This window comes from Polypterus senegalus, chromosome 7 (genome assembly GCF_016835505.1).
Source record: "Polypterus senegalus isolate Bchr_013 chromosome 7, ASM1683550v1, whole genome shotgun sequence".
Classification (NCBI taxonomy): domain Eukaryota; kingdom Metazoa; phylum Chordata; class Cladistia; order Polypteriformes; family Polypteridae; genus Polypterus; species Polypterus senegalus.
Window position 1 is genome coordinate 156,961,830 of NC_053160.1, and position 72,089 is coordinate 157,033,918.

Genomic DNA, 72,089 nt, shown 5'->3' on the forward strand with positions numbered 1-72,089 from the left:
ATACCGCCGATTAAAACGCGCCGTCAAAATCTGAATCCGTTATATCATTACAGAAGGACTTGGATAGCATACATACAGAATTGGGCAGATTTGTGGCAGATGATATTTAATGTCAGTAAATGTAAAGTATTACACATAGGAAGTAAAAATGTTAGCTTTGAATACACAATGGGCGGTCGGAAAATCGAGAGTACACCTTATGAGAAGGATTTAGGAGTCATAGTGGACTCTAAGCTATCAACTTCCCGACACTGTTCAGAAGCCATTAAGAAGGCTAACAGAATGTTAGGTTATATAGCACAACGTGTGGAGTACAAGTCACAGGAGGTTATGCTCAACCTTTATAATGCACTGGTGAGGCCTCATCTTGAGTACTGTGTGCAGTTTTGGTTTCCAGGCTACAAAAGGACATAACAGTGCAATAAAAGGTCCAGAGAAGAGCAACTAGGCTGATTCCAGGGCTACAGGGGTTGAATTATAAGGAAAGATTAAAAGAGCTGAGCCTTTACAGTTTACGCAAAAGAAGATTAAGAGGTGACATGATTGAAGTTTTTAAAATTATGAAGGGAATTAGTACAGTGGACCGAGACTGTTATTTTAAAATGAGTTGCTCAAGAACACGGGGACACAATTGGAAGCTTGTTAAGGGTAAATTTCACACAAACATTAGGAAGTTTTTCTTTACACAAAAAACGATAGACACTTGGAATAAGCTACCAAGTAGTGCGGTAGACAGTAAAATGTTAGGGACTTTCAAAACTCGACTTGATGTTTTCTTGGAAGAAATAAGTGGATAGGACTGGCGAGCTTTGTTGGGCTGAATGGCCTGTTCTCGTCTAGAGCGTTCTAATGTTCAAATGTTCCAAAAAAACAAAGATCAATACTCTAAACGTATAAAATATGTTCCACTTTAGAATGCAATTTCATGTAGCAAATTAATATATACTGTGGCGGACGGCTGGGGATCCTACCCAGCCAGGACACCTGGAAGGACCCGGAGAGTTACAATACCTCCCTTGGGCCACGCCCTGATGTACATGGGGGCCACTGGATCAGAGCTTGGAAGCTCATCCCTGTTGGGGCCTGTGGACACTGCTAGGAGGCGCCTAGATGATTATGGAAGCCAGTATGGCAGCACTTCCGCCACACTTGGAGGTGCTGCCGGAAGGAATTCCAGGGACACCCGGAGTGTTTCAGGGGTGCTCATGCGGCACTTCCGCCACACCAGGAAGTGCTGTCAGAAGATTGTCACGGAGCACCTGGAGCACATCCAGGTTATTATAAAAAGGGCCGCCTCCCTCCAGTAGATGAGCTGGAGTCGGGAGGAAGAAGACAGAGTTTGGGAGGAGAGGAGTAAAGGTGGCAGAAATACTGAGAACCTGAAAGAAAGAAGGGACTGAGTTAGTTTATTGGGGCATTGTGAGGTGCCGTGTATTATTGAAGACTATAATAAATGTGTGCGTTTTGGACATTCGGTGTCTGTCTGTCTGTGTCTGGGGGCTGTCTTACTTGTGACAATATGGTTAGCTCCACACTCCTTGGTTGCTTCTAGAAGCCACTTGAACTCATAACCATTAATAACATACCCAAGGATGAGCTGTGACGATTAACGACACACACAGTCAGTAAGCGTTGATGCAAGTGCTTAGTGCTTAGTGCTTTCATTGAACTACAAAAACAAACACAATAGACACAAATAATGTCCAAAAGTGAAGTGCAGTCCAATTCTTCAGTAAATAAATAATCCATAAAATCCAGTGAGTGGTGGAGTTTAAAAAGTTCAAAATCAAACAATAAGCAATCATTTAAAACGTGGTTAAAATAAAGGGCGAACATATCCTTCGTTTAAAGCCACATGCTTTGGTGTATCTTCTAAAAATGAATGTCTCCTCAGCTTACCCTTTACGGATTCCTCAGCACAAAGTGACGTCCACTAACAGGCACAGACAACCCTTAAATTCTGCTTGGGTCCCTGTTGCCAGTCCCTCGGTGTTCACAGGGTGCCATACCGAGCTTTGCTCCTCACTTTGTCCACGCCACAGTCCGTTGGGCTTCTGTGGGAGCCTCGTGGAGCATTTGGTCACTCATATGCTTTAGAGTGCTCAGCAGAAGCAGCAACTTTGCCCTCCTCTTGAGTGTCTGGCTGTATGTTCCTCTCATGGGGCTCATTTTTCCATCCACCTGTGTTCACTCTCATATCACACCGGATCCTTCCTGTTCCTGCTCTTCTGCCCTTTTCCTTAACCTTCATTCCTCGGCTTTCTTGTTCTGTTTTTCTCTCCTGATTTCACTGTGCAGGTTCCCTTCATAGCACTGATTAGGTGAAGCTGCTGTATTCCACCTGCTCTGAGGTGTGAATGAAACACTTGACCAACCTGCTTGCATTTGCATGTTAATTCAGGATCAGCCAAGCACCTCAATCAACCTCGGAGCATTGTGTGCACGTTCACACATTCACCTAAACCCGCCTCAAGCCTACATGCTCTGGGACTCCCGATTACTTATTTAAAATTGTGTTTCGCCAAGGACTTCTCTTATCACACACCCCATTTCACAAGCTGCCAGGTGCACAGGATGGCTCCACAAGCTAATTCAGCTGGTGTCCAAGGTCTGTAGTGTGGCCTCTCTGCACTTGCACTAAAACTCTTAAATAATTAAAGCACAAAAACAAACCCCACACTAAAACAAACCTTAAGCCCCATGTCTAAAAACAGGAAATTCAAAGAATAAGAACTTTAAAAGACAATAAAGCCAGCAATAAATAGTCCATTAAAAATCCAAAATTCTAAAAAGTCCTCTTCAGCCTTGGGTGCACAGGCTCGTAAAACATTCAGGCACCAGTCTCTTTTGCCATTCATTCTTAAATATTTGTTCCTCACTGCCACTTGCTCATCCCCATGCTGCCACCATTTATGAAGTTTCCAGGTTCAGTTGAACTGGAAGCAGGAAAAGAGTGTGGAGGCATCTCGGGCCATCACAATACTTTGACTGTGAAGAAATAACTTTGACTCGAAAAATGCCAAGCTTATCCTCTAAAGCACATTAAGAATTAGTTGAAGTCCTGGAATGCTTTGTGAGAGGAGACAGTCAAAAAGGTCAGGTCGGGACAGGTTGGGGAACATGCACTAGTACAGCGTGTTGCAGCACCCACCACATGATGAAAAACAGCTCAAGATCCTGGTTGGCAACCTCCCAGGCGACATGCGCTCCATTCCCATGCTCCGGAAATGACCATCTATCTGCCGCAACCAGGTGTTCTGGTCCAGCCACTCAGGTCCTCAACAATGAGGTTCTGCGAGCCGGATCACCCTTGGGGAATTGGCCATGGCCATAGTGCCATAACTGACACTCACAATGCAGGTAGTGTACCTGATTCAGGACTTCATGAGCAACCACTAATTTGACACAAAGTCAAACCAGCGGTACTCGAGGATTCTCTAAAGAGACACAGTACTGCAAGAGTCCAGTCTTCGTCTCACGTCACTGGATACCGTCCATGTGTCTAAACCATATAGCAAAAACAGGAAGCTTCAGGACTCTAAAGACCTGGACCTTCGTCCTTTTGTAAAGATATCGGGAGCACCACACAAACCCCTTTCCAGTGACCTCATGAGCCCCCATGCTCTCCCGGTCTGTCTGCTGACTTCACAGGAAGGGTCACCAGAGACATGAATGTCACTACCGAGGTAAGTAAACCACTCAATGCGGTCGACACTCTCTCTGCAGATAAACACACTGCTGATGGCTTGCTCAAGAGGTCATTAAAGGCTCTTGGTTTTTATCAGGACACTCGAAAGCCCAGACACTCTTTCTTTCTTAGTCTTTCTTATTGTGATGGTTGTCTTTTCCCAGGCCATATTGAACTGTCCGGTGCAATGCATAAACCAACAAAAAAATGTAAATTCAAGGTTCAAGAGAGCAAGAAACCACCACTGTGGCTATCTCTACAGCAAGACAGAAAGATAAAAACCCTCCAATTGCCCACTTCTTTATTCAAGAGGAAATGCAAAGCAACAACAGGAAGCCCAGTCTTACCAAACCAGGTAGTGCTGTGATGTGGCCAGAGAAGTATTTTTTAATACTGTTAAGTTAGGATTTTTTTAAATTATTATGAAATGATTTTATTTTATGCAGCTGCTATCTGATTAAAAGTTTTCCGTTCATCTTTGAGGTCAATTGTGTAGTCCTGGCAGCACTGGGCTCAAACCCATTCCACCTCAGGTACACTCACACAACAGCAAATCAGAGACACCAATTAATCCGACATGCACCGGTGGAATGTGGCAGAAAATCACAGGAGGCCTATGCAGCCATGGGCTGAACATGTAAATTTTACACAAAAGGTAGCGGAGCATGAAATTGAACCCGGTTCTGAGGATCTGTGAGGCAATATGCTGCCCATCCGGCCTTTTATATTAACACTTTAGCTTGGTGTGTCTCATTCAGTTACTTGTACTTGAGGATTTCTGGTTTAACGCTGAAAACCTAAGCCAGTTAGTAGGTCACTTTGTGTATCTGAGGTTTAGATTAACTGGAGAGGAAGTCATGTTGCAATGCAAAGTCTAAATAGATTTCTTTCTGAATTAGTGACATCACATGTCATAGTGGTGTAGTAGCTAAAGCATGTTTCCTGAATGTGATGATTAATTATTCACAGTGCCATGATATTATTTGGTTTTGCATTTAAGCACAGTGATGTTGTGATTCCCGTTACCGCCAGGCGGCTCCCGGTAGTTGTGGAATTTGCTAGCACCACACTGCACCTTACAATTATCTTCACAACCGTTTAAATCCAGCCCAAAGATTCATTCTTTATCTTTGGTTAGGATATAAGCTTAATCAAATGAAATATCGACTTTATGCTTACTAGTTCTACTGTTTCTCTCTCTGACTCTGATTTCTAGTTTACAATTAGGTTTCAGTGCATAAGGGTTCATCTTTATAATTTCAACTTGTTTCTGGTTTCACTCCATTTCATCTCCTTGCCTTTGAGCAGAATAAGTAGGACTAGTCAGACAAGCATTTTAATAATAAAAATAACTCTTAAGTTAATATTGGAAGAGATGAAAATAGAAGGGGAAGGCTATTCAGCACGGATTGGCTGAAGAAACTGCTCAGTGCTGCTAAAAAATGTTGACACCAAAGAAATTGTGTGACCATTAAGTCATTGCACTCAGTAACAGCAGCATTTCTTATTAGGAGATACAGGCAAATAGTCAAGCCCAATGGTGTTTGGTGTGGATGAGGCATTAAGCACATCATCGATTTTAAAAAAGGCTGTAGGTCTTATGACCTGCAGACATCTCTAAAAGTTCAGATCCTGAACTTAACTTCTTAGAAGACTGCCCTACTTTAATGTGAGCAGTGACATTCTGCATATTCTACAGCTCTGTGATGGCCAGTATGATCTCTTAGGCTGTAGTGTACTGGGCCAATAACATCACTTCAGGAGAGGCTTGTATTATATTGGGATAAGTGAAACTTACCAAGTTCATTTTTGGATTTGTCTGCCTTTACACCTTAAACTTAACAAACACAGAAAGAAGCACCCTGTCCACCTAAGCACTGTTTATGAGTGATGCATACAATGCCTGTCACTCCACAGAAATCCATATTAGAAACTCAATAGCTTTATATGAACAATACACAGCTGTCACAGGATGTAACCTTGACCTAAAGGCTCCAAGATTAGACTAGACACGTGGAGACTGATACACCTTGGTTACTACCACTTACCAAACAACAATATGGTTACTCATACTGTGCTGCTCTCTATTGGAAACATCTTTCCTCGGCCTGCTAACCCTAAAGGTAAAAAAGGTGGCCATCGCATCTGCACCAGGTGCCCTGCGTTTACTTTATTACTTCCATCACTCTAGATATAAGGGAAAAGTACAGACATTTAAAAGGAAGTTAGCATTTACTAAAATAGAATTATGGCAGTAGTAGAAAAATAATAGAAAATATAATTGTGTAACAAAGTGTCTGTCTATCTATCTATCTATCTATCTATCTATCTATCTATCTATCTATCTATCTATCTATCTATCTATCTATCGTGGTCAGTAGGGGGCTCTATAGCCTCCCAAACCTCAGACACCACCACAATGACACAAATCCTAGGCTCAAATACGGCATTTATTTATCACAACAATCCTTACAATGGTCTTCCAACAGACACAATACCTGTCTTTTTTCATACAATACAATACAATGTCTTTTTTCCCTCTCCATCACACCTACAGGTGGGCATTGTCCTCCTTGATGTGGCAGGTCAGTTACTTTTATTGTGGACCGAGGGGTACTTCCAATGCCAGCGCATAGCCCAATGGAAGCACTTTTGGGTCAGTCAGAAGTCCCAAAGACCACAGAGCATAAATCGAGATAACACTCCCTTGTGGCACCCAGGGACCTCACAGGGCTGCTCTACAGTACTACAACTCCCAGCATACCCTACAGTTGTCCATGGGTGTACATGTCTCCAGGAATGCTGCCATCTAGCATTTCGGGGGGTATGTAATAATTCCGCTTGACCGTCCTTCCTTTAAGCTGGCGTCCCAGCTAGGTAATGTTCTTTTGCTGGTTCCTGCCAGGATGCCAGCTTACATACTCCTTATATAGTATCTTATGCCCAAACCTTTGTGTAGACAGCGGACCTCCTGCCTCTTTTCCTCTCTGTTTTCCACTTGGGGCTTCTGGCCAGGCATGGGAAGGGAGTCCATTCTGGCAGGGACACCTGTCTCTGCCTGCTACCCATCACACTATCTATCTATCTTCCTATGGACCTTGGTCCTCCTGCCTCACATTCAAATATGTGTGTGTGGTTCATTGGAGAGTCTAAACTTGGCAGGTATGTATGAGTGTAGCACTCACTCCACATTTATTTCCCAAGCTGCATCCTTTGCTATCAGATTGGCCACCAGCCCTCTCCAATTTTGAACTGGACAGACAGGTCAGGAAATGGATGGCTGTTAGTGTTCAGAAATGTACATCTTTGTATTAGCGTCAATTAAAGTTCTAAAAAAATTGAGCGCTTTGTGAGCTTTGAGCCAGCTCTTACTGTCTGGAGGGTTTCACTTTTCTTTTGTCTTTTCCGTAGAACTCCAGGCCATTTCGGTTTATGGATAGATTTCTCTCAGATCATTAGTTCCAGTTCATGTAGTAATGGCAGTAATCCAATCCATATCACATCTCTTGAGTCCCTTATGTTTTTATTCCTCTTGTAATGGTCTAATGATAATAGTTGCTAATGTTGTAGGAATAATCATAATTTTAGTATCTTTAAATGACAGCTCCTTATTTAGGTGGCCATTTTAATCTTTTGGGGAGTTACACAAATTTTAGACTGCAGAGTAAATGTCAGTATAGGGGAAGGCAAAATTCCTTTGACGCTATTTATGGTCATTTATTTGATGTTGAAACAATAAAGTGCAATGAGTGAATACTGAGTCTGCATTTGAAGGCAGCAGCCACTAGAGGGGGTCTGGAGACTACAGAAAGCCACCTAAAGCAACCATTAGAAGAAAACTTTCAAAGGAGAGCAAATGTTCGTCACTCAGATTACTGCACAGCGTGAGTCAGAGAACAGCAGTTAGTTTGTGGCTAATGTGAGCTGCAGTAAGCAGCAAGTAGGGAAATAAACAAAGCATTAAAATGTTTCACTTGGTAGAAATGTAGATTTTAATTGCACTCAGTGAAGGCTCAGAGGCAAAACAAACAGGTTTATATCTTTAATTCGTATACCTTTTATTTTTATTTATTTATTAATTTATTTTCTTAGTGCCCCTGTGGTTAGCACTGCTGTCTCACAACTTCAGGAGACCTCTTTCCACATATTTCATGTGGATTCATTGGGTTTCTTTCTGGTATTTCTGGTTTTCATTCCATGTTCTAAAGATGTCCAGGTTAGCTTGACAAGTGACACTAAAATGTCCTTGTATGATCAAGTGTGAGTGAACATACCCTGCTCTGCAATGCTTTAGCCAGGGTTGGTTTCCTGCCTTGTGCCTGATGCTGCTGTGATAATTGCTCTGTAATTGCATTAAGCAGTATCATTATTATTGTCCCTTCCAGCTGGAGGGTTATAAGTGTCTGATGCCCCCGGGTGTCAGTGTCTCATTTGAACCTGGACTTACCAAAGAACAGAGATCCCACTGAATGACCTTCTCTTAAAAGCCACCACCTTTAAAGAAGCCAAGAATGCTACATATTAAATTTTTGTTTTGTGTCTTTGTGCGCCCGTTTTGTTTAGAGATTTATTTGCAATTAAAAGGGGCAATTCTGTTAGAACCCCACAGATTGGCATAGTCGGCAGGACTTTTACAGCATTGAGCAATCTGGTAAACCTCTCCGAGGCCATCCAGCAGCTGGCCAATCAAGTCAACCAGCTGCAGGTAGACTTTGCCGAATCAGACGTGCACCATGGGGCTATGGATGCACAACCTCTTGGCCAAAGCCAAAAACGAGTATAGCCACTTGTTCTGATGCATCTTCGGGGTGATGTAAAGGCCCATCTGTTGATTTTTGAGAGGAGTGTCTCCTGTAGGACCTGGCCAGTGCGGTACTGGGCACAAATGTTTGTGCCATTTATGATTGGCCCAGCAGGCATACTGCAATCTATTAGAGAATGCCGTTGCAAACCATCCCACATTAAATTGAGAAATACTAGCCTGTTATGGGCTAGCTTCCCCCTGCCAGGTTCAGCGCTGCTGGGAGTGGAGTTCTGATCCTTCTGTTCTACCTCACTATGGTGACAAAGCACGCAGTGGGCATTTCCTCAAAGGGACTCCAACCCCTGGGTCACCAGGTGGTTCCTGAGCCTTCAACCTTATAAGTTCACTGTACTGCATCAACAAGGGTGCCCTCCATTCTCAAAGCTGACACCCTCTCCCAGACCCATGACCTCCTGGCAAGGTCCGCCTGGCTCTTGGGTACTGGACTGAGATGGGGGCCATGTCACACATGTCCATTAGAGGAACACCTTCCAGGCTCATACAAGTTTGCAATACTCTGCTAGGGTAGATTGGGGCACTGTTGCTAATAGAGTTGAGGGCAATTAATTCTGCCCCTTCCTGCTGAAGGTCTATAAGAGTCCATTACCATTGGCTGTCGGCGTCTCATTTGGACCCAGATTTGTCAAAGAACAGAGCTCTCATTGAATGACCCACTCTTAAGAGCCACCATCTTTAAAGATGCAGAGAGGGCTAAAAATGTAGTTTTTGTTTTGTGCCCTTGTGTGTCTGTTTTGTTTAGATATTTATTATGCAATTAATAGAAGCGACCCTGTTGACACCATCATATTTCCAGGGATTTATCCTGTGTTCCATTTGCCCGTCCACAACAGGTTGGAATGAATTGACATATATTACAGATTATGAGGGGTGATCATAAAATTTTGAGCCACCAATTAAAACAAACAAGATTTAATTCTGAACATTATTCCCATGAACACTAATTCACTTGTTATAACATTCATGAAGCTTTTCCATGTCCCTCAATTTAAACATTTTACCTTGATTGTTCAACCATCCTTCTACAGCTGACTAGGCACCATCATTTCCACAGGTTGCCCTTCAGATTGGGGAACAGGGGGTATTCATGTGGGATCAGGTCTGGAGACTCAAGAGCGTGTGACATCTATTTGAATCCGCAACTTTGCAGAGCAGCTTTTGTATGCATAAGAATAGTGTGCCCATGACCTTACCACCATGAAGAATCACCATTCTTCCTTTGTTCAGACTTGGGGTTGTCTACCTGAGATGCTTCTGATGTACTGTCTGTGCTTTGTGCATCGTTAAAGGCCCACAGCTATGGGATTTGTGGGGACTTGTGGCCACCACGGGAGGCTGGACTACAATTCCATTTCCAAAGGAGCAATTTTATCATGGAGGTCCATGGGAGTTCCTTGAACTTCATGGTTTGATTTTTGTCCTGACATTTAACGTAAACTGTGGGACCCTGTATCCACAGGTGTGTGCCTTTTTAAATGACGTCCAATCAATTCAGTTGGCCACAGGTGGTCTCCAATCAAGTCTTAAACACATCTCAAGGAGGATTAGAGCAAACAGGATGTACCTGACCACAATGTGGAGTGCCACAGCTAAGGGTCTGAATATTTAGAATGAATTAGTGATTTTAATTATTGATTTTTAATAAAGTTGCAAACCTGTCCAAGACATTGTCATTATGGGTTATTGAGTGTAGATTGATGGGCAAAAATGGCAAATTTATTAATTTGAAAAGAAATCTACAGCACAATAAAGTGTGTAGAAACAGATGGGGTCTGAATACATTCTGAAAACACTGTATGGGCAGGCTGTTTATATCTAGATTGCAAATTTAATTATTAAAGAGAAAGACCACAGAGCACATTGAAAATCATTAATCGTCACCATTGCCTGCAGGAGGTATCTCAAGTACCCCAAACCTTTTGAATGTATCCTTCCATGCCATTTTACAGAGTTTTTTATTTTAATAAATGTATTTCATAAAAAACAAGTTAATTGTATTTCTTTGAAGATAAAAACAGACAGTAATCTCCAAAACATATTACTGTATATTCACATTTACCTTTCTAAATAAACACACATTCAACTTTAGCACTTCATGTCACTTCATTGTCTACCTGGCCTCTATTTCATGTTCTGCTAGTGACTTTGTTCGACTCATTAGGCCTTCATTAGGTGGGGTTTTACAGTTTAACAGCCCCATCAGAAACAGTTATAGAGCGGGATGTAGAGGCTAATATTCCCGTTAGGGAATGTGGGCACTACCACATACTGTAAATTCTAGCAGTAAACATATTGTGAATATTACTGTCTACAGTCGGCTGACTCCAACTGCTCAATAGAGCACATTGTAAGGAGAAAACTTAGCATAGCTGCTCCAAAATCCTGGCCTCCAATGCCAGCATGGGCAGAGTCTGCGCAGAATCTGCGCGTTCTTCAATTTTCACAGAAAGGTTTTATGGAGTTTTCTGGTTTTCTTCCCATAATCCCAAAAATGTGCCTTTTAAGGGTGTACTCAAACTACGCACATTTGTTTTGTACCATGCCCAGGCTTGATTGTCCCCACTCCCTACTCCCCTGCTGGCCTGCACTCACACTATGCTTAACATTCTGGGCTCAGACATGCTTTTATCATCACCATGTGTCTTAGTGTAAAGCCAAAACAAGATCTGAACACAGAGTGACAGCATGCATTTCTAAATATTTTGTGGTTGTTCTGGAGTCGTGTAGTGCAGGATAACACTCTACCCTCTTACAGATTTAATGTGTGCAGTGCAGTGTTTTGCTGTTAATTGTGCTGCACGTACAAGAAGATTTTTATGGAGACAAATGATGATAAGGGAGGAATTTGCTGCTTTTCTTGCCAATTACAATTCGCATTCATGTGTAAGGTAAGAATAAAAATCAGATTTTAACTCAAATGGTATTGAATGAAATGAGAATTGCACTACCTGACTTGTTGAATCATTGACTTTATGTCTATTTTCCATACTTGGGCATATTTAGCGATCACCCTGTTACTGAACTGTGTTCAGGCTCTCCTATTTCAAGAGAGTCAGGGCATTATATGGTTTGCCCAGCATGGAGCGGTCATACTAGTCAAATGAACTAGACTTGCAGACAAATGTGCTCAAGCAGAGAACGATTTGCCAGTGTGCGTACACACTAAGTTAATCATTTGACTTCTGTGGGTCCTCAGAGGAGCACAGGGCCTCAGTGAAGTGGTTCCATCAGATCCTGTTTCTGTCCACCTCATGATTTCCCTTCATCTGTGATTTCTTTCTCCACTGTGGGTGCTGGTCTCCCTCTTTTCCTGCTCCTTAAGGTTGTTTTACTCGTCACATTGTCTCCACAGGCATTAGGGCCAATGCATTTCCATACCCTCCACATAACATTAATTTAAGCTTTAATCTGTCTTCCTTTGCTCCTGTTCATCACTGCTGATACAATATACAGGCCAGTAGAGATTGGGCACCCATTTCTGAAATTAAAGCTCTTCTTTTAAACTCTTACCTTCTGAAGTTAGAAAAAAATCAAATAAATGTGAGATTGTGCTGTGACTGGCCAATTTGGGGAAAACTGGAGTGGTGTAAACATAATAATAATGAAATATTTTGAAGCTCCAGTGTTTGTACTGACTTATTTTTCTTCAAATGTTGGTAATCGGGGGGTGGGGCATTGGCTGAACAACTCAATCTCACTCTAATATTGTGGAATATGCAATAAATTAGACATGGAGAAGCTTATCAGTAAAGATATGCATATTTCAGGCATACAAACTGCATTGTAAATGAATAGAGAGTCTGCAGACAAAAACATGACAGCATTACAAAGAAAAACTGCTTTTTGTGATGTATATAACTGAAACACAATTCTTTAAACACTGCTACTACTTCACCCGGATTCATCATTCCCACTGAAGTCTTAAGTTATACACCAGCTTCTTTTAAAGTGTGTGCTAATCTCCAATTTGCACCAGTGCACGCCTGCTGAATGCTAGGTATTGAAGTCTTCCCAGTATCATTGCCACAAGATCATCCCAAAAACAAGTTTATATATTAAAAAACTAAATATAGAGACACTGTAATACCTACAAGGGATTTTGATTTATTTATTTTCTAAGAAATTATCTCATCTCTTTTATGAATCCTACTAATTTAAAGGATACAGCCTACTGCCCCTCAAACATCTAGCCCTGCCCAGACTTCTGCCATTCAAACATTTTTACCCCACTGAGACTTCTGCCATTCAACTGTCTAGAACACCCAGACTGCTGCCACTCAAACATCTAACCCCTCCCAGACTGCTGTCACTCAAACATCTAGCCCCGCCCAGACTGCTGCCACTCAAACATCTAACCCCGCCCAGACTGCTCTCACTCAAACATCTAGTCCATCCATACTTCAATCACTCAGGCTTCTCACCCATCCACACCACTCACATCTAGTCCTGCTGCACCTGCTTTCAGACACTTATCTCGCCTTGTCCAGACCATGAAGAATTCACAGAATGCTGTCTCTGTTCTGCCTGGAAAGAGCTTTCTGTGCTCTGTTACAATGTTTTCTCACAAACTCAGCCCAGATCAATCACCTCAGATCAATTAATAAGGTCATGTGATGCAACACACCAATCTCTCACTGTTTTGTTTAGCCTAAAAATTCAAAAAATCATATATATTTATGTGGCTGGTTTGGGTAGCTCTGTTATGGGGCACTTTGGGTCTGGAGGAACTCTCATCTTTTAGAAGTTACAAGGGGTATCTCCTACATTAGTGCATTCAACATATCTTTATAAAAAATGGTACATGAAGATCTGTAGGCTGTCTATATTATTTGGTTTTCTGTAAGGGTAAATAGAGAGGCAATTAATTACTACATGTAATTAACAGGAGAAATAGCATTGTCACTGTCAAGTAATCGGCCCTGACTCCTCTCTCCATTTCCTGTCCTCACACAAACAGATTAGCCTGTAGCGTGAGCCTGTTGCCTCTGCATTAGTAAGACTTCACTTATCCGGTTGCACTAAAGGAGCCCAGTGGGCTGCCCCTCATGTTACTATTATCTTTCTCCTGAGTAAATGCAGGTCATTGTACCAATCTTCTCTGCTCTGGAATTCAGCCATCCTCACCGGGACTGTAGTGGTGGGGACTGAACTTGGCACTGCATTAATGAAGATCTCAATTTGCTGCCACTTACTGACCTGGAGGCTTAAGCATCTCAGTGTAGGTTGAGATGGAAAGCCTATCACTGTGCAAAATGGACACCCTCCCAGTGGTAGTTTAGAAATCCTCCATGGAGAGGGAAATTTCCATTAGCTAGACTGAACAAGTTGCCTCTTACTTTCTTGGAAGCCCTGGGTTTGCAGCCATCCTCTCTATGTGAGCAGATGAAGTGGAGAGAGGAGGGATCCTTGAGTGATTTCTCACCAGTGGCAGGCATGCACAGACCTTCGTAAGATGTCAGAAGTCATAGAGCTGTGCACACAAAATAAACAAGCAGATTTTGGACCATGTCAGGTTTACGAACCTCAAATAAACACACTGAGGCTAATAAATGAACATCTGAATCTGTTCACTGGAGGACTCTGCTTTACACTTTTAAAATTAAAGGGTGCCAGAGTGGTTCTTCAGAGCGATGCCATAGTGGAACCATTTTTGGTTTCCAGTTGAGACATCCATATGAAAATTCCAAACAGAACCTTTATTTTTTTTTTTAGATTCATAACAGGCTTCATAAATAACCATGAACAAGAATATGTGAAATACCAAAGGGTTTGTGATTTTAAAAGGACTCTTGCTGAATACAATAACTCAGACTAAGTTTAAATTTTATTGATCTGTTGTATCCTGCTAGGTAGTTGTGGTGGACTGATATATGGCATACAGATCGATAAATATTTTGTATGCCTTAATTTGTAAGCTTGACAAAGCAAATGTAATATTAATGTTTCAGAAGGCAAGTTTTACTTCATTGATGAGACCAGCTGTGCTTTTATGTTTACCTATCCAACCTCAGGATTAGGAATTTATGGTGATGGAGGATTGCATATGTATCAGACCAGCTTGGCAAGGCTGATGTGTTTAAACTTAGAGCCTATAAGACATTACCTGCAGGAGAGCCATAAACTAACTAAACACAGCAACTGGGGGAATGAGTTGTCCCTGAATACTATTGGTCTAAGTATAGATGTTTATGATTTGTTCTGAATTAGAGGCCATTCTGTACTATGACATCCCATTGATTTGTGTTTTGTAGGATATAAAGCTGGTCACCCTGCCTTCACCTCTCTTTCTCATAATCTGGCCATAAAGAGAAGGCCATGATGAAGACAACTCTATCTCGGCAGCCATACTGAGACAGGCATGTGGCCTGTTTCAATAATCCATTCATGTGGTAGCAAAGCAAGCTAAACTGAAAATAAGCCGAGAGCCACCTAGGGACGGTATGCACTGCTACTTAGGCTGTAGGGTATGGTTTGCCAACATTCACATTGTATTCTGCCTCCCTATTTTTGTGCATTTATATCAATAATACATAATTAAATGTGTAACTTAACTCCTGCCTTTTTCTTTACGCTGTCTAATTGCCTGAGGTTACAGATTTAGAAGGGAATTTGGGAGGAAGTGCTAAAGTATGAGGGACATTCAAAAAGTGTCTGCACTTTTATATTTTCATTGGAAATGGTGAAGGCAGGATTAGTAGTAATTGGTTGTGTCTGAGAGTATTATGTGACTAGTTTTGTCTGACAAGACGGCTGCACTTGCAGTTTAGTATCAGATTTGTCACCCTGTGGTGAAGATGGCTGCGAAACTTATAAATAGAGTGTGGAAAACTTGTTAAATGTCCCTCATATCTCATCATAGAGATCTACTAAATAAATAGGATAAATGGGAAAATAGGACCTTACATGATAAAAACAGTAGTCTACTATACTTTAAAGATTTTTGTTTTGTCCATACATTAGTAACCATTTTGCATGGTCGGACTTAACATACAAGCAAGGTAATCAGCTGTTTAGCACCCCGCACTAGAATGGGGCCCCCGAAAGACCTAATTGCCAATAGACATTACACATCAACTGGTCATTATCTATATATATAATTCACTACGGGCACGCAAGACAGAGAGCACACACAAGACAGAGAGCCACACCCGCCAACTCACAGAGCCCGGCCCGCCAACTCTAACACAGCTCTGCCCGCCAACTGTAAGACCATGGGATACTATGGTATACGCACGACAGGGTCAGGCCCGCCAACTCTCAGACCATGAGATATGCTCGAAAGAGCCCCACCCACCATCTCTAACCCTCCTCCCACATCATGGGATACACACGACAGAGCCCTGCCCGAAAACTGTAGCCCTCCTCCTGTGTCCACCATCGCTCTCGAGGCACGTGCACTGCCTGCTCATGTACCCGCACGCAACAACTCACCAAACACAGCCTCAGTCGCTTTCGTCTGTGCTACAGTCCACATGCACCTCTGAGCCACATTGACTTTCATTGTTCTTTTCGGTTCCAGGTGCTTTTCTATATATATAATTGACCAAGTTGCCCGACCACGGGGTACACACGACAGAGCCCCGACTGCCCACTTTAACCCTCCTCCCGCATCATGGGGAACGCACAACAGAGCCCCGCCCGCCATTCACTATGGGCACGCAAACGCATGCAAGACAGAGAACCAACTCACAGAACCCTGCTCGCCAACTGTAAGACCATGGGATACGCACAACAGGGCCAGGCCCACTAACTCCTCTGATGGCCAATGAAGAGCATTGCAAGAAGTACATACTGCAGTAGGTAGGCCAATGTTATGTTCTTGGACGAGAATGGCGGTATCTTCTTGAAAAGCAGCGTAAAACTGAATGTGATGACTGTGCATGGGGTTTGCGAGTTGACACTGAAAGGAATTGGAATGAGTTTGTGAGTGCTTCTTCAAAGCACAAGTTGTTTTGAAGCATTGCTGGCAATGTTCACATTGCATAATTCTTTCAGTGGAGTGTGAATTTAAATGTACTTTGAGATATCTTTGCAGTCGGAATGTTTTCGAACAAATAGTGCATTGAGAGACCTGTGTGGAATGCGTTTGTTCAGTGGAGTGTGTGTTTAAATGTGCTTTGAGATATTTCTGGAGAATGAAGGTTTTTGAGCAAATGTTGCATTGAAATTCCAGTGTGAAATGTGTTTGTAAATGTTTTTCAGTAAGAGGATAGTCGGAAGGTGACGTCATATCAGTGTGGCTGCAGACAAATGTTTGTGTTGAATGGATTTGCATATGGTTGAGGGGATCCGTCTCTGTAATGGCACTCGACTTTCTGTCACCAGCATTCACCACAATGTACTGGAGTGTAAGATTATCACATCTGCTACCTCACAAACTGTCCTTATTCCCCGGATTTCACTGACCCCATCAGATTCAAATTTGCCTTTTACTTTTACACACAGACAATTTCCTGTTAGATTGGTGTTTGCAATGTCTATCAATAAGGCACAGGGCCAAACTTTCAAAAAGATATGCCTGTATCTGCCAAAACCTGTTTTCAGTCACGGACAATTGTATGCTGCTCTCTCCAGAGTTCCATCTTTTCATTCACTGACAGTTGTATCCTCAAACCCTCCCCATTTTGACAACTGTGTCCTTAAGGAAGTGTTCACACATCAATAAATAATTATGCAGCGTATGCTACGCCACAGGTTGGCTAGTTATTTATGTTTCCTGAATTTACAGATAAAATCCAAAATGAAAGCAAATTTTTAACGCTTATTTGAATGCACCTCCAACCTGGCCTTGTGGGAATAGTGGGATGTTTTGTCATCCCTGGACCCGGCACAGGCAGCTGGTTACAACAATCACCAGGTATTTACAAAAATTCAAGACGCAACCATATAAACCATTGTATTGAATTCTAAAGGCTAATAGCATGGACTTGCTACAACAAAATGAAACATAGCAATACCCTTCTGGTTTAGGCAAACAAAAGAAAAAACAGGAAATGAAGACATTCCCGGTGAAACTTCCAAAACTTATCTCTTTATTCAATGCTCCCTCTAAGTCTACCCCAGAATGAGTTAGCAGAAATGCTGCATGTGCAGTCACCCTTCCTAAAGTCTCAGACACATACTGTAGGAACATGAAAATGCTAGCACTGACATTACTGGCACCCCTCTCCATAGTAACTATGAAAAAACAGATGAAAATGCTTTTATGAATGATGAGCCCATTCTCTGTCCAAAACAGATATCAGATAAAAACTGTTGTTCACTGGTGAAGAGGGGGCTGGATCAGGTTAAAAAATAAAGTTTATCCTGTACATAACGATGGCTGGCAATTTACTAACACTTAACGGTCGACAACGCCCGCCATGTTGAACTCTCTTATTTATGGCCACATCTTCAAGAAATTTGGTAGGCGGCTTACATGTGCTAACTGAAACCAATGTACGTACTTATTTCAGTGGTATGACGCCACTGTCGGCCGCCATATTGAACTTTCCAATGGTCTTTGTTACTTATGGGCCCATCTTCAAGAAATTTAGTAGGCGGGTTCCCAGCGCTAACTGAATCCTACTTATATACATATATATGTCCATAGCCTGCAGCTCGGTCACCGTGTGAGGCGGAGTTGGGTCCCCCATCCCAGCGCCTCCCACGTTGTTGGCTGCCTGCATATATAAGGCCGTCCGTCGCTCCGGTCTCTACATTCCCTTCCTTGCTTCGCCACGTGAATCACGTCTCCCTGCTGATAACTACAGCCTTTTTATTTAAGACACGGCTTCTCCGCTGTTTTATTGTTCGTTTTTTACGATTATAGTTATTGTGTAGGTATTTTAGACTTACTTTACATTGTTCAGGTGCCCATTTCCTTTATCGTTCCAACCGAACCCCCATTAACATGTCTATTGAGTCGATCACCATCAATCAAAGAACTGTCACTTACCGAGTGGTTTCCATGCCCGGAGATGGCACCAACCTTTTCCATTCTCTTTGTTACATAGTGCACGGCCATATCAGGCTCACTCTTGATATCCGGAGGAACATTGTGTCTTATGTATTGAATGACTGGGACAGGTTCAAGGTGTGGACTGATGACGGTACAGGAGATAATTATACTACACAGGAGCACTATAAGAGTGAAATGCTTAAGCCCTTCACCTATGGTTCTGCATGTGAGTTGATGGCTGCCACCGAATTGTTTGGTTGTCGCTTTCAAGTGTACTGAAATGGCCAAATATTTTACGCCTTTCGACAACTGCCAGTGCCTCTTAAACATCTTATGTTCACAGGTGACAATTTTAGTAGTGGATACTTTGATATATATGAATGTTTAAACTCTCAAAAGCTGGATGTGAAGTTATGCCAAATGTCACTTCAACACAAGTCCTGCAAATGCTGTCGTAATTGAAACAAACCATGAAACTCAAACCGATTATGACATCCAATCTGTGAGATTTGAAGCAAGATTACTTTTCACATGGCCAACTGTACGTTGCATGCTCAAGAGTAAGCTCAGCGCACAGCTTGGTCATATTACAACCAGTGGGCCAAACTGACAATGTGGTATACAAAGAGATCCTTAACAAATAATTATTGGTATATTTTCCCTCAGTTTAAAAAGGTTTAATTTTCTTCTTAATAAAAATTTTAAGGCAGTACTTCGCCGCTGTGAAGCGCGGGTATTTTGCTAGTATAATATACAAATGAAAATCGGAGAAAGGATGAGTAGATCATTGATGGTGTACAGTGAGAAAAATGACCGTATTTTGGAAGTGGAAGTAGTAATCAGTACAGTGGAGATGCCTACTGAGGCCAAAGCACATAGAATGAAGATTCAGTCAGCTCTTCTGTTTCACTGCACACTTCTCAACTGTTTTAATGTAAGCTGTTCTTTTATAGATTACAACATCTTGTTGTTTTACACTTCTTGTCTGGCAATATTGTTTAAGCACAGAGACATCAATCAATTAGGTGACATCTGTGGCCTGCTACAGTGCTTTCACCTGAGGGGCACCGTTTATTAAAGTTAAGTCGTGCACGCTCTGAACACTGAGGGGGACTCCCCTCCCAGGTCATAAAGTCTGCGGTATCTACACAAAGGGCAGTAGTGCTTACAGTACACTGTTTACACAAAACAACAGATATTTAAAGATCACATCCCCTGTAGTGAAATGAAGATGGAAAATAAACTGCAAAGATAATGCTGGGTCTCTGACATTAAAGTCCTACTTCATTATATCTAATTTTCACAATATGTTGGTTATTAAGACACTTTTAGACAAACAAGTGGGTCCCTTCTACAATTTAGGAAAGGAATGTTACACGTTAGAAAGCAGTCGGCCGAGGCTCTGATCCATCACAAGCAGCCCAGAGGCCAGAGAGCCCATCACAAGTGCGTGCAAATGAAATGAATGCTTGATGTCGCATGTGTGAAATGCCACCAAGGGCAGAAGGCACCTAATTTAAATGTGCTATGACAGCTCAGCAGCACCCAGTTTTGGATTAAAGGCTTCCCTTTGTCCAATAAAGACCAAGTATCTTTTATTATCACATTATCTCTTTCTGTTTTCCTCTCTTTTATTAAGGGTAAAGTACAAGATTTTTCATCCCTTTAAGTAGCCACACATGCAGCATAGAAATAAATAAGAATTGCTAGCTGAAGAATCATTAACTTGATGGTGTCTTATTTGTTTTGAATCCATTCTCTTCAAAAATAAATAAATAAATAAGCAAATGAACCTTCTTTTGCTATCATGAACTGTACATTAGTAAGGAACTTCTGTAGATTAGCAAAATCATATTGGAATAACTTCTTGAATGTCACAAAGTTGTGGCTTTGAGGATTCTATTAAAAGCCCGAGGCCATATCCTTGTCACTCTCTGGCAATCACACTACATAAGTTTCTTGTCATTTCTAGGGAAAATCAAAAGTCTTCAATCAATCCATCATTCAATCAATACTAAATGAGAAGGCAAATAATAAATGTTCTATATAGAGCACTGGGTGGAGTTTGCAGTTTTTGCTTCACATAGTGTTTTCCATTCTGAGCTCTAGGATAAGCAAGATTTTCTATTTACAGAATTGTCATTTGTCACAAAACACATTTTATATAAATTAGATTAGATTAGATAAACTTTGTGAATCCCAAGGGCAAATTTAGATGAATATAGCAGCAGAAACGTAAAAACAAGGGCACAGACTCACAGAACAAATCCATCCATCCATCCATTTCCTAACCCGCTGAATCCGAATACAGGGTCACGGGGGTCTGCTGGAGCCAATCCCAGCCAACACAGGGCACAAGGCAGGAACCAATCCTGGGCAGGGTGCCAACCCACCACAGGACACACACTAACACACACACACACCAAGCACACACTAGGGCCAATTTAGAATCGCCAATCCACCTAACCTGCATGTCTTTGGATTGTGGGAGGAAACCGGAGCACCCGGAGGAAACCCACACAGACACGGGGAGAACATGCAAACTCCACGCAGGGAGGACCAAGGAAGCGAACCCGGGTCTCCTAACTGCGAGGCAGCAGCGCTACCACTGCGCCACCGTGCCGCCAACAGAACAAATAATACAGCAAATCAATCAATCAAGCAATTGATAAATAAAATATGCAGAAATTTCAAAATGAACTTAAAGAGTATGTCGGGAGGAAGCACTGAATTGCCCGTTAGCACTGAGCAGCACCCCGAGAGGTGCTTCTTAGCACACTGTGGTGGAATGAGCCTGTGGCTGATATTGCTCCAAGGGAGGACCTCCTAGATGGAATGGAGAGATTTTTTCATGGTGACATTTGATTTTGCCGTCATCCTCTTTTCCTCAACAGCTTCCAGAGTGTCCAGGGTTCACCCTGTGATGGAACAGGCTTTTCTGATAAGTTTGTTCAGGCATTGTGCTTCTTTTGAGCTCAAGTTGCTTACCCAGGAGACTACAGTGTAGAACATCACACTGGCTACAATGGATTGGTAGAACATTTGAAGCTCCTTGGGAAGTGAAGTCTACTTCTAGAATGTCACTTTGTTGTCAGACTAGTCCAGTTTGTTGTTTATGTGAACCCCCAGGTACATGTAGATCGATATGCACCAGATTCATGTTCTCCCCGTGGGTAGTGACTGCTCTCAGAGGATCCTTGACATGCTGGATGTCCACCAACATGTCTTCCTGAGGTTCAGTTACAGGTGGTTCTCTTTTCACCACAAAAGAAAATTCTCCACAACCTTCCTGTACTCTGACTCATTTCCATTATTAATGCAGCCTATGATAAATGAGTCATCTGAAAATTTCTGTATGTGGCAAGTGCTGGCATTGTACTGGAAGTCTCTTGAGTACAGGGTGAACAGGAAGGAAGACAGAAAAGTTCCCTAAGCCCAAATTCCACTATTACACAAAACCATTTCTGACACACAGTCCCTGAGCCACACAAACTGCTGTCTGTTGGTCAGTTAGGCCATGATCCAGGAGATTATGAAGGTATCAAGATACAAAACTGTGAGCTTTTTCCCCAGTCAATGAGGCAGAATGATGTTGAAGGCACTGGAAAATCAAAGACCATTATCCTGACTGTGGTGCCAGCTCTAGTCAAGTGAGAGCAGGCTCTGTGGAGCATGCAGTTCAGAAAATCCTCTGCACCAATATGTGTCTGACAGGAAAACTGTAGAGGATCCAAATGTTCTGAAACCAGGGGTTGTATTAGTATGAATGCATTTTGCTTCAAACTGGATGGGGACAATTAGATGGCTCACTGACTGTCACATTTCTAAACCAATCCAATGCCTTATGAATGCAGTGCTAAAAATAAAGGCTGTGATTTTGAATGGCAAAGATCAAAGGTGCTCTTGTTAACCTGGTCTGACAGACAGCAAGCTTCTGATTACAATGAACCCTCTACAGTTGAAAAATCTCCTTAAAAAACCTATTAGATAGATAAATGTGTGTCACTTGTGCAGACAGGCCACTTCACATGTTAAAAACCTGAGGCTAGGGAACAACTTTTCTGTAAATTCAGATTCTACATTTCAAGACATCAATGGACTAGTGAGTAAAAGTGAACCTTATGTGCTGCGTGTGCTCTCTTTTCTGTTACGATAGTGTAGGAGTTGATGTAAGGTTGAACGAATTGGCAGCTCTCTTTGTTAAAATATGAATTGCAAAATATGCATTCAAAATAAACGGTGTGACACACTCATTTGATAATATGTCTCGCCCCAAGACACTAACTCCTGTCTGAATAAAGACATCTTTTCCATCTCCACCATTACATTACATAGCTCATTCCTTTACAGTACATTGTAGGAAAAAGCAGGTTCATCTTATTATTAGAAGAGCTGTCTGACTTTTTGACTCATTTGGGGATACAGCTGCTTGAAGATTCTATAATCAATAACATGATAGAAAATAAGCCTGTATTGCTTTAATTTGATGCAACACTTTAATCTACTTTAAGTCTAAGGGCTTGTAGAGCATTACTGATATGCACAACCTATAAGGTAGTAGAAAATAAAATAAAATAAACACTCCATTTAGATAGGAATTGCAAAGTCAGCTCTCCATCTGAGCTACAAATTTGGTAGGCCAGTTATAACAGCATATCGTCAGCATCTAAATTCAGTCCATCAGAATGTGACCATGTGGCCTTTGAGTTGTAGAAATTTGATGTTCAATGTGTTTATTGCATGCAGATTTTTCAATGGCTGTTTTTATTACAGCTTGGCATTCATTTTGCTCATACTTCAGGGATGGCATGCCATAAGCTGTGTGACTAATGGCTCACTTTTCAAAAATAAGACCTGGTGTCCTTATGGAATAAAGGGGTGAATATATCTTGAGCTTGAGTTTATTCAGATGTATTTATATATATATATATATATATATATATATATATATATATATATATATATATATATATATATATATATATATATATATATATATATATATGGGGCAGCATAGTGGCGTAGTGGGTAGCGCTACTGCCTCACAGTTAGGAGACTCAGGTTTGCTTCCCAGGTCCTCCCTGTGTGGAGTTTGCATGTTCTCCCCGTGTCTGCGTGGGTTTCCTCCAGGTATTGCTGTTTCCTCCCACAGTTCTAAGACGTGCAGGTTAGGTGCATTGGGGATTCTAAATTGTCCCTAGTGTGTGCTTGGTATGTGAGTGTGTGTGTGTGCGTGCCCTGTGGTGGACTGAGATTGGCTCCAGCAGACCCTCAAACCCTGTAGTTAGGATATAGTGGGTAGGATAATGGATGGATGGATGGATATATACTGTATATTGTGAGCTTGGGTCCGAACACCATCAGACTAACACCAGCACTTTACCAAGAACACACGTTTATTTATAGAATTTAGTCACACACAGCACACAGTGCCCCCAGCACCAATCACCCTCTCCACGGGTCTCTCTTTCAGTGTCCGTGGGCTGCCTTTCCTCTCCTCACGGGAGCTTCGTCCTGCTCCCGCTCCTGACTCTAGCTCCCTGATTGGAGTGAGGTGGCCCCTTTTATTCCCACCCGGATGTGCTCCAGGTGCCTGATGACACTCTTCCGGCATCACTGTCTGGGGTGGCGGAAGTGCTTCCGTTGCACCCGGAAGCACTTCGGACATTCCTGGAAGGTCCTTCCTCTACCCTCCCAGGTGTGGCGGAAGTGTCGATCTCCTGGGCTCCATGATGCTTGGGGTGTCCCCTGGCAGTGGCCACAGGCTCCATTGGGCTTGAGTCTCCTTGCTCCTTTCCTGCTTCCCCTCAACATCCAGGGCAGTTGTCCCCTTGTGGCCCAGGGGACGTATAGGCCACCTCCCGGTCTTTCCAGGCGTCCCGGCTGGGTCTGACCCCCCAACCTCCTGTGACAATATATATAGGAACACTTTTTAATCAGAGTGTAGCATCAAGTCAATGAAAATTCTGAGCTATTGATCTGGTCAGTTAAGTAGCAGAGGGGGTTGTTAATCAGTTTCAGCTGCTTTGGTGTTAATGAAATTAACAACAGATGCACTAGAGGGGCAACAATGAGATGACCCCCAAAACAGGAATGGTTTAACAGGTGGAGGCCAATGACATTTTTCCCTCCTCATCGTTTCTGACTGTTCTTTCACTAGTTTTGCATTTGGCTACGGTCAGTGTCATTACTGGTAGCAACTTCTCCGGGATGGCACATCAATACGTGCCATTGCCAGAAGGTTTGCTGTGTCTCCCAGCACAGTCTCTAGGGCATGGAGGAGATTCCAGGAGACAGGCAGTTACTCTAGGAGAGCTGGACAGGGCCATAGAAGGTCCTTAACCCATCAGCAGGTCCAGTAGCTGCTCCTTTGGGCAAGGAGGAACAGGATGAGCACTGCCAGAGCCCTACAAAATGACCTGGTCATTTTGGCCACTGGTGTGAACGTCTCTGACCAAACAACCAGAAACAGACTTCATGAGGGTGGCCTGAGGGCCCGACGTCCTCTAGTGGGCCCTGTGCTCACTGCCTGGCACCATGAAGCTTGATTGGCATTTGCCATAGAATTCCAGAATTGGCAGGTCCACCACTGGCGCCCTGTGCTTTTCAGCAGGTTCACCCTGAGCACATGTGACAGACGTGAAAGTGAGTGGAGAAGCCGTAGAGAATGTCATGCTGTCTGTAACATCGTTCAGCATGACTGGTTTGGTGGTGGGTCAGTGATGGTTTGAGGAGGCATATTCATGGAGGGACACACAGACCTCTACAGGCTAGACAACGGCACCTTGACTGCCATTAGGTATCGGGATGAAATCATTGGACCCACTGTCAGACCCTATGCTGGTGCAGAGGGTCATGGGTTCCTCCTGGTGCATGACAATACCTAGACTCGTGTAGCAAGAGTATGTAGCCAGTTCCTGGAGGATAAAGGAATTGATACCATTGAAAGGCCCCCACGATTGCCTGACCTAAATCTAATAGAACACCTCTGGGACATTCAGTTTATATATGGTAGGTGTGTGTCAGAGAGAGGATTCATGCCCTGCCAGGAGATCATAATGAAAGGATCAGGTGAACGGGCTTCCTGGGAGCAGTTCATTCCCCTGTATGACAGGTGGCAGTGTTCCTTAGGCTGGACCAGTATAAGGCACCCGCAAAGTGGCATGGGAGTTGGAGTCTGGAAATGCAGCCTTTAAAGGATCTTTGGGGTCCACAGAAGGTGCTGCTGGGGGAGGACTACCCTGGTTTTTGTATGACCCAGAAGTGCTTCAGAGGACTTGGAAAGAATACCAGAAACAGTTCCTGGGTCTAACTTAAATGAAAGGCCGCTGCCTCACTTAAATCTAGTCAGAGTTGGATGGCATTGGGCAACACTCTTTTGGAGGAGGAAGGAAGAATTGTAAATGGTTTACTTTACTGTTAATTGCACTTTGTCAAATAAAAATCATTTATTTGAACGTGGAATTGTGTTGGGTATTGCTGTGTTGTGGTTTGGGACCCAGCGGTTACTATATATATATACACACTTTATATATATATGTGTGTGTGTGTGTATGCATTTGCTTGTTAAATGCTTTATTATTAATAACAGCTATAACACACAATTTCAATTTATATTATTTAGTAAAAAGCTTATACACACAGAGACATTCAGAGACAGAGTGAGGTATTGGTACAGAGTTCTGAAATTCACTTTTAATTTCTTGGCTTGGGAATTGTAATAAATGCAAGAGATACACAGTCAATAAGGACAGCTACGGTACAGTAAACACAACTCAGCTAGGCTGAGATCATTCTGGCAGCCTCTCAGGGTGTACTTGACCGTGCCCTTCAGACCAGCTGTTGCAGACAAAATGTTACACATTGCACGTTTTATGGTGCGTCCTTCATTGTTTTACAACGATGACATTTATGTCAGACAATATTGCGTTGACCGTGTGATAAAAACATATTTTTAGACTCATGGTAGACTTTTGCCTTACATTAATTAGGCTCCATGTATTACAGAACAGAATGTCACACTTTAGTTGTATAGTCAAGGAACTAAAGATAAGGTGACCATTAAAAATTCATTTTGAGTATGTTACATTTTTTCTTGTTAATTGAAGGTAGTGTTTCACACTCGTTAGAAGCCAGAAATTCAAAAAACTTAAGTTCCCATGTTGCTGAATGTATGAAGTCTATGTAATGAGTATTATGAAGGGGACAGCCTTGAGCTTCTCATGTCTCACAGTATCAGCCCACCTCTCTGTTCTAAAGTCTGGGCTGTTAGACTGCTGAGATTATTTAAATGGGTGAAGAAAGCTAGGCTCATTCTCACTTAGCTGGATTCTGACCCTGACCTAATAAATGAGTGCCATGACTTGGCTTCTTAATGCTCTGTCAGCTTGACAGCTGATGGAGTTGTGCCTCATCGTGGACTGATTTTAATAAAAGTTTGAAAATCCTTTGTGGAATACAGTGTTCTACTTACTTTCAGCCATCTGGTCAGTCTACACCAAAGATGGGCCGACTCTGACCTGGTGGGCAACTGGAGCTGCAGACATTCGTAACCCCCAATTCTATTACCTTTTTAATTCATGACTAACAATAAGCCAGAAGTGTATCTCCATAAGTAATTAGCTTTATTCTTTATTAATTAATACAATTGTAATGAAAGATTGCAATTTATCTAAACATAGCTCATCCATCACTAGTCATCTAAGTATTAATTGGAGTTTTCATGCTCTCCAATGTATTTCTGTCAACTAAACTACTTGGTAACTTATCCTATGATTCTCCATTTGAAATTTACCCTTGCACAGTTTCCCAGTTGCATACTTTAACAGAAGGGACAGTGGCGTCCCATATTTAAAAAAAAAAAGTTTTGTAGTTATCACAAGGTGTTGCTACCTCTAACTCATCCTTCCAGATCTTACTCTCTTCTTGGTCCCAACACTGGGTCACCTAACCAACATTGTCCTGGAAGAACATTGGATTCTCCTAACCAAGAAGTCTCTCTCTCTCTCGCACGTTTGCTGGTACCTAATGCAGGGGCATACAACGCACATACTGGGCTGATCACTACCCTTGTTCAGCTCTCTCCAGTTTTTCTGAAGGTTCTCTCTTAGACCTAACACTGTCCTGTGCCACACTGTTGGCATCCTTTCATGAGCTGGATTCCTTCTCACAGAATGGTTGAGAGAACCCCAAGTATGGATGGCAATTTAGTTGTCTTAAGACTAGGAAGAACATTGTCATTTTGTCCAGTGGCTATCCATCTCTCTGGCTATATTTGCAAGCCACTATTTTGTTATATAGGCAAACGAGAAGCAGGAGCCCAGCCTGGCACTTTGCAGGAACTAATCCTGAAATGGAATGTACGTTTATAGGAAGGTGTGGATAGTTATTAGCAAAGCCCATCTAGAGAGATGGAGATGGCAGGGTTTATACAAAGGATAGAAATGTTACTCTGTCTCCTTTGCATATTGTCTGTTCAGTTCCTGGCTTTGTGTGTAAAGTTTGTGTGTATTTCTTATATGTCTGTGTGCTTCCCCACAACAACTCAAAGTATGTTTGAATATTTCTATACTGCAAATCTCCTGAGATTTTCACATACAATAGTTTTTAGAGTTTTCTCAGAATGATGTAATGAAACATCTAGTGTGAGACAGTTCGACAGACACAAACACCTTATTGATAAGAGATGTCAGAAGAGAATAGGCAGATTGGTCTGAACTGACAGAAAGTCTACAGTAACTCAGATGACCAATCTATACAACTATTGTGAGCAGAAAAGCATCTTAGAATTCTCAACACAACATATGCCAGATGGGCTACAAAAGCAGAAGACCACGTTGACTCCTGTCAGCCAAGAGCAGTGGGCACAAGCTCATCAAAACTGGACAGTTGAAGACTGGGAAAACATAGATAGCATGGTCTGAGGAATCTCAAATTTTACTGAGGCACACAGATGATAGATTCGGAATTTGGGACCAACGGCCTGAATCCATGTACCCAACCTTCCATGTGTCAACAGTACAGGCTGCTGGTGGAGTTGTGTAGGGAATGTTTTCTTGGCACACTTTGGGCCTGTAAATACCAATTGACATAAGTTGAATGCCATGGCCCATTCGAGTGTTGTTGCAGACCATGTGCATCAATTCATCGTCGCAATTTTTCCATCTTCTAATGGCTACTTACAGTATGAAAGTGCACCATGTCACAATGCCTAAGTCCTCTCAGGCTGCTTTCATGGAAAGAACAATGAGTTTGATGATCATCAGTGGCCTTCCTAGTCAATGGATCTGAATCAAACAGAACACCTTCGGGATGTGGTAGAATGGGAGATTTGCAGCATAATATGCAGCTAATAAAGCATGATGTAATCACGTCAACATGAACCACAATCTAGAAGGAATACATCCAACATCTTGTGCAACCCATGCCTTGAAGAACCGAGGTGGCTTTGAGGTGGAGAGGAGGCCCTACCTAGTATTAGTATAGGGTTCAGTGAATGTATATGCCATTAGACAGCAGCAACTGGTTACTGATTATGAAAGTGGCCGACATAAAACCCTCAAGCCACTCTCGTGCTCCAGGCTAGCAATGACACTGCTGCTGTGCACCATTCAGCTTCTATGCCTCTGCCACACCATGTCCACATGCTGTTCTCCATAACCGCTATCCACATCATAACTGCTGTGGGCTGAGGGGGCATTTGTAAGAATCCGCAGAGTCAGTCCGTCAATTTCTCATCCTGACAGGATGTGACCCCAGTAAACTGCACACCAAAGGCTTCCAGCAGCCATGTTTTCCTCAGTCAGCCATAAATGAAGTTTACCATTGAAAGATGAAGTTCTAGATAAAAAATTTCAAAACACGAGTTACAGAATAAAAAAAAACTTTTTCTCCACAATGCTGCCATCTCCCATATAATGCTGCATGGCTCTTTTGATGCTTATTGGAACCGATTTCTGTTAAGCTGAAACCTGTCATGTCTTGAAGGTGGAAAACACCTCTACTGACAAAATTCCATCAAAATGTTCTGTTAGACACCACCTTTCAGTGTGCGCCTACAATCATTTACAAGGGTGAACTTTTTGGGAGAACTTTTTTGTTTTTTCTCTTAAATTCACTGCCAAAGGGAGGCGAGAGTTGATGTTTGAATTCCCCATTAGGAATAATAACTGACACACAAAAGAAAGGCTGTCAACAAAACGAGAGCAGCTATTTTGGCAATCTGTTTATCTTTCGTTTTTCACTTTAAAATGCTTTTTCTTTGAGGGAAATAGAAAAAAAAAAGCTTAAAAACATCCTTCATAGGATACACTCTTCTGCTTTGAGGAACATTTTAGCCCATTAATAACACTTAATGCTAAATTTGAAGAGATGAAAATATAGCTGTCTGGGCTTTCTTTAAAAAACTATTACAACATTTTTCAACAAATTAGCAAACAATTCATTTAAAGCAGTCAAGGCCCAAGATGGCACAGTTTTTGCTGTTTTAATACTGTCAAGACATGATGATAAGTATTAGTTTGTGTCAGGAAATACAAAGTACATTTTTGAATTGTTTAGTGTAAAAATCAACTAACGAAGAAAACAATTTAAATGTTTATATTGCTATTTTTATTTACATCAGATTGGTATGGTGACTCATTGGCTGCTGCAGTAGAAAATCTTGACTTAACAATTTTGTCTATTAAGCTTTTAAGTCAGTTTGCCTTTTGCTTGACTGTTGTAAATATGATGAGTTCCTTTTAGTGTTTAGAGCATCACGGTCACTTCAAACATGGAATGAAGTATCAAGCGTCTCTATGTAACCTCATGCGGGATGACCTAATGTCCCATATAAAGACATATTTGTTTAAAGATTAACATGTTATCAGCTATATGCTAAATATTCTCTGTAATGTTCATATTCTAGAAAGCCTTTATCTAAAAAAGGATTATTAGTACAATACAAGAGTAACCTGCTTGCACTGGTGTGCTCCAAAGGTATCGTTGTTTAAATGCATTTCTTGTTCTTATATATTGCTGATGTCTGAAGAACCTTATGTAAGTTAAACCTGGGTCAAGATTTTCCCTATCACAGCCTTCGAGAGACTGGCTTTGAAACTCAGAATAGTCACCGTCTCTCTGGGGTTTGCAAGTTCTCCTCGTGTATGTATGTCCCCACAAAGACATAGAGGCTGGTCTGACTGGAGATTCATCTGTGTCCTGTGAAGTCCTATGTTCATTTCTGCTGTGTTTGTGATGATGTTGGAACACAGTTCACCTCCCAAGAATACTAGTACTAGCAATGTACATTACATATGTTTTTAATACCATTTTACAATATCATGAGGTGACATTGCTTTCATATACAGTAGATTCCAACTCAAGTGATGAAATGTGCTGCTGTTAGTTGTTGTTGGACGTGGAGGGTCTGTAGCTAATTGTTCAAATTTCTTCCATATAAACTTTTTAACAAAGTACCTGATGGAGATTTTAAATCCATACTGAAGTCTCAAGCTAAAATTGTTGACTGTATGAGAAATATGAGAAATAGCAAATCATTGTGGCACTTTTCTGCTAAATGAAAGTGACAGAGAGAGATATTGAATCCTTAGACAATGCAGCCGCGAAATTGTTTTTAGTGTAATGGAAATACATATTTGTGAAGACACAGTTTTGCAGTATAGACAAAGATGAGAAGATGGAGCCTAACCTGGCAATTTGCAGGAACAAATCCTGAAATGGGATGCCAGTCCACAGGAAGGCGAGGATGATTATTAGCGAAACCCCTCCTGAGAGAGTGGCAGGGTTTATACCAAGAACAGAATTGTTACTCTGTGTCCTTTTGCATAGAGTCTGTTCGGCTCCTGGCTTGTGTGAATAGAATTGATTATACTGGTGTGTAGCTGGTTATCTATGTGGACGAAGGTTCAAACAAATAGCAGGCAGACACCAATTCTAATAAGCAGAATCTTTTATTTCTGACTTCTTGGTGAGCAGAGTGGCTTTTCCTTACAGAGAGAAAATGCAAGGAAGGCCCCCGACAAGGGGGGTTCAGCTGCATTTATAACAAAATCTTCAAAGAGAATGATTAAAAAAAATAGAGCAGTACCATTCAAGGCCATAAAACATTCTATACAAAAATCTGCTGATTACAACGGAAGCATAAATTCTAGTCTTATATTTGGAATGAAGCTTATCAGAAAACCTGCCATGGCCACTGCTGAAACAGCTGGGAAGAGTCAAAAACTGCATTCCACACCAGCAGCTCTACCCTAATAAGCACACTTATTTGTATCTGTTATAATAATACCATGGCATACAGAGAACATGCAGATTTTCATACAGAAGCTAGCAATAGATTTTAACTTCCATTCCACATCTACATTAAAAAAGAAAAGAACACAGAAGTAGAAGTGTTAATAGGCTCTAGGCAGTGTAAGGACTGACAGAATGACAGTGTCAAAGAGTTGGGTTACCTACCCTGATTAACCCAATTTAATGGTTTAAACAAAAGTGAAAATAATACAAATTGCTCCTTGATTACCACTGAGCAAGGGCTCTGTCTTTCTCAGAAGCTGGTCCCAAATTGTATGGCCATTTTTAAAGCAAAGTATGGCTATATATAGCAAGTTTACGTGAAGGAGGACTGGACATCATAAATGAGGATGGAGTTAGCAACAGCACCCTGTATCCAGCAGAGTTACTTTGTTAATAATTGCAGTGTGGTATTAACTTACATCTATATAGATATAAATTAAATGGTGCTATCCTTCCCCAGTGATACAGCGGTAATGTTAATTTAAAATCATTTAGGAAGAATACACTTAGCTTGAGTTTAATGCTGGCTTACACTGTGGATAATAGCAAAATGGCACTAAAAAGATTACTATATGCAAGCTTTCAAGGTAACTCAGGCTCATCTTGCCTGAAGAAGGGGACTGAGTTGCCTCGAAAGCTTGCATACTGTAATTATTGTTAGCTAATAAACTGTGTCATTTTGATTGACTTCTCACTACATTCATAATGGCTAACATGGTACAATAACCAAGTACCGTGGATAGTACAATGATTAATGAAGTCATTGACAAAACCTGGTCCTGAAGCGGATGCCCAAGGATTGACGTCTGTTGGTGTTGTCAATGCAAGTGTGGAAGGCATTCTCAGGAAAAGGTGGAGAAATCATCCATCCAACATGCAAAGCAACTTCCAAGGCTTTTTATACTGTTTCTCCAGGTCCAGGACCAAATCAGACTCACATGCAAGTTCATACAAGGACAAAATTCACTCCAAAGAAGGACACAGCACAGTTTTTGTGCTGGCTCAACATGCATAGAAAATAGCACATGGTCACAGCATCCCATGGCCCTGAGTTGTTTCCATCTTTTTGTTAGATAGCTTGCATGGCAGTCTTATGTTACTATCCCACGTGCTTCTTGCTTTGAGTTAAAATCAGGTTTTATAAGATGTTTTTTCACGGGTCATACTGACACAAACTTATGCCCACACACTGTCTTTTGACCCGACCGGAGGTGGTATTGTTTATCTTACAGGACCCTTAAAGGTGTGCCCTGAGCACACATGCATGTCACAAGCAAAATTCCTTATTTTCTATCCCAAAAATACTTTTAAACTTCCAAAAAACTCTTTTTAGTGGGTTTCACGTTTCTCAAATCACCTACAAAACAATTTTAGCCATTTTTGAAAAACTACTTTGTACATCACTATTTTGCACTATTATGGAGTCCAACACCATTATTTTTTTCGAGGTGTTCTTTAATGGACTGGCATCCTGTCCCAGGTCTTGTGTTTTATAATTGAATTTAATAACTTTAAACAGACTCTGACTTACTTTAGCCATCACTACGTACCTGCTCTGACTTCTCCTGCTCCAGGTATCTCCGAACAGTCTCCATCATCCCACACTTTGAACACTGAACTGTATGATGCACAAATTATTCCACACAGGACAGGGTCCAGCTTTGTGCCACATACTGCCAGGCTTGGCCTTATGATGGACACAGGTGTTTGAATAGATAAGATTTTTTTTTAACAACCATCAGCTCTCTTCTGGGAAATATCAAAAGATCTCACTCAATTGAAAGTCAGTCACGTGAATGGAGGGCACAGCATTGCCAAAGGTGACATGATTGGTGCCTCACAAACGTTTAAGGCCAATCTGAATATGTAGATTTAGTTGCAGTGACAACCACAAATCAGATCAAACAAGAAAAGATCAAGCCTAGAGGATCAAACAAAGCCCAAAAAGCATTATTATGGACCAAAAGGTAAGTCCCCAAAATTCGGGAACAGTCGTAAACAAGGCAAAAGCAAACTTCAACAAGCTGGACACATACGCAAGGCCAACAATAGACTGTTAGGGCAATGGCTGAGTGTTAGGATATTATGCATGTCCTTAAATACACACTACCTCCTAGTCACATGACTGCATGATAATTACAGCTTATTGGTGATTTAAATAAAGACATAAGGCCAACACATTGGAGTAAATTGCTCATCATAGGAGGAATATCAAGAGGGTGGGTAACGGATTGTTATTATTATTATAATTATTACCACTACTAGTGCTATTGCTGGTACTGTGGCCCACTACTGCTAAAATAATAATAACAGTAGTGGACCACATATTGGAGCTTTGGTTAATACTGCTGCTTCATACTTCAAGGGGCTTGGTTCATATCCTAGCCTGATCACTACTTGTGCTGCTGTTTTCTCCAGGTATTCTGGTTTCCTTCCACATCCCAAACATGTGTGGTTCTGGTTGATTGTTGATCCAGAACCAACTGAAGTGTAAATTATTATGCCTTTTGATGGACTGCCACCTGCTTTGTGCTTGATGATATTTGGATAAGCTGTGGCTAATATAAGCCTATATCGGAATAAGCGACTCTAGAAAAACAAGCAAATAAATACTAAATAATAATATATAATTTTTTGGGTTTGCAGCAGCATGACCTCTGTATTGTATCACCCATGATATTTGACATATGTCTTAAGCATATCATAATTGATGCCCTTGAAGATTACAAAGATTCCATTAGCATAGGAGGGTCTGCCATCACAAGCCTCCAATTCTCAGATGACAGTGACGGCTTGGAGGGAAGTTTAACTAAGCTTGCCTACCTGGTGAAATGCCTGAAAGAATCAACATTAAAATATGCCATGGAAATCAATACCGGAAAAGACCATGATGACGAATAATTGTGATCAGTTTTCCACTAAGATCCCAGCTGATGAGCAGGACTTGGAGGAAATTAACCAGTTTAAGTATCTGGATTCCAGCATCAGCGATGAAGGCTCAAAAACTGTCATATCAAGGGCTTTGCAGACAAAAGCAGCCCTGGCCAAATTGAAGCCAATCTGAAGAAACAAATAGATCAGCCTCAACACCGAGATGACATTACTACATGTCCTGGGCCTTTCAGTCTTTCAATGCGCATGTGAATCCAGCAGAACTGCAGCAAAAAGTCCAAATGGTGGACATGAGGTGCTACTGAACTGTTCCAAACATTTAATTCTTCAAGTGTGTCAATCAATGATGAGAACCAACAATCAGACAAAAATGAATACCTCCTCGTGATAGCAAACAGGAAGAAGATAAAGTAGTTTGATCAGGCCAAAAGATCTGAGAGCCTCTCCAAGACATTCTTGAAAAGAAATGGTCCAGGGAAAAGGGAAAAGAGGCAGACAAAAAAAGGGTGGATGGACAACATATCCAAGTAGACACAAATAACATTTGCTGAAACCTAAATGCTGGTATATAACCTTGCAAATGTGGCAACAACTGACTGAAAGATCAACTGCATGACCACACCTGGCCAAGTGACCAGAGAGACCCTGGTATGATGTTATCCTGAACAAGATGGAAATCCATTTGATGCTTATGTGCCAGCATACTTATACAGTACGTTTTCCATTTCAACCGATAACATATGTTGAGGCTAAAGAGTTATAAGGATCCTTCAGGACGTTGACACAAACATAAAGAAAATGAATAAATGAATAGCTTTCAAAACTGAAATCAAATTAGGATAAGATCTGGAAGTAAAACACTTCAGAAATCCTTGCAACCAGGCAGTAAAACATGTTATGATGTTTTCAAGTGCTTTCTCCTGCCCTTTGCACCTTTTCTTTACTTTGAATTGTCATTAAAAATACTTAGACAAGGATCTGTCAACAACTAGCTACTTATGCTGAAACATGTATTCTGTAGATAGGCTATTCCCCCTCGAGTTCCATGTGCAAAGCTATTCAAATCTGTCCATGGCTTGTCATCCTGCTGACAAATCTGTCATTCACACGTGTCAGCTAAAGATTTCACTGTCACAGGGTCACTGATTCAGTAAAAGCGGAGCGTCCATCAGATATGTGGCAGTAACTTGAGAATAAATTTCACAAACAGAGAAAGGCCCTGCTTGTTTACAGCACTGCACTTCTAAAGATGTGCTCAGACTGATATCACAGCTTATATAGGCATATTTTTAGTAAATTTAAAATTAAAAACCTGCAGTAATGACAGTAATGGTAGGCACATTCCATTTTGACAAATACAGGTTTGACAAAAAGTATTATATAAAAAATAATGCTTATTCATTTATCCAATTTCTAACTTGTTTATCCCTGAGAGGGGTGCCGTTTAATCTCAGGGCCCACTCACAAAGCCAGGTTCTTTAATTCGCAGGGGTCTATTGTAACAATGCGAGTTCCGCTCCATGCTCTCATCTTGCTTCTGGGAGCTCTGAACCCGGCACCGTCAGTAATGTCACAGTGAGGCACAACAATGAAGCAAGGGGATGGTGCCAAAAGTGCAAAAGTGCTTTTATTTAGAATCAACAAACCAAAACAAAGTGTCCAAATTAAAGTGCAGTGTATCAAAGTTCACAAATAAATAATCCATAAAAATTGGTGAATTGTGGAGGTTAAAAACACACTAGAAAAAATCCTTTAAAAACAACAAGATTAAAACAATGGCTGGTGCATTCTTTTACTGGTGACTCCCCTGTTTCTCCCATCCAGGCTCTGCGCCAGGGGAGTCACCCTACATGCAGCTGACCTTCTTTGCTTCTCTGGTCTGGTGGTCTTCCCGATCCCTAGCTCCGGTCCTGCTCACCCAGACCGAGACTTGGGCTCCACAGCAACCAGGACGCTCATACTGGGGCTTCCACTTTCACAAGTCCCCGACTTCCGCTGCGGGGAGCCAACCTTCTCCTGGTCAGTCCTGCTCTAAACAAGTGCTCAGCAGGAGTGACCACTACCGTTGGCCCTCGGGCGCCGGCCAAACACCCCACTCGACTCGCCTCTCCCCAGCTGCTTGCAAACAGCACAAGTCTGCGCTTGCTCACTCGCTCGCATTCTCTCTCTCACCGACTTTTTCCACCCTGCTTCCTTCTTCTCCATTAACCTCTTGTCCTTTTTTTTCTTCCTTCTTCCCCCTAGCCGCCTCGCGCTTCAATTATTTATCACAGGGACATGGATTAGGTGTGGCAATAAGCAGCTCCCAGCATCAATTACGGATGTGGATGACTCCTCACCTGTGCACTTAAACGAGGAACTCCCGCATCACAAATTCCCCCGAGTGCGGTGATTATTTATTTAAAAAGTGGCCCTGTTGACTTGAGCTGTGGACCTGCTACACCACATCTATGAAATCAGCTTCAGAAGAACAACAGTCCATCTCAGGGCTCACCAGCTCACACCACGTGTATGGGATGTGGCAGAAAACCAGAGTAACATTTGCACAAATTCTACATTTCAGGCATTGTCTAAATCCAGGAGTTTTATAGCATCTCTGATCACTGAGCCACCATGGCACTCCATAACCTTATCCTCACTGCTGCTTTATATGTCTGCTAATCGTGGTAGGTTTTAATATTTTTGATATTACCAAACACATTTCATCTACTAAAGTTTTTAAAAGCTCTTTCCGGTGCCTCTATGAAAAATTGATTTGTTCTCAGGATAGATGTGTATTTAGGGAAAAAAAAGCACACCACTGGTATCTTATTGATTTTAATTTTGCTAATATAACATACAAATGTTGATGATAAAGTAACACTTGAAGTTCTTCAATTTTAGAATAACTTTAAGGTTATGTTACATTTTCAGACCTATTCAGACGCTTATGCATACAGAATTTACTAGAAAGGTGACATGCTGTCCCAGGTAAAGGACTGAAACCCCAGGAGCCTGATGTCTGAACAACCTCAAGAAAAGAACGTTTCTGGAAAGGGAAAGTAACTTGCAATACTTAGATAGTCAAGGTTCTAAACTAAACTGTAAAGGTTTTGACTTGCTCCATTGTAGAGAAGGGCATGTTGGGCACTGAAGTGACATTATTTTAGCCAGCTACAGGATGCTTTACTCCCTTTCACCAAATACAAACCCGCTTGATAGCTTGTCTTCTTGTCAGAAATCAGCAAAAACAGGCCAGAAATACCACTAGGATAAAAGCTACACTGGCTTGCTAACAATATTGATGGCCAATATTGGACTATGCTTTGACCACAGAAAATCAGGCATGGGGACCTAATCCATGTCTACCCTGCATCAATATGCTTATTCCATCCAGAATTACAGTATTTCAAGGATTAAACAGTGAATCAAATCCATGAGGACATGAGTGAAAATAAGACTAAACCCAGGAAGCCCTTTTTCACACAAATAGTTATGAATATCTGGAGCAAACCACTGAGTCATGCAGCTGAAGCAGAGACAACTTTAAAAACTTCTGGATGAGACAGTAGGACATCTTAGTTATTAGCTAGTCATATGAGTTTGAAGGATGGAGTAGTTTCCTGTCATTTGTCCAACTATATATGTTCTATACGTATATACATATATATTGTGAAAGCATTCAGACAACACAGGAAAAGGTTTGGGGACAGCCTCCCATATACTTGAAATAGGAAGCTGAATGTTTATGTTTTGGTTCAAAATTGACATGGTCTTGACAGACTTCAATTCAAAATAGAACAACAGAGATAGGCAAACATGGAGGTTTTAAAGTCAGGTAGAGAAAGTGATGTTATCGAGACAGGAACCGGAAGTGATGTCATCAGGGCGGGAACAAGATATGACGTCTTCGAATCCAGGTGAAATTTCCTGTGATTGCTCTGCTGATGGAAAAGATGAAGGACCAGTACACTCTGCTACCCCCTGGTCTGGCATGGAATTATTCCTTTTCATGTGACTATATATATATATATATATATATATATATATATATATATATATATATACTGTATATATATATATTTTTTTTTTTGATTGATATTTTGATTTCATATTCTTTGTTAATCTCCGAGAGGAAATAGTTTTTCTATGACCATTTTCAGTGTTTGGAACACAGGGTCAGCCATTGTATAGCTCCTTATATAGCAATTTTTCAGTGTGATTTTTAAATCACATATTAATTAGATTATTAGGACAGCATTTTTTCACTTAAGAAATATAGCAAAAGTTAGATCCCTTATAACTTTGCTAGATGGTGAAAAATTAGTTCACGCTTTTGATTTTAGTCGACTAGTAACGCACTCCTCTCGGGACTACCCAAAAAAAGACATCAATCAATTCTAACTAGTGCAGAATGCAGCTGCTAGAATCTTAACTAGGAAAAGAAAATCCGCGCACAGTTCTCCAGTTCTGATGTCACTACACTGGTTACCTGTGCCATTTAGAATTGACTTTAAAATACTGGTTATGGTTTACAAAGCCTTAAATCATCTCACTCCATCTTATATTTCAGAATGTCTTTCACCTTACACTCCAAATCGTAACCTTAGATCTTCAAATAAATGTCATTTTATAGTTCCAAGAGTTAAACTTAAAAGATGTGGTAAGGCAGCCTTCTGCTGTTATGCATCTAAAATCTAGAACAGCTTATCAATAGAAATTTACCGGGCTATTACTATGGAGCACTTTAAGAAACTGCTAAAAACACATTATTTTAACATGGCTTTCTTATAGCTTAATTTTAGTGTAACCCTGATATTCTGTATATGCATTGAATTATTGTTTTTATTATGGCTCCGCAATCCTTACTAACCCCTACCTTCTCTGCTGTTCTTTTTCTGGCTTTCTGTGGTGGCGATCTGTGCCACTTAGCACCTGATGAAAGCACCGTGCAGTCACTACATTGATGGATTGAAGGCCAGATGTCCACATGACCATCACCATCTAATTCTTCCATGTGAAGCCTGAAAACCATGAGGACTGATTTAGATGATTTATGTTAGGTAGAATGCCCAGTGGGGTCTGAGTGGTCTTGTGGCCTTGGAACCCCTGCAGATTTAGATTTTTCTCCAGTTCTGGAGTTTTTTTATTTGTTTTATCTGTCCTCCTGGTCATTGGATGTTACTTTAATCTTTGTTACTTAGTATTGTCTGATCTTATTTTTATATCTTTAATTTTTAATAAACTTTTCTTTCTTCATCTTGTAAAGCACTTTGAGCTACATAATTTGTATGAAAATGTGCTATATAAATAAATGTTGTTGTTGTTGTTATCAGCCATTGCTAAGATGTTTCTACAAGTTGTTTGGAGTCAACTTGTGGTCAGTTCTTTTGATTAGACCTGATTAGGAAAGGCAGACACCTCCCTTTGTAAGGTCTCACAGCTGACAATGTCTGTATCAGAGCAAAACCCAAGCCATAAATTGGAAGGAATTGCCTGCAGAGCTAAAGAGAAAGGGTGGTGTTTAGGCAAATCTCAGGGGAAGGCTACAAAAAGTCCATGTGACTTCCATAATTCTTAAATGGAAGAGGTCTGGGACAACCATGACTCTTCCTAGAGTTGGCCACCCAGTAATTATGGGAGATGAGCCTTGATAAGAAAAGTGACCAAGAACCCGATGGTCACTCTCACTGAGCCCCAGAGGATGTGTGAGGAAATGGGAGAAACTTCCAGAAGCACAACCATCACTTCAACATTCCACTGATCTGGGTTTTATCACAGAGTGACCAGACAGAAACCTCTCCTCAATAAAAAAATTTGAGTTGCAAAAGGGCACCTAAAGGACTCTTAGACCATGAGAAACAAAATTCTCCGGTCTGATGAAACCAAAATTAACACCATGTCTGAAGAAAACCAGCATGCTGCGGGTTTGTTTTTCAATGGCAGGGATTGAGAGACCTGACAAGGTCAAGGGAAAGCTGAATAGAGCAAAGTACAGAGGTATTTTAATGTAAACCTGTTCAAGAGCAATCTGGACCTCTGACTGTGGTGAAAGTTCACCTTCCAACAGGACAATGACCCTAAATGGAGGAGTGGCTTAAGGACAACTCTAGGAATGTCCTTCAGCTGCCCAGCCAAAGCCTGGACTTGAACTCAATTGAACAGCACTGGAGAGACCTTAAATTAGCTGCCCACTGATGGTCTCCATCCAGCCTGATAGCACTTGAGAGGACATGCAGGGAAGAATGGCAGAAAATCCTCAAATCAAGGAGTGTCAGGCTATAATCACTGTCAAAGCTACTATTGAACAAAGGGTCTGAACATTTGCGTCAATACAATATTTTAGATTTATATTTGTTTTCTCATTGTTGAGTATTGAGTATTGCTTGACAATGAATTTAAATCATTTCAGCACAAGGCTGCAATATAGAAAAATATGAAAATAGTGAAGGGGTCTGAATACTTTCTAAATCCATTTTATTATATATATCAATTTTCTCCTTTTAATTTTTCCAAAGCTTTTAAAAAACATAATAGCATAACATAATAGTCTCAAACCCACTTAAACCATTTCAGAGTCATGGTAGAGCAAAGTGAATAATAAAAAATATTAAACAGTCAAATGTCGTGGGCTGTCCCTTTTCCTCATAAATAACACACTTAATTCCTCATTTACCTGTACTGTAATACATTTTATACCTTTTGCAGGTTGTATTTTCTTTCAGATCCATTAAAGCACAAATCTCTAAATTCCTAAATTCTCAGTAAGTCAGAATACTGAACTAAACTTAGTCACGTTTGGAATTCGTTTTACAGCTGGTAACAAAGGTACCTGAGCATCCACTTATTTAAAGATTTCCGTCTTTGGGATTTGTTTAGATAGATCTTTTGTTTCATAGGATATCCAACTATATCCAACTTTACAAGGCCAATTTCCTTTTACTGTTATTTTTCAAAGGGCTTCTTATCTATTACTTCTTCAAAAAAGATGGATTTCTCACTGACCTTTGATCTTTAATCTACTGCTTAGTCTCACAGCAGAGAGCTTCTTTGCTCCCGTGTTCCTTCTTTGAAAGCTCTTATTGATTATTCTGTCTCAGGAGTGTTCTGATTTTTTTTTTTTTTGCTTCTGTATGTAAGTATCTGTAGTGCAATTCAAGGAATAAACTGTCATAATGTACTGTACATCCATTCTTCATTTACTGAACGTCTGTGCATTTACTACACAATGCAATTGATTATTGCTTCTTGCTCTTGTCTCTTTTGAAAACGCCATGTGATTACATGCAGTGTTCACTCGGCTTATATCAAAACAACTGATGAATTAATTGAAGGATGTGTATTTGGGGACTGGTAGGTAACTACATGACATGTACTTATTGTTCCCTTCTTCAGTACGATATCGATTGTCTTCTACACTGTATAATTTTGGTGTATGTTGATGTCTCTGTACAAAACAGCAAGCTGGTGACAGACAGGGCAGTTGGAAGCTGCCTCATGACAAGTGAGCTCAGTCAAGTATTTAGCCAGAGCTTGTGTCTGTGGTCTATAAAGAGTTTGTAGGTCATAAGTAACTACATTTTGCTTTTCTTCCTTGGCTTGTTTTTTAATACATTGATTTCCTGAGTTCAGATCAAGGGGCACAAGCAACACTGGATTTGGGTGCTATATTAGCAATCTTGCTCTCATCTTCTTTTTCAGTAGTCCAAATGAAGGACAATTCACAAAGGAGTGTTTTGTACAATCGATATAATGAGAGGAAAACAGCAATATGAGTGAACAAAACTTAAGGGACTTATTCAAGACCAAAATCCTAAAATCATCCATTGTCATAGCTGACTTAACTCAATCACAGGGTTATAGGGAATTGGACTTCATCCCAGCTAGAAGGTAAAAATCATTTAAAATACAAACACCTTTGAGAAGCACCATATGAGGATGTTTGCAACTTTTAAATCATCTTATGTTGAACCAGCTTAATTTGGTTTAGGATAACATGTGAGTGGCTGTGATGAGGGTGGTGGCAACTTGCACTATAAAACATCCAGAATGAAACAGGTAGGTAACTAAGCTTAAATGCATTTATTAAAAACTCTTACAGGCTAAACAGATAATTTCATTAAGCTTTAAGAAAATAAAGAAACAAAAGCAGTACAATGTCCTAAATTATATGATTTTCTAAATGTAGGTACAGTACATCTATTATATGACTAAAAAATTGCCTTAACTTATGACATTGTTCGAAGCTGTGCCTGACAGCAGCAGGAAGTAAACTCAGGGCCTTTTTGATTATAGAACACACTTCTCAGCCAACATAAGTAAAGGAGAACTACTTTTCTTACAATTTGGGCTTCTAAACCATGAGAGTGCATCTCATTCTCTCTCAGCGTCATTATATTTATCTCTCCTTTGACAAAAATCATTATCTTTGGAACCCTTACACAAAAAAATACAATTATGTTACACATACGCCTTGTCCGGAAAATACAGTCCAGGAAAAATAATTAGCGTCACCAATACATCTTCAAGGTGCAGTCCAGATGCAAAAGCATGAGTTTCAAATTTCTGAAAGTTCTCTCTGGGAATAATGCATCAATTATTTTTTTTCTTAAATTCTTTTTGGACATGTCAGTGCAGATTGACTCAGGTGGGGGTCTTTATTGCAGAAGTCTTTTTAACCTAATCTTAGCAGAGTTCCCTTCTCTCAGGCAATCATGACATGTCCATTCTTACTGTGATTTTTAAATACACATGTTACTTGATTTTGTTGTGCTGTAGGGCTCACAAAATTCACAAACGGCTTCAAACCACAAAGAAGGCCTTACCCTAACTCAAATACAGGCTTTCAGACTGTACCCTTGAAATGCTGGTTATGCTGCCTCTACATTCTTAAAAGCAAAAGGGGAACAACAAAAAAACCTTTCTAAAATAAAAAAGTCCATATAATAATAATAATAATGTTTGTTAAAAAGGACACAAGAAATAAAATCCAAAATGATCAGTGAAGTTTACAAAATTTCATCTTGAAATGGTAATTCAAAGTGAACAGGATTCAAAAATGAAATTGTAAGAGCAAATCTAAAATAAGTGCAAAGACCCCAAAAGCCAGCAAATGAAAAACAAAAACTTGACAAAAAGAAAGGTGAACTGAACAACAAAAGCTAGTGGGCTAGTGCTGAGAAACCCCATATCTTATTGAGAACTAGAGTAGCCACACAGCTGCAGTTTAAGGGGGCGGCCCCCCTTAGGTTCAGTATATAGAAACAGAACAAATAATCAACTAAGTACATTCTAGAAAAAAACAAAAAGAAAATTACAAAATAATTTAAAGACAGAAAAACACTTAAAATATATAAAAAAAAATACTTTGTTGGTATAAGGCCACAGATGAATCTTGAGAAAGAACCTGGATTTTATCAGCTGATGGAGTTGGTGAAAGTGGGTGCATATGGTGTTGCCTCTGATCCCAAGTAAGCGGTGTGAGGTACAGCTGGATGCTGCAGAGAAAAAATCACTAATACCGTGTGGAAAGAGCCCTCAAAGATCCAAATTGCAGCCATGGCATTGGAGGATGGCTAAGGAAAAAGATGGTTTGAGGTCACAACCAAAAGTCAAAGTCAAAGTCAAAGTGAACTTTATTGTCATCTCAACCATATACAAGTATACAGATAGACAAATTGCGAAACTCAGGGTCCACAGTGTAACAACATGATGTGCAAATAGTAAATTAAAAATAAAATAAAAATTTTAAAATTTATAATTAAAACACAAACAAACAAGACAAGACATTGTGTAAAGATAGGACAAACAAGTAGCAGCAATATTGATGTGTAAGATATGTAATATAATAAGTAAATAAATAATAAATAATAGATATAGATAATACAGAAATTATCAGTGTATGATAATAGTTGTTTAAGACGTGTAAACAATGACAGGTCAGAATGTTTCATAAATCCTTAGAGGTCAGTATGAGATTTTCAGTTCTTTGCAGGATAGTGGTTTTCATGTATAAAAGTTCTGTTTTGTAGAGGAGGTTGAGGCCGTGTGGAAGGTCCCAGGGGGCAGCCTGGTGTTAAGGAGTCTAACAGCTTGGGGTAAACTCTCCTGCAGCCTCGCAGATTTGGCTTTGATGCTGCAATATCTTCTCTTGGATGGCAGAAGTGTGAAAAGTCCATGTGAGGGGTGTAAGGGTCCTGCACAATGCTGCAGGCCTTGGACACAGCGTTTGTAAAATATGTCTTGTAGTGAAGGGAGAGGCACCCCAATAATGTTCTCTGCTATCTTCACTATCCTTTGCAGGCGCTATGCGGTCGGATATGTTGCAGTTGCCATACCAGACAGTGATGCAGCTGGTCAGGACACTCTCTATGATGCCTCTGTAGAACATGGTGAGGATGGAAGGGGGAAGACGTGCTTGATTCAGCCACCTCAGGAAGTGTAGTCTCTGCTGGGCTTTCTTGATTAGTGATGAGGTGTTATGTGTCCACGTAAGTTCCTCAGTTAAGTGCACACCGAGGAACTTGGTACTCCTAACAATCTCCACATCTAAACCGTTGATGCTGAGCGGGATGTGGGCAGGACGTGATTTTCTGAAGTCCACGATTATCTCTTTGTTTTGTCGACATTGAGAGATAGATTGTTGTCTTCACACCATGCGGACAGCCATTTCACCTCATCTCTGTATGCTCTTTCATCATCCCTGCTTATCAGTCCCAGCACCGTCGTATCATCCGCAAACTTGATGATGTGATTGGTGTTGTGCGTGGCTGTGCAGTCGTGAGTCAGCAGGGTGAAGAGCAGTGGACTAAGCACACAGCCCTGCGGTGCTCCAGTGCTCAGTGTGATGATGCTGGAAGTGTTGTAGCCCATCCGAACTGACTGGGGCCTCTCTGTCAAGAAGTCCAGGATCCAATTGCAGAGGGTGGTGTTTAGGCCCAACCTGCTCAGTTTTACCACCAGCTTTGGAGGGATGATTGTGTTGAAGGCAGAGCTAAAGTCTATGAATAGCATCCTGACATATGTGTCTTTTATCCAGATGTGTCAGGGAGATGTGAAGGGCAGAGCATATGGCATCCTCAGTTGACCTGTTTGAGCGGTATGCAAACTGAAGAGGGTCAAGGGAGGCAGGAGATTAGTCTTTATGTGTGACATGACTAACCTTTCAAGCACTTCATTATGATTGGTGTGAGTGCAACTGGTCGGTAGTCATTCAGGCATGTCACTGATGACTTCTTTGGCACTGGTATGATGGTGGTCGACTTGAAGCATGTTGGGACTGACGACTGGCTCAGAGATGTGTTGAAGATGTCTGTGAGGACACCAGCCAGTTGACTTGCACATTCTTTGAGCACAAGACCAGGTATGTTGTCAGGTCCTGCAGCCTTCCTTGGATTGACTCTGGATAGAGTCCTCCTCACATCTGTTATGGAGAGACAGAGTGCTTGGTCAGTGGAGGGAGGTGTTGCTTTTCTCGCAGGCTCTTTGTTCTGTGCCTCAAACCGTGCAAAGAAGTTGTTCAGCTCATCTGGAAGGGAGGCATCACCATCACTGCTGTGTGGATTGGGCTTGTAGTTTGTAATTGCCTGAACACCCTGCCACATACGACGGTGTCTCTGGTGCTGCTGAATTGTTTGTTGATCTTCTGCGCGTATGCCCACTTAGCTCTCCTTATAGCACGAGACAGGTTGGCTCTGGTCACCCTAAGGGCGGCCTTGTCTCCAGATCTGAAGGCTGCATTTCTGATCTTGAGCAGCTTGTGCACTTCTCTTGTCATCCAGGGCTTTTGGTTGGCTCTAGTGGTAACATCCTTGGTAACAGTAACATCCTCTATGCATTTGGAGATGTAGCCAGTCACAGAGTCTGTGTACTCCTCCAGATTGATGGAGTCACCATCCATAGCAGCCTCTCTGAAAATGTCCCAGTCTGTCAATTCAAGCAGTCTTGGAGAGCTGAAACCGCACCAACCTGCCACACTCTGATGCTCTTGCGGGCTGGTTTAGTGCGCTTCAGCAGGGACTTGTATGCAGGAACCATAAAAACGCTGATATGATCTGAACAGCCCAGGTGAGGGTGGGGTAGTGCCTTGTAGGCGCCAGGAGCTCGTGTAAACATTGTCCAGACAGCTTCCCCCTCTAGTTGCAAAGTTCACATTCTGGGAGAATTTTGGGAGAAATGACTTCAAGTTGGCATGATTGAAGTCTCCAGCAATAATGAAAAATGCCTCGGGTGCGTCGTTTGCAGTTTGCTGATGATCTCGTAGAGTTCCGCTAGCGCCTGGTTAGCATTTGCGCTAGGCGGGAGGTAGACCGCCACCACCATCACGCAACTGTATTCCCTCGGCAGGTAGAAAGGCCGACACCTTACTGATAAAACCTCTATCAGCGGGGAACAGTGTCGCGCAACTGAGGCAGCGTTCGTACACCACTCTCTGTTCACATAAACACACAGTCCGCCTCGCTGGTCTTACCGACAAAGAGGCGCCTCTGTCCGCTCGGAAGATGGTCAGTCCGTCTAGCTGGATTGCCGAGTCTGCAATGTTTTCCTGGAGCCATGTCTCAGTGAAAATAAAGATGCAGCAGTCTCTCATTTCCCACTGCTTGGCCCGCTGCAGCTTTATATAATCCAGCTTGTTGTCCAGCGATCGGACGTTCGCAAGCAGAATAGAAAAGAGATGTTTGAGTGACACTGGAAACCAGGATGAAAAATAGCACCAGCAATACCCATCCAACATGAACGCAAACACATTAAGAATAAATTATTGACATCAGTAGTATAACCTTAATTCCAAAAAATTACAACAGTATGGAAAACACTAATAAACACATAAGAAGTGATTTGTATATTCAATTCACCTTGTACTATATTGAAAACATTACAACAAAACATTATTTGATGTTTTACCCTGGTGAATTTTATTTTTTTAATGTACTGTACATTCATATCAAATCCAACTTGTTTTGTTTACCTTTCTGGCTGTTGATTTCTTGTTTTACTGTTTTGAATTTTGACTTTTGGAATTTGTTATTTAATGAGGTTAACTGAGGTTTTGTTTAATTTCTTTTAGCTTATCTTCACTTTTCTACTTGTATCTTGGAATGGTTTTTTTTCTTTTATTTGAATTTTGTTCTAAATTTGGCATTTTGCTTTTTGTTTTGGCCAAATTTCCTCCTTGACATTTATTCCATAAATAATTGTATTTAATTTAATACATTATAATTAAATAACTACTAACATGTTCTTTTGGACCCTTGTCTTTGACGATTTTCCATTCCACTGCTGAGGCAATATTAACTGGCGGTGATCAGGCACAGAGTGAGAATTAAAATAACAGAAAGAAAAATGAGAAGACATGGATCTGATACCCCAGGATTTCACTAGTGAGAAGGAGTGCAAACAGTGGTGCTGTCAAAGAAGAGTGGACGTGGCACTCGTGTAACAGTTTCAAGCATGAGGCCAGGTTTAACCAGGGCTGTGTCTCTGACTCAAGTCAAGTTTCTTTATACAGTATTTCTTTCTTTTTGATGTATTTTGTTATAGTTTTAGTTATTATGGACATTATTTTTCTTCTTCATTTAATATTTTGTGATGTTAATAATATGTTTAGTATTTCTTAAAGTTATCTTTCTTTTGTTCTTGATATTATGTCGTCTACCCAATGCTGTAGCTGGGGAACCTGCCCTGAGCTCTTTAAGAACCAGCAGCCCATAAAATGGCAGCTTTGGCATTTGGTCACATTTCAGTTCTTTACCTTGGACTGATTTTTGTTTTTTTGGTTTATACAGTTATCAATGGATTCCCTGCTGTATGGACTTTTTGCTATTATTTAAAGGTCCTGTACTTTGGATTTTGGACGGGCTTTTTTTTTTAGTTTTGTGTTTTAGGTATTCTATGTCTAATCACCCTGATAAAAATTAAATGTATATAAAGTATATTTTAAAAACATATTACTACCTCTATAAATATATTTTAAAGTACGTTATAAAATAATTCAAGAATGAATATTTTACAATATCTTGCAGTATAGTGAAATGTATTGTAAAATGTGTAAATTATTATTTTTGTGTTGCTATATATTTTCCATAATATAAAAATATACTGTAAGATATTGTAGAATAATGTACTGCAAGATACATTTTAGAAACTATTGCAACTGTCTGCAAGAAATGTGACTGTTAATATTTAATTGTAATAATTTTATCTCAGGGTGGCACAGTGATGCAGTGGTTAGTACTGCTGCCTCACAGCTCAGGTCACAGTTTTGGTCATGTTAATTGGTTCTGCATGGTTGGCAGACATTTCCCTAACCGTCAGGGACACTTAACTATTGCACCATTATAGCTAAGTTTCTCCTTTCCTATTGACTTCACTTCAATGACTTTGGTTAAATTCACCAAACTTTTTTTCTATTTCACCAAACTTGAGGCAAAATGAAAACAGTGGGGTTTGCTCATCACTAGTAACTGATTAGTAATTACCACTTGTGTCGGGCTCACCAACAAGGTCAGTTCAGCTTTTTTTGGTATGGAAAGGAATCGGTGCTTAGAATTCAACAATAAAGAAGGTGGATCCTTTCTGTAAAGTTTTTGATCTGATACATAGAGGTGAACTTTCTGCTCCAAATCTATAGAAGTCACAGAAGAAATCTGAACCATCAAAACAAACTGCCTCACTTCTTATTATGAAGCAAGGCTTACTGCTGTTTCACATCATAAATAATGAGTAAATGTTGAGAAGAAACATTGACTAAATTCAACTGCTTGCACTTTATGCTAGTCTTCATAATTCTGAAATGTGGTTTCATTGAATGTTGCTCCTTTTTCTGTATTACTGGAAATATACAGACTTTAAGCTGCGCTCATTCATTTTACACCTTTTCTTTCAATCAGAGGAACAGTGAAATAGCATACATTAAAAATTAATAGCCCTGATAAAATAATGGTAGTAAAATGAGGAAATAAAACTTAATTTGAATAAAAAGACATATGTATGCATAATACAATGAGTAAAATAAAAAATGCTAAAATGAGATGAAAATGGTATTGCTTCTAATTATTAGTGAGTGGTACAGTGCTTAGTGCCTGGGTTCAACTCTCAGCCCAAGCACTATCCATATGGATTATGAATGTTCTTCTCCTGGTGCTGAGGGTTCCTCTGACTTCTCCAATTTATTTCCACATTCATAAGCTGTGCTTGCTGTATTAAAGCTGTTGATACAACCTAAAGGCCCTTAAACACTTCAGTTCAGAACTTGAGTGTTAATATGAGGTAGCACTAAACCAAAATCATGTTGTCAGGCCAGAATGGATCAGCCGATGGCAATACTGTTTAGGTTTACAGTGAAGACTATATTCCATGTCAGTGATTCAATGGAAACAATGGCACTGTGATGAGATGGAGGACCAGAAATCGTGTGAGAGTCAATAACAGTTATGTCTACTTTTACAAAAATGTTTGTGTTCACCATTGTTCATACATTTTAAAATATAAGCTTCGTGGAGTTTCCAGAATTTCACTGGGGAGTCATAATGGGATGAACAACATCACCAAAACCATGAATTACTCCAAAATATCTGGGTGGATGTTCATGACGTATTGCATGTACTGTATATCAAAATTAACCCAACTGAAAACGCATGGAGTTTATGGACTTTCAAATGTTTCATCATGAGTAAGTGCTCAATAGCACAATAACACAAAACCCAGTAGTTTTTAGCAGCTTTAATGTCAATACAATGAGAAGTAGCGTAGATGGCAGACGACACTAGCATTTAAACCAGCAATTATTAAAGAGTCATCATTTTAAACAAAGATTTGCTTTCTTAATTCAATTATTTACACAAACATTGCTGGGTACTTCTGATAATATAATATAATATAATATAATATAATATAATATAATATAATATAATATAATATAATATAATATGAAACAGCATTGTAACAGCTCACTTACAATAAAGTTAAGTGCATCCCATAGATGTAAGTACATAATGGTCTGGACAGGGCAAACCATTATGCAATCAGATTCTTAGAGGAGATCTTTAAAAAGCAGGTCCTTACCCCACAATCACAATCATCATCTACAGTGACTGACAGAGTTGTATGTTTTAGGATAGTGAGCTAGAACCCATAAAAAATTAGATCTCTTCCATTAGATCACGCTATGCTAGTGTGACACTTCGCTAAATTATAAAATGATATGGATGGCACAGAGGGGAATTGGTGAGCACAGCCGCCTTAAGGATCCAGTGCCCTATGCTTGAATCCAATGCCTGCTTGTTGTCTGTGTGGAGTTTGCACATCTGGGTCATTCTGGGTACTTTGATTGTCAACCCACATACATCCTGAATACTTACTTCAGTTCAAAAAAGCCATTCCATTAAGCCATACGTTTCCTGTTTATGATGTGCACTGATAATTCTAGTATTTATTTAATAATATTTTAGCAAATATTTTGAACATTCAACTGGATAAATGAGATGCGCATTATGTAACATGAGTAACGTGATGCATTTTATTACTACAAATGTTTGTGATACACCATCTGTTGGAGTGACAAATGCAATGCATTTTATTATTACATTTATTACAAAATACATTCCAATAGATGGTGCACTGCAAATGTTAATGTTGAGGTCTACATTAATTACTTAAATTTCAATCCATCTTAGGTGGGAAGTACAGAAAGTTTAATATAATATAATAGGTCTGAAAAATTAAAAATCTACTGTTTATAAAATATAGTAAGGTAAAAATGAATCAAAAGATTAGAACACTTTCATATTTTCTTATGTAAATTGTAAAAAAAAAAAAACTAAAATAGTGTTGCAAGTCCAGTGTAAGTGTCCAGGAGCGCTTGGCAGACCTTTCACATATTATTCATGAAAGTGCGACAGCTGTTGAGGTGAATTAAAGACCATCTGCTTGCTGCTGAAATGCAACTGCCTTCCTCTGCCGGTCATCAGTCAAGTGGCCGCTCAGGTGATAACGCTGTTTGTCGTCGCCACTAGCATTTTGGCTTTGGTAGCCACTAATTATACCATGTAGTGTCAAATGTACACTTTTGGATGGAGCCCCAGATTAGAAGAGTAATTTGAACAACAAGATCAATAGAGATGTGTAACCTGTCAATATGTGTACTGCACAATCTGAAAGCTAAGACTGTGTTATGTGAAAAATACTAAAATAAAAATTTTTGCTTGACCCAAAATACGAAACAATTTCTGATTTTATCATGAGTCAGTGTTGATACGTTATTTTATTCCATTTTTTAAATGTTAATATTAATAATAAAAGATTTTTAAGCAATTGCCAGTACAGCATAAGATAGTCTACTCAGCAAACACAGCTGGCATTTGTTGGGCATTGACAGTAAATATATGGAGAACCCATGCATTTGTTTTTATTGAAAGCTTTAATAATAAAATAATTGAATCAATGAATTAGTAAATGTAGGGTGGATGTTAGGAATTGTTTATTTGTTGTCTAGCAAAAGTAATCCCCTATTTTTTGTCAAAAGTTGACTTCCTAGTGTACATCTAGGGACCTAAAATAACCTCTCAATTGATTTTTCTAGGTACGACACAGAGATAAGCCTTAAAAAGTCTACACTTTATTTAACTGACCTATTGCATCCAAATACTAATTGGAACTTCGCACTGACAGAAGAATATATAATATTCCACATCTCAACATGTCAAGCAACTTCAATATCTTTCATACATTACATATATACAGTATATATATTACATTCTAAGTTCTGAATCTTAATCTGATTATATAGGTGATTATTATTATTTTGTCAGATACTGTATTATCATATATATATATATATATATTGTCACACACGCGCGCATGGGAGGCAGCTAAAGGGCTCGAGTGAAGGCAGTTCTGAGCCATGCCGGGATGTGGCAGAGCGCACTAACTCTCGGTATTCAGGCGGGGAGGGTGCCCCGTGGTTCGGCGAGACCCGGTGCGGGCTCCGCTCCCAGCACGCAGAACTAGGCCATCTAGAGAGGCCAGGGAGTGTGCGGGTGGGGCTCACCGAATTGGGCTGCCCTGGAGGGGGGAGACAAGAGGGACTCAGTATGCTCTCTTGGGGGAGAGTGCCTGCCCCCCAGTGAAACCACAGCCCCTTTTACCACCTTGGGGTGCCCCAGACTGGCAGGTGAGTAAAATAACGAAGTGGAGGTTGGACCCTGAGAGGCCGACCAGTAAACAAGCCTGGTCCTTATGGGCAAAAGTATGGCAGTGGCTACGGCCCTTGGAAAACAAGCCCTACCAGGTCATTGAGCAGGTAGCGTGCTATCTGCTCCTGAAAGCACTTCCCCAGGGCTTCACCCAGCCGGTCTGGGGCGTGCAGTTTACGAACATGTCAGGGCTCATAGAGCTTCTGGAAACACAGAGGGCGGCCTCACACTCTGGGAGAGCAGAACCGTCCTTCTGCCAAACTCAGCCGGGGTATGTCCCAAGACCTAGCCCCTCCCTGTATAACCCGGAGCTTGCATCGGCGTCCGCGGCGCCGCGGGCACGCAAACCGCTTGGAGGCGAGGAGGAATGCAGGTGGAGGGGAGGAGGGCTTGGTGTGCTCTGACAAACCCGTTGACGGTCCCGCATACAGACGTGGTGATCGTTAACGGTTTAAAACTTCCGCTCTGCTCGATTCCGCAGCAACATTTCCATTGTTGCCCGCCGTTTTGTGCTACCGCGACAATGGCTAAAATTCAAGACCAGTATAACCTGTGTCCACGGGGAAACCCGCTGGTACAGCACCGCCGCTTGTGTCATTAGCTACGGAGGATCAGTCCAGAAAGTAACCGTGGCAATCCTTCCTGATCCTCCACACCCGGTGATACTAGGGCGGGACTGGTCTGACATTAAAAGCGGTGAGACACATACCACTCCCGGGGTTAAGTTGGGCCTCGTTATGGACGGAGATGAACCGTCTCAAGCTGCCTCCACGCCGTGTAATCAGCCGGCAGAGAGAGGTGAAGCAGCCGTCCTGGCTGACGTGGCAACTCCCGGGCCGTCGCAGGCTGACACGTCATCCACCAACGCCGCGGCGGAGCGGGAGGAAACCACGCCCATTGAGGTCGGCGCTGACCCTCTCTCCGTGTTGCGGTTTCAATTTAAAAAGACGCCGGCTTCTTTCAAAAGGGAGCAATGGAATGACGACTCCCTGAAGTTTGTAAAAAATGCAGTGGTCCTTGTCAATGGCCAGCGCACTAGTCAGTCGATGCCACAGGGCCCCTACTTTGTGTTAGATAATGACCTCCTTTACCGTAGCAATGCATGACGGGCAGGAGACGAGGCTGCTGCTAGTCCGCGCACCTTCCGGCGGCAGGTCTGCGAGCTAGCACACGCCCACCTCCTAGGTGGCCACCTGGGCACCAAAACTCTGGAGCGGATCAAGCTCCGTTTTACTGGCCAGGAATTAATGAGGAGGTTCGCCGCTTTGGCGCTTCCTGCCCGGAGTGTCAACTGCACAGATTCCTAGGAGGGACCGTGCTCCTCTTGTTCCTATTCCCTGATTGACGCTCCTTCCACAGAATCGGGGTCGACCTGGTGGGACCTCTAGAGCCCTCAGCCCGAGGACACAAGTACATTTTAGTCCTCGTGGATTATGCTACACGATACCCGAAGCTGTTCCGCCAGCTACCTCTAAAGCCATCGCACGGGAATTACTAGGGTATTCGCGTGGGGATCCCCAAAGAAGTCTTGACAGACCAGGGGACCCCTTCACCTCGGAGACGCTCAAGGAGACTGCCAGATTACTGAAAATAAAGCATTAAAAACCTCGTGTATCATCCTCAAACCGACGGATTAGTAGAGAGGTTTAATCAAACTCTCAAGCAAATGCTACGTAAGGTGGTCAGCGAGGATGGAAGGAACTGGGATCAGCTCCTCCCCCTCGTCCTTTTTGCCTATCGGAAGTCCCACAAGCCTCCACGGGTTCTCCCCTTTGAACTACTGTATGGGCGACAACCTCGGGCATATTGATATTTTGAAAGAAGGCTGGGAAGAAGAGGCTCTTCCCACCACTAACATACTGGAGTATATCGCGCAGTTACGCGATAGATTTGGAAAGATTCGGCCTGTCCTTAAAAGTCACATGGAGGAGGCTCAAGCAGCACAGGTTCGCTACTACAACCGCGCACGCCTCTTCGGGAGTTCCACCCGGAGATCGGGTCATGGTCCTAGTGCCTACCTCCCACTCTAAGTTGCTTGCCCACTGGCAGGGCCCCTACGGTTAAGGAGAGGAAGGGACTGGTCGACTATTTGGTGAGTCAACCCAATCGCCGGCCAAAGGAGCGGTATATCATGTGAACCTGCTGAAACCGTGGAAGGACAGGGACCCCGATCCCTCCTCCGCCAGCCCCGCCACTCTTCGCCACACACACGACCTTAACTTTGGCGCAGACTTGAGACCCAGGCAACGGCAGGAGCTGGAAACAGTTATCCGGACCGCTCGAGAGGTAGTCAGTGAACACCCGGAAGGACCTCTCTGATTGAGCACAACATTGTGACAGAGCCCGGGTTGTTGTCCGAGAACGCCCGCACTGCCTTCCCGAGGCAAAAAGGCTGAAGTGGAGCTTGAGATCAAGCATGCTGGAACTAGGTGTAATTGAGGAGAGTTATAGTCCCTGGTCCAGCCCCATTGTGCTCGCCGGTAAGCCTGACGGAGTTGGAGGTTCTGCAATGACTTCCGTCGGCTTAACCAAGTCTCCCAATTTGATGCCTATCCAATGCCACGCGTGGACGACCTCCTCGAGAGGCTTGGACAGGCTCAATACCTGACCACACTTGACATGACAAAAGGGTACTGGCAGGTTCCTTTAACGGACTCGCAAGGAAAAACCGCTTAGTACCCCTAGCGGACACTGGCAGTATCGTGTCCTTCCATTTGGGTTACACGGGCTCCAGCAACCTTTCAGCGCCTGGTGGACAAAGTGCTTCGCCTCATAACTCATACAGTGCTGCCTACCTAGATGACGTGGTCATCTATTCCAGCACATGGAAGGAACACCTACAGCATGTCCAAGCGGTATTACGGACACTTGGTGAGGCGGGCTCGGATTAATCCCAAGAAATGTTTCTTTGGATTAAGCGAGGCCAAATATTTAGGCTACCTGGTGGGTCGGGGTACCGTAAGGCCACAGTGCTCCAAAATTGATGCCATTCTGAAATGGCCCGTCCATGAACCAAGCGGCAGGTCCAAGCCTTTCGGTTAGCGGGTACTACCGCCGGTTTGTACCCGGTTTGGAGAAAGCGCGCCTTGACTGATTTAACAAAGAAGAGGGCCCCAACATTGTGGTATGGACTGCAAAACAGACGCTGCATTTGGTGACTTGAAGAAGGCCCTTACGCCCGCACCTATTTTGATGGCACCTAACTTTTCTTTGCCTTTCATCCTCCAGACGGACGCCGGACACAGGCCTGGGAGCCGTGCTGAGCCAAAGTGTCGATGGTGTGAACACCCGTCATGTTCCTGAGCCGGAAACTGTTGGACCGGGAGACCAGGTATGCGGCGGTGGAGAGGGAGGCTCTGGCGATTAAATGGGCGATCACTCAGCTGAGGTACTACCTGTTGGGCGTGAGTTCACCCTTGTCACGGACCATGCACCTCTACAGTGGATGGCCCTGCACAAGGAGTCGAATCCGCTGGTCACCCGGTGGTTTCTTGACCTGCAGCCGTACAAGTTTTCGCTCGTTCATCGCCGGGTGCTCTCCATGCCAACGCCGATGCTCTCTCGGTTTACGACCTCTCGGTTAGGTCGCCCGACCCACGGGTCTGGGCTGAGGGGGCCTTGTCACACACGCCGCATGGGAGGCAGCTAAAGGGCTCGAGTGAAGGCAGTTCTGAGCCATGCCGGGATGTGGCAGAGCGCACTAACTCTCTTTCTCACTTCCCTGTAGACCTAACCCGGAGGTTCCACCTGTCTCTCTGGACGTCACTTCTGGGACCGAGCCAATGGAGACAGACCTTGCCAGCTCCGCCCCTGATGTCACATCCGGGACTAAACCAATGAACAATGAACACGTGCCGACCCTTATGACCTCACTTCCTGTCTCCCCTTTAAAAGCCTTCCCTTTTCCCTTCTGTGTCAGTCTTGTTTTGGACTCTGTTGTAAGCACTTCAGTGCTGGTATTTAAAAGAAAACGAAGTTGCAGCCAGGATACCAAATTACATGGGTGGCTGCCCCAAACCTTTTCTGTCTTTGTCTCGTTTTGTGACAATATATATATATATATATATATATATATATATATATATATATATATATATATATATATATATATATATATATATATATATATATATATATATATATATATATATATATATATATAAATATATAAATATATCTCCTTATATATAATTTGATACTATCCGTATGTACGGTGTTCGCATCAATACCTTGACACAATACAAGTTAGAACCATGCAGTGGGACTCTGCCTCTGTAGTTAGAACATAACGTGGCAAACACGGACGCAGTATTGCATGATTGGCTAAGAATGTTTGAATGCTTCAGTGACGCCGCTGGATGGCCAAGTATAGTAAGGTGTTGGTTCGAGCAGATAACAGTAAGTTTGGTTGGTTTTTGGAATGTTGCTTTGGTGGGGCATACTTTCCAGGACTAACATCATCGACTGACTTAAACCCTTCAACAGCTCCAGAACTGTAAGTAATTTAGAACGTATCGCCATTTGCTTGGTATGTTGAAATCTATCTTTGGGCAGTTCAGGTTTTGGCATCTGTCCTTCTGACATCTATTGGCAAACTGAGTAATGATGGCTGGGTACAATGGTCATTGTTTAAATTTTAGCCGTTCTCAGATATAAAATGACCATGACTCTGATTAGAGTCATAAAATACGGTTTGTTTTGAAAATTTATTTGCCGGAAAAAATCAAATGAGATGCGGCGAAGAGCTGAGTTCACGTCTCACAGCCCCGTTTAAACAGGAAGCTCTTCATTACATCAGCCGAAAAGGTCTATTTTAAGCACAAATCAGTGCCATGATAACAAAATCACTTAAAAAAATAAATTATTCTTTGCAGAGGAAGTATGGATTTCACAAACCTAGAATTTGTAGCCGGATTCTACCGGGCTCCCAGTCAGTAGTATATATATATATATATATATATATATATATATATATATATATATATATATATATATATATATATCTCCTCTTGAATTAAACCCCTGTGTGCATTCAGGTGTCCGTGTGTGTGTCTTCTGGTGAAGTGCGCTTGTGCGGGGCCACACGGAACGTGTTCAGTCTCTTACTGTGCATTCCCTGTGTGTGCAGAGAGAGACACACACACAGGTGCGTGTGCAAGAACGAGATACACACACACACAGCCGTGGGAGAGACAGACAGACAGACACACACACACACACACCTCGCGAGACAGACACACACACACAGGCGCGTGCGAGACAGACACACACACGCACGCAGGACTGCGAGAGAGAGACACACACACACACACATACGTGCATTGTTGCAATGTTACTTTTCTTGGTTGTTTATTAAATTACGGATTTTTCAAATGTTCATTTTTTTCCCTGTGCTTAAAACTCACTAAAAAAGTGTTTTATATATATATATATATATATATATATATATATATATATATATAGTTAGCATTCGTAGCTTGAGTCTTGATCTGTTTGTATGGGTGGTTACCTACCAGGTAACGCATGTGGTTGGTCTGCCAGTCTGCAAACATCTGCCACGTGCCCTCTCAGTTGTGAGAAGCAGATCATAGAATGTTACATAGTTTACTGTCAAATAATACAAAGAGTATGCAACACATGTTTCACCCTTATTTGGGCTCATCAGGCATACACACTCCACTGCACCCCTTGCGTGAATCGAACCTCGGATGTCAGCGTCAGAGACGAAGTCCCTTTACGCTGCACAACGTCGTGTGGTTTGTTTATTTGACAGCCTGGAGGTCAGAGTAATTACATTCATAGCATCCGCAGTCTGAATCTCAATCTGATTATATGGGTGGTTACCTACCAGGTTTATATATATATATATATATATATATATATATATATATATATATATATATATATATATATATATATATATATATATATATATATATAGGGCTTGTGCCTCCTCCAGACCGCGAGGGGGCGTCCGTCCTGGTTATGTTGGGGGCCTCGGGTGAAGGGCTTGGAAGCCCAGCCCTGTAGGGTCCCGTGGCCACCGCCAGGCGGCGCCCCAGAGCCTGAATATCCCGGGAGTGGTGTGGAATATTCCTGGTGTGGTGGAAGTGCTGGGGGGAAGACGACCGGGGACACCCGGACGGCTTCCGGGTGTGCAGCCGGCACTTCCGCCACACTGGGGTGTGGCTATGAACGAATGCCGGGAAGCAGCTGGAGCCCATCCGGGTTCCCATTTAAGGGGCCGCCTCCCTCCAGTCAGAGGTGGATGTCGGGTGGAAGAGGACAGAGCCAGAGAGAGGACAGGAGGCGGCCAGGAAGGCATAAGGACTGTTAGGCCTGGACATTGGGGGAATCGGTGCAAGAGGCACTGGGGAGTGCACGGTAAATTGTAAATATTGTAAATAAAGAGTGTGTGGTGAGGAACAACGATGTCCGTCTGCCTGTGTCCGGGTTCAAGTTCACAATATATATATATATTTGTATATATATATACATATATATGTGTGTATATATTGAAACACACAAAAACGGGGAGTTTCTCATGGGTCATGGTCAAAGAAAACAATGAGGGAAGATAAACAGGGTGACATTGGCACTCTTTCTTCTGTTTCCTGTGGTAGAATAGAGGGACATCCACAAAAAGAGCAATGTCATCAATACTGGAGGATTGTCAGTAGCCCCACCTCCTGCCCTATTATGGAGAGAAGAGTGTGCTGACCCCAAATCTTTACTTTATATATAGTCACGCATGCATGTTGGAAGATCTCCTCTCAGGATCGATCGAAGTATGCGATACCGTGCTCAGGCGAGAGGGATGCTGTCACTAACATTCTCTTCTTCTTCTCTTCCTGCAGCTCAGAGAAACTGGCCCTTGAGGGCACTTACCCTCTCACCTTCCAGTTCATCTGTTATAAGACCCCCAGACAGCTGGAAGGAGGCATTTTTTACGATCAGAGTGACCCGCTGGATGGAGTTCCTGTGAAATGACCCTTAATTCTACTGCTAAGAGACTAGTATCTTTGCTTATAAATTCTGGCTGTACAATGCCAAGAGGTGTTGGACTTTAATTAGATTAAACTGGACAACCATGTTGGTGAAACCAACGTTTATCCTTTCGTGACCTGTCATTCCTGCATCCAGCAAAAAAATATATATTATATATATAAATACATAATTATAAATACATAACTAATTTTCTCCATTTGTTTATGAGATTTGAGCCAAGTGCACTGAAATAGAGAAAAACTCTAGGCCCCTACAAACCTGTTCTGCTTTTTGACAGAGGTTTAATAGAAGCCAGAGTAAAGAGATGCTACCCAGTAAGCACTGAACAACAGAAAGCTGCACCTACACCTGATGGCTTTTACTGCACAAATGTAAGACAAAGACATCTGGGTGATGTGTAATGGAATTTTCAGCTGCCTTCCCGGGTCAACTGACATCATCTAGTTCCTTGCTGATGCTGTAGAGCCAGACAAGCGATGCATATCCTTTTGTTTCAGCTGCTTTCCCTCTTTAACAAAGGCTATCTGTTAGCTAAAGGATGGATCTTTCTACTGTCCCTTATCCCCTTGTTAACAGCATCAGCAGTGGCTTTCAGGTCTTGGCCTTTCTGCCAACAGTAATACCCTTCCTGCAACACCTTGGAGCAGCTGCTTAATATGTGTATTGCAAGGTCCCAGTCTGTGAACACTTGGGGGATGCAAGTGACATCGTAGACTCCTTGTATTAGGAAACTGATTCTTTGAGGATCTCATTGCCAGATGTGCTTCCAGGAGACTCTCCTCTGTAAAGTTTTCACACACTTCATCCATCCTCCTTTTTGTTTCATGGTTACTGTCTTGCTGGTCCTTTCCTCTTCTCAGCACCTCTTGCACCACGCTTCTTGTATCTTTTCCACTAGCAGTATCATACTGAGTTGTTGTCTCACTCCCAAGGCCAGCTCTGCTTTGTGCCTCTCTTCCAAGAATCCTGTGCAGCAACTGGGCCTCTGCGTGTTGCACTGCTTCTGCTGCTTTCCATTTCCTCCCAGTCTTCATAATACTAAATAAGGCTGTTTTTTTGTGGTTATTAAGAAATTATTTCATTACTTTTTCATTCTTCCAATTGAGCTGAATGCAAGGAAGGTTTCATTCCAAGTGATTTCTTAATCAGGGGTTTTAATTAACCAAATAATTACATTTATTATTAAGGAATACAGTTTATTTACAAAAACACTTTTGTGTTCTTTGTAAGACTTTCAATGTACAAAGTTATTGCATTTATCAACTGAATGTTTTATAAACAGAAGGAAATGCAATAAAATAATTTTGCTTGCAAATTAGCACAGGTAGAAGACAGAAAAGAAAGTTTCCTTTAAAACAGAAAATATAAACAAATGCGTGTCTAAGGTTTGATGATCTGCCTCTGCTTAGCTGTTTGATGTGTGTTGATCATTCAATTAACTTTTAGCTTAAATGGTGATTTTCATAGTGACCATAAAACATTCAAGGGTACTAATAAAGAAATAATAATCTGCAATTCAAATACAAAAATGCACCAAGCAGATCCAGTCCTTCAGTAAGAAATCAAGTGGCAATAACTATAAAGCAAAACCAAGTGTAAATAAAAAACTAAATGGGATGAATTGCGTTAAGAAGGTTATTCCTGTTGTACATGAAAATGCTGAGTTCAGTTGAGAAGAGACCTAATCAGTTTAAATGCCAAAAGGGAAGAAGCTTCAATTTCAGTTTTGCATTTCATTATATTTTTGTATAGTGCTCTCTGCTGAGTGCAGGCTCAGAGCTCTTTCAGCAAGTTCGCAAGGAAATGCAATTACAAGGTTTACAAAATACTAATTACATAATGAGTACACATAAGCACACAAGAAGAAATGAAAATTATGGAACATTATTCATGCAAGAATTAAATGCAATACAACATGTTAATTACATTGAAATGCAATACATATGCAAGGGGGACATTTGATTTTGGCAAGGTTTTATCGTGTTATAATTAAAACATAACAACCAAAAAACTGATTGCTTTTCAGTACAGCACAGTTTTATGGTCGGCTTACAATACAATACAAACACATACTGCATTTTAATTTGCATTCATAGATCACATATCATAATTGAAAGCAATGCAGACGTATTGCATTTCACTTAGTACATCCGTGTGTATTGCCCTTCAATTCGAGACCACAGTTTAATCGTGTCAAACTAAAAGTAATCAAATGACCAATGAGCATGAAAGGGTGGGGCAAGGGGTATCAGCAGTTGGGGAAAGAGGCGTTCCAGTCACAAGTGTGTTATACTTGGAAAGAAGGTGAACAGGGAGTTGATAGAGCTGGGGATCTGGCGTGTGTCGCAGGTGGCTGGGTGTGGTCACCAATCAGCCACCTACTTAAGGAGCCGCCGCCTTATAATCAAGGCTGGAGTCGGGTGAGGAGGAAGGCAGAGGCAGAGGCAGAGGCAGAGGCAGAGGCAGAGGCAGAGGCAGAGGCCTGGCCCGTGTGTGTATATTGTGAGCTGGAGGGCTGATCGCACCCCAAATAGATACAGACGCCCCTGGGAAAACCTCAAACCCTGAAACACTGACTACCACCCTCACATTGTTCCTTATCCTTGCACTATAACGCGTAATACAAGCCTCGCGCGGTACTCCGCCGACTTATAAGCCTTGCGCAGTGCCTGTCAGTTTTGGAATTGATTGTTTGCTTTTATCTCTCTCTCTGCTCCTAGCGGAACTGTCATCTCTGACTTGTCATGGAGCACGTTTAAGCTCATGTGTTTGCAGTGTTTGAATAAAAATCCTTCTTGTTTCTACGACCTCCTGTGTCTCTGTGCAAATCTGTGTCCCAAGCGTGACAATATATATAGAAAGTGGCAATTGAGAGCCTAGACTTTGGGGGATTTGGTGGCGGTGCACTTGACTTTGTATATAATTGTGTACATAAACGTGGGTGATGGAGCAAATGGTGTCCGCCTGTGTGTGTCCGGGCCGCTATCTTTCACAATGGCGTAGTCGGCAGGATGCTCCAACTGGGTCAGGGTGGGGACCTGCATTCCAGAAATGTTCTGTGAAAGGCCCGGCGCAACAGGGGAGCCCACACACGTGTCGCAGGGGCGGCGTGCACCCAACCCCGCAGCAACAAAGTGCTGTATGGACCATCGGGGGTCCGTTGAAGGACTTTGGGATTAAGGGGCGGCCCACCGACGCGGAGCCCAGGACGGGGGTTTCCGAGAAGGTGAGACTGGGGCTGTGGAAGCCGCAGCAGCAGCGGAGCTGCCCAGAGAGACGCTCTCCAGAGAGAGAGGAGAGCGAGAAGGCCAGCCAGAAATTCCTCCCCAATACAGGCACAGGATTGGACAGTGTGTCCTGTTCTCTCGCCAGCAGTTGGTCAAAGGCGAGAGCAGGGAATGTCCATCCCGTGCACCCAGGAAACCCGAGTGGGCTGCAGGGAAAGGCCCATAGAGAGCAGTCGGTTGGTGGAACCACTCACAAGGTAAGCCCACCGCCGGCTGCCTCTCTCTCCTTGGCGGCTGTGTTACAGGAGCTGCAAAAAGAACTGCGCCTTGTACTGTCGCCGCCGGCTGAGCGATGTGCCCTCCGGGCGGAGACACTGGACTCGGGAGGGATGGCAGTGGCGTCGGGTCGAGAGCCACAGGCAGGAAAGGATCGGCGCACTGCAGGAGCTCCTGGACGGAGAGGTACAGCGGGGAAGGTAGGTGAGACCGACCCCGTAAAGCTCCAGACGCCAGCGGGGCTGGGTCTGCGCTCTTACAATGATTAGATACTCGCTGCCGTGGCATCCCAAAGTAGGCGGAGGAAGCGGCATGGGGAAGCCAGTTCCTCCGACATGGGAGGACGTGTCGCTGAGTGCGTGCATCCCGTGAAGGGCCGGCCTCTGCGGAGGCAGAGGAAAACCCCACAGCGCGGGAGGTGGACTTACCGCATGGGGAAGCTGAAAGAGGGAGCAACAGAGGGCCGATCGGAGCGGAGAACGTTGGCCCGGTTGAAAGGACGAGCCGAGGGGCTGCGTCAGGGCAACGTCCCCGCCCCTTGTTTTTCTATTTTGTTTACAGGTTCGGGTCCTACCCTGCAATGTGTCAGCTTGGCGCCGAGGAGTCTTCATCCTCGCGGAATGGTCCGCTGGTACCGGGAGGTCCCAGCTAGCGGGGGAGTACTGTCGCAGGTGGCTGGGTGTGGTCACCAATCAGCCACCTACTTAAGGAGCCGCCGCCCTGTAATCAAGGCTGGAGTCGGGTGAGGAGGAAGACAAGGTCGAGGCAGAGGAGGCGAGGAGAGGCCCGTGTGGTGTGTGTGTGTAGAAAGTGGCTATTGAGAGCCTAGACTTTGGGGGATTTGGTGGCGGTGCACTTGACTTTGTATATAATTGTGTAAATAAACGTGGGTGATGGAGCAAATGGTGTCCGCCTGTGTGTGTCCGGGCCGCTATCTTTCACACGTGTCAGTGGGTGAAAGCTGGTGATCTTAATGACGATTTCATTCTCTTGTGTGTCGAAACAAGGGCACAACTACATAAGATTTGGTTATCACAGAGGGTATTAATAAAAAGCTATGAAGAAACATAGCTTGGTGACACTAATGCAAGTTTCACTATATTCAGTAATTAAAGTTACTAACAACCCACACCTCAAACATTGAACTGCACAACTTAATTTAATATGTATAAAAAAAAACAACTTTAGACAACATAACAGTAAACTTTTTCAGCAAGACCTAAAACGTACTTGTTGATTACTCCACAGTCCCAATTGACTGAACTTATGCTTGCCGCCTCAAAACAGAAATGTATTTAGAATTAGAACACCTCTTTCCCCAATGGGTGACGCCCCTTACCCCACCTTTTAGTTCTGATTGGTCATTTAGTTACTCAGTCCCTCGAGGATTTCGCAGGCCTTTATCGTGATTGTTGCAGCCTAAAATGCTTGATTTTGTGGCAGCTTTTTCAAAACGTTCAGGTGAAAGTTGTGATGTTTTTGAGGCTTTATTTTTTTCTATAACATTGCAAGAACAAATGAATTTACAAAAGTAAAAGTAAAAAACACATTAAGTGCAGATCAAATGAGCTTATTTGTTTGTTTTTCCTCTGTATCATTGAATCAGTGACACATGACACACACACTCACACATACATCTTTAAAAAATTAAACAAAGCACATACAGCATGTTGAATTGTTTCACTTAATATTTTTATCTGTAAACATATTTATGTCTCTCATACTCATTCACACACACCCACACATGCTGTGCACACACACACACATCACTTGAGTCGCAGACTGACAAGCACGCCTCTGTAACTTTGTAATTATGCCTCTCTAACATTTTCCATAAACGCATTTTAATCTAACTCACCTTGTTTCTTTCAGCACGTGCTACCTATCTGGATGCAATAGCCTCTGTCATGGTCACTTGTTGTGTTTGTATTCCTCACTTTTCAGCCATTCTCCAGACATGTTTTGCTGTAGAAAAGTGTCTGTCAAGCGATGACTTTCATCTGTGTTCCACCACGATACTGCACATGGTGCTAAACAGTTTACCGCCACTTTTGTGTAATAATTCAGGAAACTGACTTTAGCAGTAATATTTGATGGCAAATGTGATCTTTTCACGTAGCACATCTTGCAGGCTTGGCTTCAAGGAACTGAACCTGGGGTGGGGGCGTCAAATTGGCAGAAAAATTGCAGTGTTTGGATAAAATTGCAAGGCTGCACAAAATTCACTGGGATTAATTGAAATTGTATTAATAGTTGTGATCGCGACATCGCATCTTCCTGGAGGTATGGATTACTGTAAGTTTTAGCTTTATTAAAACCATATTCTCAAATCGAAATGCCACACACATGGAGCTACAGCTAAGTGGAATCCAATATGTTTGCTGTTCTTTAAGTTATGACCTGTGATCTATGAACATGAATTAAAATGCAATACATGTTTGTATTACTTTTTAAACTGAAAATAAAACTGTGCGCCAAAGTGAAAAGCAATCGATCGTTTAGTTGATTGTTTTTTTTTTGGACATGATAAAACCATGTCAAAATCAAATGTCCCCCTTGCATATGTGTTGCATTTCAACATAATTAACATGTTGGATTGCATTTCATTTTGGCACAAATAATCTTCCATATAAAACAGTCCCAAACAGATTAACATAAATGGAACCTAACAACACCTGTCGATTAATATTATCATTGATCTTTGGCCAGTTCAAACAGAGGAGAGGATAACCGAAAGTCCAGTCATCCCTGGATGGGATCCCTGGGGTCCACAATCAGTTTTAGCAGAGAAAGTCAGCCAGTTTAGTTGTGATTTACTGTTTTTTTCTTGTACTACTTAGTAAGATGTCAATTTTGCTTTGCTTTAAAAGTCACAAATACACAAATATCAATTAACCCTGTGGAAATGAAATTTATTCAGAAGGACTTGCATTTGCTTCTCTTTATTGCAAGGTGATAAAAAAAAGCTTATAGAATACAATGTCAGGCTTTCAACAAGCCAGCTGAAGTAAATGATTGGCCAACTGTGTACTAACTTTCATGATGACTTTCCATAGTTGCTTGCTCCATTCAGATGTCAATACGTTAACATTTACATCCATCCATCCTCTAAATGCGTCTATCCAGAGCAGGGTTGCAGGGAAGCTGGAGCGTATCCCAGCAAGCACTGGGTGCAGGATTTATATTTCTATACCTGTACAAATACATATAGGAATGGAACAATCCCTTGAGAAGGTGCCAGCCCATCACAGGGTGAACACACACACACACACACATCAGGGGTCAGTTTAACCTCACCAATCCACCTAACCACCGTGTCTTTGGACTTTAGGAGGAAACCCCCACAGACCTGGGGAGAACTCCATGCATGTAGCACCCAGGACTTGAAACACAGTCTCCTTGTTGCATGGCAGTAGCGCTACCAATCCAGCACTCTTATTTTGGACTCTCTTCATGTGTTGCTCCTAGTTGGTGGAACGAGCTGCCCACCTCTATCCAAACTGCTGGCTCCTTCAATGTGTTTAAGAAGTGATTGAAAACGCCCCTGTTCTGTGAATATCTGTCAAATTGTTAAGGAATGATTTTTGCTTGGTGGATATCTGCCATATTGCTAATTGATCATTTTTTATTATGCTAGCTTTATAGATCAACTTTGGTAGCCCGTCCTGCTACACTTGTTCAAGACAGCCCCTAGACTGATGTTATTCAATTATGTTGGCCTCCTTTGGATAAAAGCAAAAGAATGTAAATGTACCACTGTGCCACCCTCAACATTCACATTTGTGCTTAACTGAGGGTGTCATAGTGGTTAGTGCTAATCCATCACATTTGAAATTTCAATCCTGCTTGCCTGGAGTTTGCACATTTTGTATGTGTGTGAGTTTTCCCCTGTCTCCCATCTTTCTCTCACATGCCAAAGGCATGCATGTTAGATCAGAATGGTCATGTGAGCGTGTCCTGTGATAGACTGCTGCTAGGACAGAGTGAAGCTCCCTGTGACCCTAAACTGGATATGCAGATTGAGAAATGCATGGATGGGTGTTTCAAATCACAAGTGTGCAATTGCAGGTTAAATAATTCACTCAGAGACACTCATTGTGACACAGCTGAAAATATAACCAACAAACTGGTAGTTTACAGTTGTATTTTTATAGTGCCTTTCTCCCACAAATGTACTTTATGAAATGTCCATGAATTAATTATTGCAAAACAATGAATCGCAGACCATTATAAAGATGCTAGGTGAAGTAATTTCAATATAAACATAGGATAGCTGAAACTAATTTGGCAGAAAATAAGTAAAGAACAATAATGGCTTTGGGTGAAAATAAAGCACAACAATGTGATTCATAAAATGCATTAATTAAAAACGAGTCTCTGCAGTAGACCTGACTGTTGTAGTCCACACAGAGATGGCAGGGCATCCATTGGTTACTGTAAATTTGTTGGAGAAACATAACTTGCAAATAATGTTGTAATTTGATAATACTGACCCAGAGTGTATGTAGCTAGTAGAAGCTTCTAGTTAAGGAGCGGATTTGACATGACAACCAGTTCATTGTCTTTGCCTCCTGTCTCTTTCCAGTATATGATGGCTCAGACTGCTCATTTATCCCAAGGAGAGGCAGGCCATCCTCCGCCAGTGTTAATTAGAGGAACTGCAGAAGGACGCCTCCCCGGTGCACTGCAGGTGACGGGCACCATGTATCACTTTTACATGGCAAGCCCACTGAAATGCACCCTAATGCCATTCATTTACATACTGTACCAAAAAAAGGAAAAAACCTCTGCAACACCCTTCAAAGCACATGTAGTATCTTTCTCAGCTTTTATACTTTTACAATGTTAATATATTCTGTTGGGTCATCTCTTTGATATGGAAAACAATTTTTGAATAAACTTTTTAATTTTAATCATAAGTTGCTAATTTATCTTTACTGCCAGCCCAGCTGTGTGAGGTGGCACATGGATATTGTTAGAACTGCTGCAACTCAAAAATCCGAGTTCAGCTTTCAACATTGGCATTGTCCCAAATGGAAGTTGCATGGAGCTCCAGGTTCATCAGTCTTCACCCCATAATTGAAATATTCCTGGCTCTGTAGACATTGGATATGCTCACCTACCGTTGCTTTAGACCGTTAATGCCAAGAAACTACATAGTAAATGGCTAGTGGTCCAGAGGTTGGTTCTGCTGCCTCATGGCTACAAACAGGCTTTGAATCCACTACCTTGCAGGAGTTTGAAAGTCCTCCTGTGTCTCTGTATTTTTTTCAAATGACTTTCATATCTCAAAGGCAAAGGTGACTGTAAACTGACCTTGTGTGAGTGAGTGTGCCCTGTAATTGACTGGCACTCCATTTAGAATGTGTTCCTGCAGCACTAAAACTGGACTAAACAGTTTGACTAAATGGAGGAATGAATGGTTGAGCACTTGGTAACATGGTTGAAACACTTAGAAAGTGGCATTTTAATTTTGATATTAGACATGGCTCAGTGGTATAGTGACCCTGCACTATTGGGCCTGTTGGGTGTGAGCATGTTTGTGTGCAGTGATGGACTGGAATTATGTCAAGGTTGTTTCTTACTTTGTGCACACTTTTACATGGTACCAGCTAAGATTCACTCACACATCTTCAAACATCTTTTATGGAGAAGACCAACGCAAACTTGGAGAGAAGATGCAACCTCCACAAGGACAGTAAGTGGGTGTGGAAATCAAACCCAAGACATTGAACACATGAGTTATCACATTCCTAAGTTTGTATATTTGTATTAATGGTTTTTTCAGTACTTGATTGCACTTAGAATTATTTCCATTGGACGCTTGAAAATTATTAGATGTGAGATGACATGACTAATTCTTTTTAAGTTCAGGTTCATGGGGTCCGGAGCCTGTCCTTGACACCAAATGGAAATTGCAATACAGGCCTCATTTCCCAATGCACAGACACACGGGGGCTAATTTAGGCTCACCAGCTAACCTATCATGGATATCCATTCGATATGGGAGAAAGAACTGCACACAATTACAGCTGCTCCATCACAACTGCCTGGAGTTTTCACATTGTGTGTGTGCGAGTTTTCCTCTGCGTTGTTCAGTTTTTCTCTCAAATGCCAAAGACGTGCATATCAGATTAGCTGGTGACTTTATAAATTATTCATGTGAGTGTGTCCTGTGATGAACTGATGTCATTTTCAGGTTTTGCTCCCACCTTCCATGGTAGATGGATAGAATAATGGATGTTTCATTAGCATAGGTTAAGGGACATGGCGGACTGGAGCCTCTGATTGGCATTGCAAGGCTCATTCCTCTATGCACAGACACACGGGACATATTTAGACTCGCCAGCTAACCAATCATGCATACTCGTTGGATGTGGGATTAAAGAAGGAGCTTCTATGGAAAAAGCACATCTGCTAATACAATTCCTACACTAGGCCCATTTGATATGTGAGGTAGCTGGACCACACCTTCTCATAGATGTGTGGAACTGCAAGCATTATTGGTGTATTCTGATGGCCAGTGTTCTTTAAGAGTAGACCAGGCTTCGCAAACTATGGTCAAAGCCTCATTAATAACAATGCATTAGCCACATTTAAAGATCTAAAGACTGGGTTTATTATTAGTTAAGGCAATATAATTGTGTGCCTAGGGATGCAGCTCTGCAATAGCAGCCAATTCTTATTCTACTTTTCCTCACTTGTATCACACCACAATAACCCTGGGCTTATCTCCTTTCATGTTATTCAGCCTGTGTTGCTACCTTCCTCAGTATAGTTGCATGCATAACCATCATTTCAGGGGCAAGGCACATTCAGAATTATCAACCAGATTCAAGGATATTCTCTTACATGATGCATGATTAAATACACAGTTTAAATTAAAACAATTAAAAAATGTGAGCCTACTACACATTGCTGTTCCTGCATGAATCGGTAGGCCTCAAACATCAAAAATGTGTTTATGCCATTTATGATGACTGTGGAACCATCAGAAGTTCATATTCTCCAAGAATGCTGCCATATAGGGTTTTTGTTTCTTCCATTCTTCTCAATTGTGTGATTTTCTGTTTATTGCCGTATAGCTCCTTGCAAGGGAAACACCTTTTGACTTTAAAATGCGTTGCTGGATAAAACCTTGGACATTTGGCACAGTTCACACTGGGGTTGAGGGAACATATTAGATAATATGTTGGTTCTGTGTGGTATCCTGGACCCAAGTTTAAATTTCATTGCTCTCTCACTGTGGCATAGGCCAAATGCCTAGTAGGGTAATAAGCTTGCAGGTTCATGAGCCTGTCCTGGTTGTGCCGTGCAGTTCTGAACAGGTTTCCAGATGCAGGGCCCATTTGCACTGATTTGATTTCGCTGGTTGACCTGGTATGTGTGGTAAGGATGGGGAGGTGTGGGTGTTCTTTGGTCTGCACAGATATGGGAGAGCATTAGGGTGCATGGTTTGAGGTCTGGGTACTTGCTACCCCTGTGCCACTGTGCTACCTTGAATTTCTAGCATTTCCATTCAGATGTTAGGATTGTTGGTTCCTGCTTCCAAGATGTAAGCATTTGGTGCTCATCAGTAAAGTAATGCTCAAAATAAAGATCAGGTTTGGTATGAACATTTTCATTTAGTTTGCATTTAAAGGAAAATGCTTTGCTGGTAAGTGAAGTGACACAGTGGCTGGTGTTGTTGCCTTGTGACTCTGGGGTCTTAGGGTAAAGCACTAGACTATGTGTAAGGAGCTTTCATGATCTTCAGATGCTGACATGGACTTTTTCCTTGTGCTCCCGTATGAACCACATCCTAAAGATATACAGATGGGTTTGTTGGTGTAGCACTGGTTTCTGCCTTGTGGCCAGGGGTCTGTTTTGCCTCAGGCCCCCATGTCCCTAAACTTGGAAGTGAGTTTATGGATGTATATGGATGATGAATAAATATAGTTGTTTTTAAGCTCATCAAATTCAAAATGTCAATGTACATTGGATAACCTGTCTGAAATGAGCAAAATAAACTGTTTTATTTTAATGCTACAAAAATCTGAGTGTAACCACTGATATGTGTGATAAGCTGTGCAAGTGTAATGTAGTGTACTTTTATTATGTAAATTAGTGCAATCACTATGAGGATGTACTCAGTGACGAGTGCTGTTCAAGAATATATTGAACTGAATAATGAAAATAAGAACAGTGTGTCCACTTTTAACATGCATGGATACTCCAGGTGTCCCTTTCAGGCTCCCTGCATCTATCATCCTGTCCACAATCTGTCTTTAGCTCTCACCAGACTGTTTCTTGCAATCTAAGACTTTCATGTCTTTTTCAATTAATATAAGCTGCCAGGTGCTCCACAACAACTCTTGGGGGCCAGGAATAGCGTCCCAATTAGTCAAAGTGCTAAAAACTTTGCCTAGCCTAACAAAAAATATCTCTGAAATCCTACACGGCTCACCTTTCAGCAAAGAAAACACATTAGGATTATGTCTTAATTAGGAAAGTGAATGCACAAGTGCTGAAGTCACACCCTGGGCTAACACGGAACATCATGGAATAATCGGCTGGAATGCGAAACATCTAACTGGCAATTAAATCAGGCAACTGACGGAACTGTTCATTCCATTTTTTTTTTTAACGGATGCTCCTGTTGAAAGCAGAGATGTTTGTTTCCTCATTATAGTTCTGCAGCTGCCGTGTCCTGTTTTCCAGTCTCTCTACCCATTCATTTCTGAGCCTGGAACAAGAAAAGAGATTTGCACAAGTTAGCGACAGCACA